The following is a 72,089-nucleotide window of genomic DNA, read 5'->3' on the forward strand; positions in this document are numbered from 1 at the left end:
CAGACAGGCCTGAATATCTATATCCTAACACTCCACCCCTTTTTTTTCTTTTTTCTTTTGGGATCCTCCTGCCCAGGTATCCCTGGAAAAGCATAGGACATATGGCGACACATTTCCTGATAGGGCCAGGCATCAAGGTGGAAGGTGTCGATGCTCCATCTGTCCCACTGCCCCTTGTGTAGTATAGTGCCCTGCACCTTCTCTCGTACGGGCATACCACACCTATTCCAGTTAGTGTTCCAGACTTCCCATTAGAGTGGGCCCGAGAAGGTTGAGTCCGGGTTGTCTAGTACACTGTAGGGTTTGGAGGGCTTATTACATTCCTTATAGGTTATCTCCCTATGCAACGTAACACAAGTACAGTTAACAATACAAAATCCACAGCAGCACTGAGTCCTGACCACTGCAGTATGGTCCAACATTCGAGACACCCCCAAAACACTGCCTCTCCTCCTTCAACAGGGTCACGATCTGATGTGTCCAGTTGCTGGCAGTTGCAACAAATTGCCCCTGGAGGTTTTGCTTGCTTTTGTCCATATCATAAGTCCATTGAATGTTCATAGAGAAATGGGATATTGTCCAAACCAGCTTGACCACTTGGTGTGGAATCAGGCAGTAAGCCCTGGCTTATTCACAGCAATAAGATTCACAGATCCATTTGTGCACCAAAGTCCATATAGCAGCATGTAGATGTGTGTAGTTTGGTTATAGGCTGGTGTAATTGTGCCCCCAGTAATATGTACATTCCCAGCAAAACACCTTATACACAGTACACCCAATTGTCCACCCCTTGCATAGGCTCCTCTATAGTCACAGGAGAGGGGCACATCCAAACATCTTCTGTTGATTTACACTATTTTACACACCCCTCCATTGATTCCCAGTGAGCTCCTCCCCTTCTCATTGGTTCCATAGGGCTTGTGGGGGCCACCTTAGTTGCCATTCCATTTCCAGGTACCACGGTAGCTATTACACAGGTGCTGGCCTCCTAGTTGAGCATTTTGCATTCCCATACACATCTTCCCACCAAGGTCAGCCTTTTGAAGCCATCCCCCACCCACATCATGAGATTTTTCTGTTCATTAAAACACAACAATGCTAGCAACAAGACAAACACCACAGACAAACAACACAAAACATAGATCCATGGTATTCTGAGTTATTCTTCCGCTGGCGCCAGCTTGCTTGTAGAGTGTCTGAAAAACAAAAGAAACAATTTCCACCCCCCTGGTGGGGACAGATTATTGCTTAATAATAATACCACTTTCTTTTACAAATTTCCTTGCTAATTGCAGGAAAAACAGAAGAATTACCTCCAGGCTGTCCTTATTTTGTTCTATAGTCAGGCTAGTGAATTACCTCACTCACTGGTCATTTATGAAATTCATGAGATGGTGTACCTCAGTTTCCCCTCTTGTATAACAGACCAAGTTTGCAATAGTTTCTCTGCTGTACCAAGCTTTAAGTTTATTCTCAGGTAATAGCTGAGACACAGCTTCAGATTTTAGCACTGTACACACACACACACACACACCCCTTAAGGTTAACCTGTCCCTTATTTTCAGGCTTGACTTGTTTTTTCCACCTCCCTTTCCTGGAGGGCCATAATCTGAGTCTTCTAGTAGCTTGTTTGCTGACCGGATGTATTCATTATTTGCAGCTCCTTTGTGCCCATCAGCTAGGTAATTTGCATTTACACACAGAGGCTTACTAGCTTGCTTCTGGATCCAAAGCTGTTAGCAGCTCAGACACTGTCTTAAAAGGGAAGCATTCCACTTCCACTAGAGTTCTGATTACTTTCCACTTTCATCTCCTGCTCCAAAACACACAGATCTGAAAAAGAAAGCACAACCTATTGTGGCCCCTTTTGGAGCCCTATTAGGATTTTAATGAAGTACCATGTTTTATTTGCATTTCTTTTACCCCTTCTCCAATATACACTGCACACGTCCTGGGAATATGCACATTCCTTCCATATAGTTTAACCTCCATAACATTATATTAGCCAAATTAATTTTATACAAGGTGTAACTGCCTCCCCTATGCCCACAGAGTTTTCATGCACACCCACCAAAGCAACAATCTGATCCCCCAGAGCCACCCCAAGGCTCAGTGCTCCCATCATTCCTCCCCTTTTCCTTTTCTTTTACCACACAAAATTCTCTTTTGCCTAACATTTCTTGCACTGTGATTACTCTTTTACACAACTGTACCCCAATTACACTTCCATCTTGTACAACTAGACACAACCAGGGGCAGCCAAGTTAAGTTCCAATAGAAACCCCTTACATCCTTTATTGATTTTGATTACATTACCCAAAAGTCAAATAATTTTGATCAGATTCTCTCTCTGCCTGCTGCCTGCAGCAGTCCCCTATAGACCATTTCTGTGGGAAAAGGGCCCATTTTCCCTCAGAATAGCTGTAAAGGCTTCTGGGGACAGAAGCATAGTGGTGGTAGTAGCCACTCGACCTGACCCCCTTGGATAATTTAATTACCAAGCTTCCATCCAATGTGACTGCACAGAGTTGCACATACAGTTACATTTATATAACTGGGTTTTATCATTAAACAAAAACTTCCCTCTTGACATCTCACATAAGTATCCAAAGTACCCTCCATTAAAACTTCAGAAAAACAAAAGAGTGGAAAGGCAGGTTGCACTTTGAAACTTTTTTTTTTTTCCATTCCCCCAGGACCAAGTCCCAGATCCAGTCTCTAAAGGTGGTCTGTTAACTCTGCTTTTGACTATAAACCCTTTTGTGCCAAATCATCTTTCACTACCCCTAACTAATTTACAACCCTTCAGCAGCCCCTGCTGAAGCAGCACCAAACTTGAAAGATTCCTGGCAGCTTCCCATAATGCTGCCCTTACTTCAAACCTCTCACAAGCAGACTGAAGTGCCTCCTTTCCCTGGAAGGCATTCAGTCCCCATGGGTAGGGACCTTCTTCCACTACCCATATACCAAGGAGGGTGGGCTCCTCAGCCACCCCCCATACCTCTGGGTCCCCTAACACTTCCTTTTTAATCTCATCCCAGGTTGACCCCTGCACCTGGTATGGGTCCTGGTTCTTCCTTATCCATTTATCCAAAAAATCCTTTACCCTGGCTTGCCAGAACCCGCAACTACCATCACGAGAGTTCACGATACCCCCTCCAAGCAGCTGCGCGGACTGTTGGGGAGGGGGACTTACAGGCTGCCACTCACCTATCCAATGCGATGCATCCGAGTCACGGCACCAAGATGTTAGGGGGCTTATTCCTTCACCCACTCACTTCCCTGGTCCTTCTCGCATGAACAGAGAGCAACAATACCCGAAGTCCAAAGGTGCAAACAATTCGATGTTTATTGGGGTGAACTTCCAGCAAGCATGATTCCAGTTTCCTTCCTTAGTATCCTCCTTCCCAGCTCTGACACCACAGAGCCTTACACCTGTGTCCCTGTTCCCATTCCTGCCCTTAGCAAAACAGGATTCCAGTTTCCCCACTCCCATTTCCTGTTCCCATCTCCCCCTTTAGCAAAACATGATTCCAATTTCCTTACCCCCATTCCCTGTTCCCATCTCCCACCCACGCCCCCTCCCTCCCTCCCACCCACGCCCCCCCACTTCCTCATTGACTACAGATTATATAGTAAAACTTGAGTTCTGCTTAGCTATACCTTAACCAATCATTTTCCTGAAATTTAACTAACCAATCCTAACATATTGTAACATGATTATGTAACCAATTATATCCCACCACCTTAATTAGTTTACACCCAGCAAAATTAATTATACAGCAGACAGGAACAATCACAGAACCAGACAGAGATTATACAGACAAACAATAGCAAAGTGGGAACTCTAATGACAAAACAATACAGAAGTGAGGATTTCACATCCCAGCTATTGATAAGTGAGTTCTTGCCAGACAGGATGCTATCAAACTAAGTTTCCTTTTACATTTTCTAGGCACTTCCCTTTCTTTGGAGGTGATAGGAATTATCAGGACAGGATTGTATTCAGGACAGGATTGTATTCCTAACAGCCCAATAGCACCTTCTTTCAATGTGACTAGTTTGGAATGTGAGGATGTGACCGGTCGCTTCCTAGCTTATGGCTGCCTCTGCTGCTTAGCCAAAGGCCTTAGCCTAAGCACAGGGCCTCAGACTGTCACAGTAAGAGAAGGCCCTTACACCAGCAGACAGTGATTTTGATTCTCTCTTTTATACCTCTATAACTAGCCAAGTGATAAGAATACACCAAAATTCTTAGAGTATAGGCCTTTACAGACAGGCCTGAATATCTATATCCTAACATGTAATAATAGAGGATATAATTTTCTATTATAGTCTACCTATATACTTTCAGAATAGTTTCAGTAGAATCCTGTAATGTTTTTATATATCCCTGTTTTAACTTATATGCCATTCCAAAAGAATATTTGTTTATTAACTCCTGCAAAAACATTTGGGAATATGGACATAACTGCCATTTGCGTTATATGATTTATCTTCTGATTCTACCTTCATCACCCCTTAAGGAACAAACTGAGCTCCACAAAAGAAACCCAACCATCAATCCTCAGGCTCCTGTGCCACTGAGAAGCTTTAAAAAATGAATGTCAAGAGAGATGAGAAACTGAGGGAATGGTTCTTCAGCCATTTTTAATCCAATGGCAGACTTTGCATCATCCTGTAGCGAAGAGTGAGGGATGACTGAAGTTTCATTTTCCATATATCATATATCATTCCCCTTTACAGGTAGAAGAGAAGATCTGTCTCACTGATGAATGAGCAAGATAGTGCCTAAAACCTGTACCATATTCCTCTGTTCAATTGATCTTCTGTTATTGGATTGACACATTTTAATGGACAACAAAATGGGGGGAGGGGAAAGGGTTGGGCATGGGAAAAAATAGAAAAGGCAGGAAAAAGCTACAGCTTGAGTAAATGCCATGTGTGCCTGTACAACAAGATTTCTTTCAGGAAGAAACTAATTGGAATGGGCTTTTGCCATGTAGATTGTTCCACACTGATTGAAATAAAGGGCACTAATATACAATATTTGTCAAACTACTTAATTTAATATTTGTATTACAGTAGCATCTAGAAGCCCCAACTTACCTCCGGGCCCTATCATGTATAGGCACTATACATACACATAGTCCTTTAAGAGTTTACAAACTAGAGAGACAAGACAAAGCATGGGAGAAAGGAAGCATTTTAAAGATGGGGATTGAGGCAGAGAGATTTAGTGACTTGCCTGGGATACACAGGAGGTCTGTAGCAAAGCTAGGAATTGATTTCAGATCACCTGAGTCCTTAACCACGAGGCCATCCTCCTCTCATAAAAACAGTATAAACTGATGTGACTTACCTATAAAACAGCACTGTATAGTTCACTGCCTGCAAAAATCAGGGGAGCTTTGACCCTTAAAGAAAATACTGCATTATTATACGGTAATGGCCCTAGACACTGTGTGGACTAGAGCCACACAGGGAACTTAGGCTCAGTGTTGCCACACCTAACTTTGAGGTGCCTTGCTGCCTAGTGGAATCATGGGGAGAGTTAGGTGTCTAATGATGGGAGCCACAACAGCCAGCATGCTGAGTGTGGAGCCAGCTACACTAGCTAACAGGAAATGCTGAGGAGAGGGATGTGGCCTAAGCCCCACCCCTCAAAGGGACTTAGACAACTAAATCTTGTTTGGAGGGAAGCGCCTATCTCTGCTTGGGATTCACAGCCGTGTATCCTCTCCTGGGGAAAAAAAGGCAGCAGAAATATGGTGCTCTCCCCCTTATAATTTTTAGCCCAGTGGTGAGAGTACTGACTCAGGAAAGCAAGTTTCAAATCCCCCCTTTGCCTGAGGTGGAGAAGAGACTTGAATTTACATGTCCTATTTCTTAGGCAAGTGCCCTACCCTCAGGAGTGAGGGGCTCTCCTGTTGAAGTGGTTGCAGAGTGTATATGTAATTAAATATTCATTGGTGCAGAGAAGGAGTGAGAATGACTCTATAGCCAATGGTGAAGGCACTCATCTGGGATGTAGGAGATTAGAGTCTTTGTGTCCATGACTATTTAACTATTTATACAAAGTGGAACGGCACCATTTAGGTGGCTCTATGCAGGCTCACTGGCAGATTTTTAGGTGCCTAAAGGACTTTATCAGCACAAATGTAGGTGCCTAAAGTGGCAATTAGGCACCTAAATCCCTTTGTGAGAGTAGCCCCGTAATATTACTATTTTAAGATGTTGTATTGTGGGTCACTACTTTAAAGGGCTGCAAGCCTTAAGAGGATGAGACAGAAAGGTAAATTGTAAGGTAAGATGACATCTGCCTATTGAAAAATTGGCTGCCATTTCCTTGGGTCTTGGAGAGAAAAATGTTCCATTCCTTTCCACGGTATGGGAATCTCTGTATTTTTGCTGCCAGGAAGGATGGGAAAACTCAAGGAGCATCAGAGAGTGCTGTCATGGTATTGTTAAACACATAAAAATCTTGGGAATTTACAATATTCTTCCTCAAGGATTTGTCAGATAGGGATGGCTCAGTAGTGTTTATATGTATAGTGGAGAAGAAAAATGCCTTCTACTGCAAAAACACTGAGTGAAATTCTATGGCCTCTGTTAAGCAGAAGATCAGACCAGATGATAGTGATTTCGTCTGGCCTTTTAGCGTATGCATCATTTTTTACTGCCGATAGTAAAATATAGCCTTAAGCTCTTGAAGTCAAAATATTCAAACATTCAAAATGAGCTAGTGCACATCAAGATATGAAGATGTTCTAAATGTACAATGACAATAAGTCAAAATTAACCATGATTTCAATAACATTCCGTAGAGTGAGTAAAAAGAGAATGGTGATATTGAATTTCTAAAGTAATACTATAATTTTGGATAATGTTTTCACTGCAATATGTCATTTTCTGAGCAAACACAAGTCATCAGAGAAACATGAAATTCTTTGTGTAAAACAATATTTTCTAACACAGAATAAAACACAGACAACTGTTTAATTATATTCAGGTCAGGTACCGTAAACAGATGTTACAAATAGGAATAATATCAAAATGTATCATGATATCCCATGGTTGTAATTATCATCTAAATAAGCAAAGAAAAGAAATAAAGCCGTTAGAGACAGACAGCTCTATGTAAAAGCAGTTTCAGAAACTGTAATGCAACAAAGATGACAAGCACACTATACTTAAATAGGTTGAGTCCAACAGGTTTGTACCAGAGATATATAGTTGAAATAAACAATCAAGAATCACAAATATAGTCAAGAAGGCATAACACTAATGTAGAGCTCAGTATAATAAATTCTCAGTTATGGTACATTTTAAGTAGTTGAATGGGTCCAAAAAAGAGAAAAAGAACAAAGAAGCACAGTAATATAGGACAAAAACCTGTCATCAGTGATTCTTGTGGAACCACAGTGCAAAGGAGGCACAGGGTGGCTATGGGCCAACTAACTCAGCTGGTTAGCGCGTGGTGCTAATAACACCAAGGTCATGGGTTCAGACCCCATGCTGGCCACTCTGTGTCCTGGATGGAGAGGGTGGTTTCTGCTCTTTTGGCTTGCTGCTAGGGGTCAGAGAGGCCAAAAGGAGATGGGCTGAGTGGCTTGCAGGGAGCAGGCAAGAGCCCTGGTGGGGGAAGGGGTCAGCTAGTGCAGGCGCTGGGCAGGAGGAGGCTGGCAGGACCAAGCTTCGGCCACCTCCTTTCCTCCCCACTCTGGGCTCCTTGCTCGACGTTCTGGCTGAAAGAGATGGGCCTGGGGAGGGGAGGAAAAGGGTGAGTCTGGCCAGCTGCCTTCCCAGCTCCCATGGAAACGAGGGTTGAGCTGGCTGCCCAGGAAGCAAAATCGCAGGGCTGCTGGCTCACCCCCATTGTCCCCAATGGGTTGGCCCGATGGCCCGTAAGCCCACACTGGAGCCCAGAGCTCAGACAGGAAGGAGCAGGAGGAGCACTCTGCCCAGGGCCACCACCACTCTAAGTCGGCTTGAGTTGCTTTCTCTCGTACCCCTTTTCTCCCAAATTCTGCTGGCCTCACAGTAGCCATCCCTGGGACGCAGGAAAGACGCAGGCATGGGGCTCTACCTAGGGGAAGCCAAATGCGCATACCAAGAGTTTATCACAGGCAATTGAAGCACTGTAGGAACCCCATTCAGATGCACTGATATAGCTAAACTTTACTTCCAAGGCCCCACATGTGCAAAAAGCCAACTTGTGAAAAATACTCCTCTTTCGGCTAACCTTCCAAACTTTCAAGTGGCTCCAAATGGGAAAACACACACCCTGAAACACCCAAACAGTCCTGATGCTCCCCATCTAAAAAGAAAAGAAAGGAAAAGATTTCTAAATGGCCACCCTGCCAGAATTGTACAGCTCTGCACATGAAACCACTCTTCTTAGGGTGACTAGACATTTTTAAAGGGACTGTCGTGTATTTAAGCCCTCCTGCAAGTGTCCCAAATTTTTCTTAAAAATGAGCAAATTCTCTCTCACCCTCATCTGTACTGGTGGGTCCTGCTGCTGGCCGGATCCCTACTCAACAGCTGTCCGCCCACCAGTGGTTAGTGGCCGGGGGGGGTCCAGTGGCTTATGATGGGGGTGGGTATGCAAGGCTAATGGCGGGGTGAAGATGCAGCGTGCAGAGCCGGCTGCCCTCCCTGCCACTCCATCAGCACAGCTCCTGCAGCATGCGGGCTCCTCCCCCCCATTCCATTTCCGGCTGGCGCTGGCTGCATGCTGCACTGGCCAGTGAGTGCTGGGAGGCGCCAGGCGGCGGCCAGTTATGTGTCGCCCCAGCTGCCCACCCATCGGCCCTTTACATGCTCCCCCTCTTGCTGTCCTCTCCCTGCTTTGCCCCTTCACCCCTCCCAGCCCTGCTGCTCCTCCATATGCCCCCCCCTACTTTGTGCGTCCCACTCCCAGTGCTCTGCAGAGATCCAGCCCCTGGTCGGAGCGCTCAGCTCACCAACAGCCTGGCCAGCAGGCTCTTTCCTTCCCCCACTGCCTCTGGCTGGGCCAGCACCATGGGAAAGCCGAAGACCCTCCGGCCTAGGGCACTGGCCAGGAGGAACCAAGCCCTGCATGTGCCAAAGCCCTGCACAGTGCTAGCACAGGGAAGCCTCTCCACCCCTCAGCTAAGCTCTGGAGTTGCATGGGGGGAAGTGATTTCCAGCCTGTTCATGCCCCGAACCTGCAGGCTCCACATAAGCCCCAGGGCATGGGCTTAGCACCCTCTTCACCTGTTCCTCTCCCACCCCGCTCCCCACCCTGGGTCCTACCCCCAGGGAGTGCAGGGCTTCTCCATCCCCTAGACACCTTCCTCTTCTGAGCCACCTCTCTGGCTGTGTTCACTGAAGCCCCTGCAATCAGGTTCCTTGAGCCCTGGTGTGCAAGGCATCCTTAGGGTTTAACCCCTTCCTTCCCGTGCTGTAGACGAGGGACAGGAGGCAGCTGGGTTATGTTAGTGGCCAGCAGCAGCCTGGAGGTGTTAGCTGCCTTTCGACACTTTGCTGGCAGGAAGAGACAGGCTGCTTCCAGCCACGGGGGAGGCTGGGGAGAGATGAGCTCTGCAAAGACACGGGGCCAGGTCACCCATTCCTCCTCCTCCTCCCCTGCAGCTAGAAGCAGCTCCCATCCCTTCCCTTCTGCACAGTGCCAAAAGGCTGCTGTTGGCTACATTCTGGTGTGACCCCTGGCAGAAATCTCGGGGGGGGGGGCATGTGACCCTGCATGCCCCCCAACAAGTTGCTTTGGGAAGACATAGCACCAGGTATGGGTCCATCCCGGGGGCCCAGCCAGGCATGGAGGGCAGAGAGCGCCAGGCAGGGAAGGTTGGGTTGGTCAGTCACCCTCTCTGTGTGAGAGAGGTGTACAGAAGTGTGTTGTGCGTCTTAAAGACAAGAATATAAATAAAAAGAATGCAGTTACACAATATTTCTTTTTAGCGGGGCTCAGTCAACTTGATGTTAACTTGAATGTTTGTACTGCATAGTTCTGATTGATTGGCATTGAACTCTCTTGAATACGAGTAATTTTACCAGGTGTCCTGTATTCAGCATAGAGAAATATGATCACCCTAGCTCTTCTACTTAGGAATAAAGTTCCAAGGAAAATGGGCATGCTTTACTTCTTAAATTTCCATCTGCTTTTGTTGGCTGGTATTTCTGATTCAATTTCCCTCAATTTCCCTTTGCTTTCATCCTCCCCTCCAGCATAGGGGCCAATTAATAGGATGTTGTTTACACAGCTTTGTAGCTAAAGGGATTGAGCCAGATTCTTTTAAAACAGTGCATCACTATTTCCCTGTAGAAAGCTAATAATTTACAGGAGTGGATGGGTGAGATTCTGTGGCCTGCATTGTGCAGGAGGTCAGACTAGATCGATCCTAACGGTCCCTTCTGACATTAATGAATCTATTTGTCTCCCCTATTTTCTATTGCTTGACTTCTTTCAGACTGCCTCCATTGCTGGCTTCTTTCTGTAGAACCCACTGTCAACCTGGTTCACGGACAGACCTTTTGTGAGCTGTGGAAAGTGTCTGGGTTCTCCACTCAGTGTTCCCTTCATTGCCCCTTTGAACCCACTCCATACTCTTTTCATTTGAGCTCTCTATATAGTTGACCTCTCTGTTTTTGCGGCCCCACCATTTACATGAAAGGGAGGTCACTGTTGGCTTTGTGGTGGAACCTCTTAGAATCATAGAATATCAGGGTTGGAAAGGACCTCAGGAGGTCATCTAGTCCAACCCCCTGCTCAAAGCAGGACCAACCCCAACTAAATCATCCCAGCCAGGGCTTTGTCAAGCCTGACCTTAAAAACCTCAAAGGAAGGAGATTCCACCACCTCCCTAGGTAATGCATTCCAGTGCTTCACCACCCTCCTAGTGAAAAAGGTTTTTCCTAATATCCTACCTAAACCTCCCCCACTGCAACTTGAGACCATTACTCCTTGTTCCATCATCTGCTGCCACTGAGAACAGTCTAGATCCATCCTCTTTGGAACCACCTTTCAGGTAGTTGAAAGCAGCTATCAAATCCCCCCCTCATTCTTCTCTTCTGCAGACTAAACAACCCCAGGTCCCTTAGCCTCTCCTCATAAGTCATGTGTTCCAGTCCCCTAATCATTTTTGTTGCCCTCCACTGGATGTTTTCCAATTTTTCCACATCTTTCTTATAGTGTGGTGCCCAAAACTGGACACAGTGCTCCAGATGAGGCCCCACCAATGTCGAATAGAGGGGAATGATCACGTCCCTCGATCCGCTGGCAATGACCCTACTTATACAGCCCAAAATGCCGTTAGCCTTCTTGGCAACAACGGCACATTGTTGACTCATATCCAGCTTCTCGTCCACTGTAACCCCTAGGTCCTTTTCTGCAGGACTGCTGCCTAGCTGCTCGGACCCTCGTCTGTAGCAGTGCATGGGATTCTTCCGTCCTAAGTGCAGGACTCTGCACTTGTCCTTGTTGAACCTCATCAGATTTCTTTTGGCCCAATCCTCCAATCTGTCTAGGTCCCTCTGTATCCTATCCCTACCCTCCAGCTTCTTTTTTGTGTTTACGATCAGCAAAGATTTCACTGTTAAGCCAAGATTGTCACGTGCCATATTTACTATTCTTTCTACACATCGGGATGGTTTGTTCCTGTAATCTCAAGAAGGACTTTTTAAAATACAGCCAGCTCTCCTGGACTCCTTTCCCCCTCATGTTATTCTCCCAGGGGATCCTGCCCTTCAGTTCCCTGAGGGAGTCAAAGTCTGATTTTCTGAAGTCCAGGGTCCGTATTCTGCTGCTCTCCTTTCTTCCTTGTGTCAGGATCTCATGGTCACTGCCTCCCAGGTTCCCATCCACTTTTGCTTCCCCTACTAATTCTTCCTGGTTTGTGAGCAGCAGGTCCTCTTCAAGGACCTTGCCTCTTTCTGGGTGGTCAAGTAGATTGATTCACTGACAGCTGGCTGATAACTACCCTTTGGGACACAACTAACCATGAAGTAGGCCAAAATTTTTACCTTTTTGAGATGCTATTTCCTAGAATTGGTTGGAAAAGGAAAGAACACAAAATGTCTACAAAATTTCATTTCTGTTTTCGGATAAAGTTTAGTTTTAACCTGTTTTCTCTATTTCCCCTGAGCTCTGCTCTTTATTTGGAAAGTTTGGTTTTCCTGGAATATATGAAAGTAAAGTAAAACATAAATTACTCAGCAGTATTATATGCAAGGCCGTCCAAAGACAAGGATTGCATTTATAGCCTTTCCATCTCTCTGTCTCCCTAAACATTTGCACTGTTCTTATCACTGTAGTATCTAAACACCTAACAGAAATTCCTTGACTATTTCCCCATGCTAATTTCCCCCGCTACTGTTACTCACACCTTCTTGTCAACTGTTTGAAATGGGCCATCCTGATTATCACTACAAAAGTTTTTTTTCTCCTGCTGATAATAGCCCACCTTAATTGATTAGTCTCGTTAGAGTTGGTATGGCAACCCCCATTTTTTCATGTTCTCTGTATATATATATCTCTCTTCCTACTGTGTTTTCCACTGCATACATCTGATGAAGTGGGCTTTAGCCCATGAAAGCTTATGCTCAAATAAATTTGTTAGTCTCTAAGGTGCCACAAGGTGCCTCGTTCTTTCTCCATCACTGGCAATTTAAAAATTAAGATTGAAGGTTTTTCCTAAAAGATCTGTGTAACACCGACAAACTCTGGTTGTTGACAGGTGGAATCAAACCTGGGATCTTGGAAGCTTAGTGCATGATCCTCTACTGCATGCATAGGTGCTGACTTCCTCTCTTTCCTGTGGGTGCTCGGCACCTCTCTGCCCCTGGTTCTGCCCCTGCCCTGCCTCTTCCCACCCCTGCCCCGCCCCCATTCCAACCCCCATCCCAATTCCACCCCCTCCCTGCCCCTATTCCAAATCCTTCCCCAAAACCCCGCCCCAGCCCTGGCCCAACCCCCGCGTCTTCCCCTTCCCCTGAGCTCACCATGTTCGCACTCTTTCCCTCCCTCTCCCTCTCCCTCCCCCTCCCTCTCCCCCTCCCCCTGACAGAGCATACTAACACTGCCATACAGTTCTTTGGCGGCGGCCGGGCGGGAAGCTCTGGGAGGCAGGCGGAGGAGCGGGGATACGGCGCTCTCGGGGAGGAAGAAGTAGGGCGGGGGCGGTGGTGAGCTTGGCTGCCAGTGGGTGCAGAGCACCCACTAATTTATTCCCATGGGTGCGCCAGCTCCGGAGCACCCACGGAGTCAGCGTCTTTGACTGCATGAGCTAAAAATCAACTGGCTGTTAGCTAAGGCTGTAGAGCAGACTCATAATCTCTCTCTCTCTCTCAGTGGTCTCGATGGGACAGAGCACCACACCCAGGTGGTGTGTGGGTTACATCTGCTCTGGGAATTATTTTGGAGAAGGTCTATGGCCTGTGTTATAGAGGAGGTCAGTTTAGGTGATCAAAGTGGTCCTTCTGGCCTTGGAATCTATGAATACAGTAGCATAAAAACAAACCAACCCAGCTGATAAGAGGTATCAAAGGTGTCTGACAGCTAAAAGAAATAATATGGACAACTGAACTTTGTCCAACCCAAGGAGATCATTAACTACAAGGCCACCGTAGACTTCATACCACACCCAATCCTGAAACCCAACTGACAGGGATGCAGGAAATCCAAGGAGTTTAGAAAATACTATATCTGCCTTGCTTCTGCCATGCCAGCCAATTTCTGTGCCATCTGATGACAGTTTAGGGAGGGATCACAACAGTGTCAAAAGTTGGTATGTTGATCAGGGTCTTCCGGGTCACTCATTTAAATTCTAAGGTTGCCCAAACATTCTGAGTCATCATAATGGCAGAGGCCTTGGAGAGTTCCAAATTCTAAAGACAGACGCAAAGCCAGTATGCACACTGACTATGGCTGGGGTAGTGGTGAAAAGCCTCCAAACATTTCTTTTACTGTGGGAATTAAGGACATGAAGCCTTCGTCAAAGGTACTATGAAGGTACAGTAGTGAGGAGAGCTGATAAGTGTATTCAGTAGAATGTCTTGGCTAGTGCAAGAGCATTTCCACAACACAGAGAGGGGTAACATGGTCGAGTGGCCTGAGCACAGGACTAAGACCCAAGAACTTCTTACCTCTCCTGGCTTCCAAAAAGGGTGGTGGAGAGGAGGCAGGGTCATGGCAAGATGTCTCGGGCAGTGCATGAAGCAAACCCTGAAGGTTTTTAGCAGTTGGCAAAGCATCCTCCCCTTGTTCATCTGGGAGCTATGAGAGGCATTCCTCTCTGAGGTTAATGTCTGTCAGTGTGCCACCTAGGGACAATATGACTCCCCACCATATTTATTGTGGAGCTGTGTCTGAATGGCACAATCTGGAGCTCTGTTTGTGTAATTTTACTATATACTCTTTGAGGGGGGCAAACTGAGTTGGATGATTTCTATTCTTTTTCAAAATGCTTTCATTCAGGTTAAATGTTTTATGTAAATGAAGAAATAACATTAATATATAATGATATTGTCTATTTTGTTTATTTTCAGTGGTAATTTATACGAGAGTTTGGTTTTATAAAATAAAATGGAGATTAATCTTGAAACCCTTCAAGTGTCTCTTAAAGGATTGGAATAGTCAGGGTCATGTCTTCACTTTCACTTTTACTGTTTATCTTCTTAGATTGTTACAAAGTCAACAACCTTGTCAGTTTGTGTTAAATGTAATGCTGTGCTAAACGCTATCCTTTCACTGGAGGCAGACGGTTTGATGCATCTCTCAATGTTGTCTGTGCGACAAAGGGCATAGAGGACTTTAACAATGCTTTGATGCTGTTTCTTGACAGATACGTTTATTAAAATGACTTTGTCTTCCTTTCAAACATATAATCATAAATACAATTTGTCATCCCCAGTGTTTTAAGCTCCAGCAGTAGTGGTTCTATTTTCTTTCAAAAGCCACATTTGCAATTATTTCAGTATTGAGGTTTGTACTACAGTAAGCTGTGATAAGATAATGGCAGTACAATCAGATCTGGTTAGTCTGAATCAGTTTGAAAACCATTTTTTGGTAAATATTAAAAAGAAAACCCTCTAGATTAACAAAGCAGTAACACACAGTGCTTGTTATTGGACTAACTGCCAGTGAAATGTTTTGGGCATTCGGACACAGTCAAACACAGATTAATCTGGTCTGACTGAACTTTATTCTTGTTAAGTCCTTATGTTCTGCAACATTAATTTCAAAGTCTAGTTTAGTTATTTCACATATCTAAAATCTGCATAATTTTGGACCTTTTGAGTTCTATAAATCCTTAAAATAATAGTTTATGTCTCTTTTAAGGCAAAACTTGTACAAGGTGTGTGAGCATGAACTGCAAGGGAAACTTTTGCTAATTTTGTTTTGCTCACATGTGTGTTGATCTGATACTTACAGCTATCTGTAGGTAAATAATTGACCATTGTTTTCATTCAAGTATATTCTCAGGATATATCCTCATTCTTGCACATATGCTCTTGGCGCCAAAATTAGGACCCTCTAGAACAGCTGTTCCTAAACTGTGGTCCACGGGCTACAACCTTACTTAGTGATTAGCAGATTTCTGAGCTGTTAGCTTTGCTCCCTTAATTCAATTCCATCCAAGACATGTCTGGCAGGAAGGAGGAGCTACCACAATGGATCACTGCTTATTTATTTTTTTAAAATGGCCCCTTTCTTCCCCATCCCCACCTCAAATCAAACTGCTACCACTTCTGGTTTTAAGGCCAGGAATGACTCACCAAGAATAAACTGCAAGTCACCAATCAGTGACGCTGGTGCCAGACATTATCCCTAGCCCAAGAAATTACTTTGGACAACATAGGGACAAAAGAGATCTAATGGTCTGGGAACAGCAGGATGACTCAAGAAAGTCTGGGATTAGGGGAGACATGAGATGGGAATTTGAGGCGTGTGGGATCAGGCAGGTGGATTAAATGGGCAATGAACTGTGGGTGTGGCAAAAATGAATTGGGAGTGAATTTTTCACAGCGGTGTTTGTTTTATGGGAGGGTGGAATGGATTGGGGCATAACATGGTTTTGAGTCAGTGATATTTGGGAGGATTGGAACTGATTTAGTGTGTGCGTGGAGAAGAATACTTATAGCACATGCACATGTGTGAATGAGAAAACATTAATATAGGTAAATGGAGCAAGAAAATGGACACATCGCTGAAAGCTCAGCGCCATCAGGATATTACAGTGTTGCCAATTTTGTGATTTTATCTTGACTCTCATTGTATTTGGTCACTTTCTTAAAGCTCCAGTTCCTGGAGTCATGTGAGAACTTCAGCTTTTTCTTTTTTTAGACTTCATGGTTGTGGAAAAAACCTTGAACCCTAAAGACTCAAAAATAAGAAGGCAAATAAAATGAACCCAACATTTATTTATTTTAAACTTTTTTTTTTTAATAAAACTTCTACTTTTGGAGGCCAGATTAATGATTTTTGAATGACATTTGGAGGGTTTTTTGCTTAGTATTCTCTCTCCCCTTGTCAAGTTGTCTGAATCTCATTCTTTCTTTCATTTCATTTCACATTTATAAATCTTTCCAATTTGTTCTTCAAACCTTTCCCTGGATCGTCTTTCTCATTTGATCTCTTCTTGACTTTTTCACCCTTCTTTATTTATTGCTCCCTGTTGGTCCCCCAGTCAGCCAAGCTCCCCAGCCATTTCTTGCAAAAGAAAAACAATATGCTCCATAAAATGGCAAGGAAAAAATCTTAAAAAATAGTATTCTTTACTCATCTTAGGCTCATTTTCAGTTGTATTTTCTTATAATTTCCCTCCCTCACCAGCTGCTCTGGTTCCCGCATAAGCATTGCTGTTCATGCACCTAATATTTAGATTGAGATCAAGTGATGCAGCACACAAGATTTACTTACATTTTAAAATGTTAAGTGAATTTATTGCTCATGAAAAGTGCCAGATTGATAGCCTGGAGATAAAAGTCTATTTACCCAGAACAGAACAGGCTGTGACAGTGCAATCTTCCTCAGGATAGGAGTGTTGCCATTTATTTCAGTGGGAACAGGCATGGGCCCCAAGAGAAGAATGTAGCATTTTCAACCTTGAGAATTCTAAAGGCAAAAACAAAGGAACACAGAGTTCCATGCCGTTGTTTGCTAAGTGCTCACTATCAGAAGCATTTGACCTTCCCTAGGGAACACAGATAAGGATGAAAATGTTTAATGAAAATTATCCTAAATCGACTGGATTTTGTTTCAAGCCCCCATATTTATTGATTATTTGAAGAAGGAATCAGTTCACTAGCAAGTTCATACCATTGTCTCAGGATATTAGTGTTCTCAAAGAGAAGAAAGGCATATGATCACATTCAATATAAAGAAATAACGAATAGGTATAAAAAAACTACTGTACGTATTTCAAAGGCTCAAACATGAAGCCCTTACATAAGCAAATTTCTACTGATGTCAGTTGGAGTTTTGCCTGTGAGAAGACTGTGGGATCCAACTCTTAGTTGAACTCATCACACAACTCCTTGGTATCTTTTGACTGCCTACCATCTGGACATTATTGGCAAGATTGAGTTTTTTCCCTATAAGGAGTATGTAGGAATAAGGCATCACATTCCATAATACAATGAAGGGGAGAATAGTCTCTGCACACTGGTACTCAATTCCTGTTAGAAGGGTGGGGATGATTGGAGAGTGGATGGAGTCCGAGCTCTGCCCCCGAACACACCAGCAAGCAGAGCTGAGCTGGTGTGAAAGATGAAGTAATCTGCTACTGGGATTGGCTAGTAGCAAATTACTCTTGGAACAAGTGGGGAAACAGGGCAATTGTGACTCTCAAGGTCACAATTCCCTCCCTGGTCTGCTTTTGGGGAAACACAGCTGTGCACTGCCCCTTATTGTAAACTGACAATCTAATCATATCAACAGAGGCATTAGGTTGGTTGATGAAGGTTCAGACTCTGTGGCTATTGAGTATATGCATACAGGTCAGAACTCATTGTCCACTCTTTGAAAAAATTTTTATACTCATCTAGGCAGGGAGAATAACAAGATGTTTTACTGACCAGTTTTTCAAAATCCTAAAATATTAAAAATGCAGTGAAAAAAGTCAGAGTTTTAAAATATTAATTGCTCAATTTTCATAGATCAAAACTCTGTTTCTGAGGAAACAGGAGCAGAAAAGCAGCAGATAGCCAGCAGATGAGAGTCAAAACTCTCACTTGTCTCTGTTAGCTGCCTGCTGAGCAGTGAAAATGCAGGATCAAAAAAAAAAAAAAAAAAAAAGACCCAAACCACCACACAAAAACCAGTAAAAGCATCAAGCAGACAAGTTATTCCTAAATGCAATGAAACCTTAGAACCAACCAGAAAAATAAAAAGGATGAAAAATGCATTGGTTTGTTTGTGTACCCAAAAGGGCTTTTCCTAAAAAATCTGTTGATCTCTTTAATTTAAAAAGAATTTGAAAAGCATTTTAAAAAAGCAAGTACTTTTCACATAGTGAAACTGATACCTGTATTTCTCTTGTCGTTACTAACCAGGGCAAGGACAGACATACAGAATAGGGAGGGTCATCTAGGGCAGCAAATGTTCAAAAAAGCCAGATCCAACTCCCATTGAAGTCAGTGATCAAAACCTGGATCCATTGAAGTCAACAGAAGCTTTGACATTGACTTCAATAGTATCAGGTTTTAGCCAAGTGTATGGCTGCTTTATGTCAATAAAGTGGTGTAATGCAGGTGTACTGTTCCAGTGAATCTAATGAGGGGCAAACCTCAAAAGGTTTGGAGTTTGTGCTCAATTCAAACAAGTATGTGGACATTATTGTTTTAGACTCCAGTCCAATATCCTGTCTCTGACTGTGGCCAGCACCAGATGCTTCAGAGAAGGTGCAAGAACTCTACAATAGTCAGATGTGGGTTAATTTGTCCTCCAGATAGGTCTCATCCTGATCTCTAATAGTTAGAAATTGGCCTAAACCAATGCAAATTATCAGAACACATTCAGTCTTTCCCCTATGCCTCAGTCATTCATCATTGAAAAGACTGGGCTTCCAGTGCAGTTCAACAGGTTTCAGAGTAGCAGCCGTGTTAGTCTGTATCCACAAAAAGAAAAGGGGTACTTGTGGCACCTTAGAGACTAACAAATTTATTTGAGCATAAGCTTTCGGGAGCTACAGCTCACTTCATGAAGTGAGCTGTAGCTCTCGAAAGCTGAAGTGAGCTGTAGCTCCCAAAAGCTTATGCTCAAATAAATTTGTTAGTCTCTAAGGTGCCACAAGTACTCCTTTTCTCTTAGTGCAGTTCAAATAAACCTCCAAACAATATCTCCCATTCAGAGGTCCCCACACTGTGCTCCATGGTCCATTAGTCTATATAGAACACTTGTGAATGGTGCTGCTCTCCCCCTTGTTTTAGCTGCTAAATTGTATTAGAAGAGGATAAAGATACATTAAAGGGTAGAATTTTCAAAAGTGCCCAGCATTGGCCCAGCTCTGCACACCTTCTGAAAATGTCATCCTAAATACTGTCCTATTGTACTTTTCCAAGTAAGCAATCATAGTTGCCACAGGGATGTCATATGATTAAAAATTACAGGGGAGATAATGGGTAAAATAATCTCTCTGTTAAACTGCAGCCCATCTTATGAAAAAGTTTGGAAACCCTTGGCTTGATCAAGTTATCTGAGCCTTGAGATGTTCCCTCATTCCCACAACTGCATGAATCACCTTCATAGATTTGTAGACTCCAAGGCCAGAAGGGGCCATTTTGGTCATCTAGTCTGACCTCCTGTAGGCCACAGAACTTCTATTCCTAGAGGCTATCTTTTAGAAAAACATCCAATCTTGATTTAAAAATTGTTAGTGATGGAGAATCTTTTCTCAATTTCCACACAATCTGGGACTTCCCTTTTCAAACCCCACATTACCACTGTCTCTCCATACCCAGTGGCGGGTTTTCCTGGGGGGCTGTCCTCTCTAATGGGGGAAGCACTGCACCTTCTAGCAGGAATCAGTAAATAGCCTTGCTTCTCCTAATTCACCGTTTCAGGGCTCATTACTTGGCCTTCTCCCCTTCAGGGTCTTCTGGGATGGATGGGTGGTATACTCTCCAGGGTTTCACTGAACTTTCTTGGATGGAATCAGAATTGCCCACCTTTCTCAAACTCGTGGTCCCTATGCATGCCAATACCCAGCAAAGATTTTTCTTCAGCACTGGTGGTAATCTCCTGTCCTCTGCAAGAAGGAAAACTGGAAGTCTCTCCCCACTGTCAATGTGAAATTCCAAGAAGCCATGTTGTGCAGCATAATGCCAACTGGTAAGTTCCTAGGAGGCTGCAGATTTGATACAGCATTCATAGTGTTTCCTGATTTCTGTTTAATAATCCTGCTTGAAGTGGCTAATAATGTCACTGATAAATATTTAGACAGATTGATACAGCTCAACAGGACAGTTCAAACGAGCCACAGTGTATATTGTAACAGTCAGGTATCGAATACAAAATATAATTCCTTATTTGTAAGGCAACATCATAACTTGTATCCTCCTCAAAACTTTCTTAAGGCTATTTCACACAGGTGTGTCAGGCAACTGTCATTTTAAGAAACAGCTTAGCCTACCACAGATAACACTTCCAGCATGAAGCATTGTATTGTGCCAGTGACTGGATGCAGAGATTCTCTTTGATAAAGCTCACTATATTATTTAGACTTTTCTATAGCTGAAGAACACCCACAAAGTTGTTACATTTTAATCAGGCAGATGTAATCTTCAGATTTCTAAAAAGGTTTGTGAATGAATGTCAATATGAATTTAAATATAAAGTTACTATATTGTGCAAGGATTGTACCATGGTTAGCTGACCTCTTCTTGGTAAGGATTGATTACACACTTTCTTGCAAGCTTGTAAAATCAGATGTAACAGTAAACAATTAATTTTGACTAAACGGCCAGGAATAACATTCTGATGTATCATTTTCATTCACTGAAAGAATGGTAAAGGTATATGAATGCAGGGGTAACTGAAATTTCCATATGCTAAATTACAGCGTTTGGGATCCTCAAATTAGAGATTAAGAGTGAAATTTTTAAAAAACACTGAAGTGATTTAGGAGCCTAAATTCCATTATCAAAAGTGATATAAGCATTTAGGAACCTAAATCCCATTGATTTTCAGTGAGAATTCAGCTTCTAAGTGACTAAATAACTTTTGAAAATGGGACATAGGCACCTAAGTCATTTAGGTACTTCTGAAAATTTACCCAAGAACAAGAATGGGCAAAAATCATAATAAAAAGTAAATGGATACAATTTGTTCACATTGCCTCATTTTTATTGCTACTACAGCAGAAATTTCAAGTCTGTATATTCTATAAATAATGCAATGCATCTAATATAATCTTTACATGATGCAAATTAATGAATTATTATTTTGACCTCTTCAGCAATCTTTAGCTTGATTTATTGAGAGTTCATTTCCTATCTTGATTGCATAATGAAGGAGAGGGGAAAATAACCATACCATTAAACTACTGAAAGTTTCATAACAAGGAAGATGGGGTTCGATGTTGGAAACATCTATTTCCTGTGGTTGGTGAGCACTTTTCTGGATCAATAAGAGCTGTAGAGCTGGTCAAGATGTGACTTTTTTTCCCTAGGAAAAAAATCAAGAAAAACTATATTTCTCTTTGAAATTTCTCAGGTTTTCCTCAATAAATGCAAAATGCACAAATGTTTAGAAGCCAAGAATTTTTTTGTGAAAACAGAAAATAAATGTGTTGACAAAAATTGTTCACCAACTCTAGCTACAAGCACTGACCAATAATTGACCCATGGCTGATAACTAATTTTAATGAGAAACTGTAATGGGATCAAGCTTCACCCACCCTTTTTGTTGTATAATCACTGGATTGCAATGATATCCCCCTCTTCTGATGCTCTGCTTTCTGAACATGCTGAAATGTTTTGGCTAGGGTCCAAATAACAGGGGAATCTGCAGAAAACATTTGGTTTATGCCACTAATAGCTAGAAAACAAGTTTTCAAAGAAAGTAACAGATGCTAATGTTAACAGAAAACAGACAAATGTGGAGAACATATTAGCAACACATGATCAGCTCATGAGTGTGAAAAAAGCCATCAACCAAAAAATAATTTAAATACCCTTTATTTAAACTCTGAGTCAAATTCCACCTTGATGTCTACTCATGCAGACATTGAATGAAAGACATGCAAGTTATTGGAAAAGGAGTGCTTGGATATGTGCTCCAGGTTTTATTTGTGGAGAAAGCAATGGCTGCCCTTATCACTTGATCCCCTCCAGGGGAGGTGTAACAGGGGAAGAAAAAAAGAGTATGGGTTCAGAGGTAGTAAGCATGTTATATCCACAAGTCACCTCTTCAAGTTCTGATTTTGTCTTTCTAGCAATCATTTTCCAGCCCATCATTCATTTTATTACACCTCGAGTCTCTTGGGAACACTGTCTATATATTTATTGAAAATACAAGACAGCTCCTTTGAAGTGTGCATAGTATGCTGATTCATTTTAATTTGTTGCTGTAGGACCTCTTAACTTACCTACTCCTGTGCTCAATTAATTTAAAATTCCTTTAAATGGATTCAGATTATATGTCTGATAGTCATGATGCCAAACACTTTGGGCCATATTCCGACTTCAGTTATACTCATGTGGACATAGCCTTTGTTACTACATTACCTTCATTATACTTCACTTGGTTTTTACCATTTTCTTCTGTATAAACATTCCCATCAGAGTGGAACATCACCATTCGTAGTTCAACAGATCTTAAAACTTTGTTCTAGAATTTTTCACTCTTTTGTAATGGACTTGAATCCATTGCTTGTGCTTCAGTATCAGATGTGGTTTCTTAAAAACTACTCTCTTATTAAGTCTTCATTCCTTACTGTTCATTCTTATAAAGAAGACTTTATTTTTGAAGGTGATTTACATTTTTTCTCATTGTTTCTGCAGTGACATCAGCAATGTTGGGTCCATTTAACTTGTTCTAAATATTCCAGGATCTGCACTTGCTCTTTCATATGTTTGATTACCTTGGTAACACATGGCATGTGGTTTTCATGGTCTACTTCGGAACTCAAAGCTGTTGGCTTATTTTTCTTAGACATGTGGTATTGAAAAAAATGTATTACTCTGTTTCTTAGGTCAGAACTCAATTTTTCTTGCCCATGGGGATATGCACTCTACCCTTGTTTTTCTCAGTCTTCTATTTCAATACAGAATATGCCCCACAGTACATGTTAATTAATACATCTGTTTCCCTTGCTGAACAGCTGATGCTTAAACTGTGCTTCACTTCTTTTCTTTTAACTTTTCAGCATAGTCACAGCAATTAGAAAGCAAATAGAAGTTTTCATTTTCAACCCACTATCTGAAAACTTTTGTGGGCAACAGTGTTTGCTCTATGAAGGAACATAAATTTTGCAGCCAAAATTTCAAAGTCTGTGGCTATTCAGTACATAGCACAAGTAATTTAATTTCTCATATGCAGAGGTGAAAATAACTGTTTTATAAGGTGGAAAAATTCATTGCACTACTTCACCTCAAATAATTGTTTCACATCAAAGATGACACCACCCACAACTGCCATGTCCCTACCAACAGTCATAAGAAAAAGGAAACATCTGACTGGATACCCCAGCACAGACAAGATCAGGCACTTATTAATTACATTGATTGCTTCGGAAAAAGATTGACTGTGAAATTCTTAACAAACATCACATCCACCACAATCTCTTAGTCATCAAGAGGACAGCAATACAGTCCCTGAAATCCAGCCACCAGATAGTGATCAAACCAGCAGACAAAGGGAGCACCATAGTAGTCCTCAACTGTGAAGACTACGTCCGTCAATGAGACCAACCGACAACTCTCCAGTATAATCTACTAGAAAGAACTCAAAGAAGACAACCCACCCAGAAATTTAAGGATATCATAAAATCCTCCCCTAAACACTCCAAGGCAAACTGTACAATCTCATCCCCCGGTGACCCACTACGTTTCCCAAGATACACAAACAAGGGAATCCAGGCTGATGCATCCTATCTGGACATGGCATGCTTACTGAAGGAATATTCAGACTCATAGAAACCATCCCCAAATAACTCACCACATAAATGGCCAGTTTCCTCCAGGACACAACAGCTTCCTCCAGAAACTCCTTGACATTAACAACCTCTCTCGGAACACCATCCTTGCCACCATGGGTGCCTCCTCCTTGTACACCTACATCCCTCACAATTGGAATTGCTGCCTGCCTCAAATAGCTACGAGGCAATGAACAACACTCTGATATTCACCCCAGACACATTGCCAAATTCATCCATTTCATCTTCACCCATAACAACTTTACATTCAACAACAAACACTTTGTCCAAACCATGGGAACAGCCATGGGTACTAGGATGGCTCCCCAGTATGCCAACCTCTTCATGGGCTTCTTTGAAGAGGAATTTCTGGACAAATGCACCACAAAACCAGTGATATATGTGAGATTCATGAATGATATTTTCATTCTGTGGACAGACAACCTAAACTCCCTCACAGATTACAACCACAACTTCTACAACTTAGCCCATCCATCAAACTCTCTCTAGAACACTTCCACACCAGCACCAACTTCCTGTACATTATGATCAGCTCCAACAATGGAACCCTACAGACAACTGTATAAAGAAACCACAGATCACCACACTTACCTCCACAGATCAACTAACCGCCCCAAACACACCAAGAAATCTGTTATCTACAGCCAGGCACTCAGCTATCACAGAATGTGCTCTGAGGAGAAAGTCCAGGGTACACATTTTAACATACTTCAAACTGCCTTCACCAAACAAGGACACTCTGCCAGAGAAGTAGATTGCATCATGGAGTGGGCCATCCAAATACCCTGAGAGAACCTGCTGCAATACAGGACAAAAAACCTCTCTGATTGCAAATCCTACCACCACATGCTGGAACCCATACAGGATATCATTTAACAATTACAACCCATACTCTATGGGGACCATATCCTGAAATAAATCTTTCTTGAACCCTTTCTTCTGATCTTCAAACAACCTCCCGAACCTCACCAAGCTCCTCATCAAATACAAGCTTCCCACAGACCAAGACACAACAACACAAAGTGGCACCAGCTCCTGCCATCACAACAGATGCAAAACCTGCAGACATATCTCCACTGCTATCATGATCAATACCCCACACAACACACCTTTCGAGATCCATGGGTTCTACACAGCAACATTAGGTGTACTTCATCCAGTGCACTAAATGTCCCAATAACAACTATGTGGGTGAAAGAAGACAATCACTACACTCGCAGATGAGCTCACACAGAAAAATGATAAAAGATTAAAACACCATATCACCCGTGGGTGAACACTTTTAACAAAACAATCACTCCCTATCTGACTGCTCAGTCCTCATTCTCAAAGGAAACCTGCACATCACCTTCAAAATATGAGACTGGGAACTTAAATTCATAACTCTGCTAAACACCTAAAACATAGTCTTAATAAAGACACTAGATTTATGTCTCATTACAACAATCTGTAACTCACTAACCCACACCTGCCCTGTGACTGCCCACTTCATCTTGAATAGTCTCTTGCAACATGTGTTAACTCTTTATCTGCTCCACCTTGTATTTAACTGTGACACTCCAAGTATTCTACCCAGACCTGAAGAAGAACTCTGTGTAAGTTTGAAAGCTTGTCTCTGTGACCAACAGAAGTTGCTCTAATAAAATGGGGGGAGAGATAGCTCAGTGGTTTGACCTTTGGCCTACTAAACCCAGCATTGTGAGTTCAATCCTTGAGGGGGCCATTTAGGGATCTGGGGCAAAAATTGGGGGTTGGTCCTGCTTTGAGCAGGGGGTTGGACTAGATGACCTCCTGAGGTCCCTTCCAACCCTGATATTTTATGAAAAGATATTGCCTCACTCACCTTTGTCTCTCCAAAGTATTGAAAATCAACTCTAAAGGTAAGGAATGAATAAGAGAGGAAGTACACTGCATGTGTATGTACAGAAAGTGTGCAGATATTGCACAGATAAACTAATAAAGGGCCTGAGGCTTTGAGTTGTTGAGTATCTCCCCCCTCTCATTAAAGTCCATTGCTGATGACAATATTTACCCACCCTGAAATACTGGACCCATACCCTGCTACAGCTGCAGGCATTCAGATCAGATACTTTAGAAGACACGCTTATGTACATAGATCATTATTGCCTTTGCTTATTTGCAAGCCTTTGCCTACTTTCTTCAGAAGCTTCTTTTCTGAGGATTTTTTGTGTAGACGTGTTTATGTTCAATACTGAAACTGTTTTTAACAACTGTAACATATTTGTCACACTTCTAAATCATGTCATTGCTGTGTCTGTGAGGTTTGGCACTGATATAGTGATTGAATTTCAAAATAATTCTGGATCTCAAACGTCTGGGCTCTGATTCGCTACATTAGCAAGAGTGTGAGACTTGGGACTTCAGCCCGTTTAGGCAGTGAAGCACAGTCTGATATGTAGGGCATGAAATAAATCCATTTATGGATCAAAAATTCTTCATTGCTTTCAGGAAACTGGATCCAGACTGCTAGAAGTTAATGATATCCCTCAGTGTAGCTCTTGGATGAGAGTTTTATTGATTTTCATATTGCATAATGTCAACAATAAACATTATTTACGTGCTGTGTTATATTGTGAAACTGTAAACCAAGAAGTGTTACACCGTATAACACTTATAATGTAAAGCCAGGAACTCTGGCTGCAGTTATATTATTCTATGCAATGTTCTTATGCTTCACAGTTCCAGTGAAATAACAACAATGAAACAGAAGCTCCATCTTGTCGGAAGAAGATCTGGTGACTGAAACTGTTTGTTGGGCACATTTTCCCACATATAAAAGGTGGATATATCATTCATAGATTCCAAGGCCAGAAGGGTCCATTGAGATCATCTGATCCGATCTTAACTTCCCCGTAAGAATTCCTTTTTGAACTAGAGCATTTCTTTTTAGAAAAACATCATGAAGTGTCAGAGGAAACATGCCTCTCAAAAACCCTACTAAAGTTGAACTTTATGCCAAGACTGAATCGCACAGACTTTGAAAGACGGGAATGCAAAATGCCTAAGTGAGTGAAACTGCTAGTCCAGTGTCTCCAATGTAAACCCAGCCATACTACTAGCGCTGTCTGAATTCAAAACCATAGGATGCTACGACTTGTCCACAGTACTCTCCGCAGCGTTTCTTTCTGGTCCTTGCTAATGCACACCACAGGGGAGGCCATGGCTCTGCATAGACATCCCTCAATCTGGGTACAGTGTTGGTAGGTCCCCACTTGGATTCCCAGTGCAATCATCCAAACAGTAGCTTCCTCAATCCTGCATCGGTGCGTCAGAGCATGGCTGGTTTCAGAGTAGTAGCCGTGTTAGTCTGTATCCGCAAAAAGAACAGGAGGACTTGTGGCACCTTAGAGACTAACACATTTATTTGAGCATAAGCTTTCGTGAGCTACAGCCCACTTCATTGGATGCCTTCAGATGTAGTTCACAAAAGCTTATGCTCAAATAAATTTGTTAGTCTCTAAGGTGCCACAAGTCCTCCTTTTCTTTTTAGAGTATGGTTGGCACTTTCTATACCAACTCCTCTGCTGTATCGAGCCACAGTCAGGTTTTTTTAGGGGTCTAGGTGTGATAAAACCATTTTAGATGCAGTGTGCCTTTGATTAAAGGAAATGTTATGCACATCACAGCTGTCAATATATTTGCCTCCGTCATTGGGGTAAGAGGCTTTATGTGCTGTTGGGTGTCTTTATGTGGCACCCAGATGGCGGACTGTTTGGGCACAGTCCTGATGCAGTGTGTCTTGCATCCATACATTTACTCTGAGAGCTGGGTGAAAAATTTCAAATGAAACATTTTCCTACTGGAAAATGGGATTTTGTCAAAACTGAAATTTTCAGTGTGATTGGGTTCACATGAATATCTATCAAGTATCAGAGGGGTAGCCATGTTAGTCTGGATCTGTAAAAGTGGCAAAGAGTCCTGTGGCATCTTATAGACCAACAGATGTATTGAATACCCACTTCGTCAGATGCATGTAGTGGAAATTTCCAGAGGCAGGTATAAATATGTAAGCAAGAACCAGGCTAGGGATAATGAGGTTAGTTCAATCAAGGAGGATGAGCCCTTTTCTAGCAGCTGAGGTGTGAACACCAAGGGAGGAGAAACTGCTTTTGTAGTTGGCTAGCCATTCACAGTCTTTGTGTAATCCTGAGCTGATAGTGTCAAATTTGCAAATGAACTGAAGCTCAGCAGTTTCTCTTTGAAGTCTGGTCCTGAAGTTTTTTTGCTGCAGGATGGCTACTTTTAAATCTGCTATTGTGTGTTCAGGAAGATTGAAGTGTTCTCCTACAGGTTTTTATATATTGCCATTCCTAATATCTGATTTGTGTCCATTTATCCTTTTACGTAGGGACTGTCTAGTCTGGCTGATGTACATAGCAGAGGGACATTGCTGGCACATGATGGCGTATATTACATTGGTGGACATGCAGGTGAATGAACCAGTGATGGTGTGGCTGATCTGGTTAGGTCCTGTGATGGTGTCGCTGGTGTAGATATGTGGGCAGAGTTGGCATTGAGGTTTGTTGCATGGATTGATTCCTGAGTTAGAGTTACTATGGTGTGGTGTGTCATTGCTGGTGAGAATATGCTTAAGGTTGGCGAGTTGTCTGTGGGCGTGGACTGGCCTGCCTCCCAAGGCCTGTGAAAGTGAGGGATCATTGTCCAGGATGGGTTGTAGATCACTGATGATGTGTTGGAGATGTTTTAGCTGAGGACTGTATGTGATGGCCAGTGGAGTTCTTTTGGTTTCTTTCTTGGGCTTGTCTCAAAGCAGGTGGCTTCTGGGTACATGTCTGGCTCCGTTGATCTGTTTCCTTATTTCCTCATGCAGGTATCGTAGTTTTTGAGAATGCTTGGTGAAGCTCTTGTAGGTGTTGGTCTCTGTCTGAGGAGTTGGAGCAAATGTGGTTGTACCTAAGCACTTGGCTGTCGACAATGGATCGTGTGGTGTGTCAGGAATGGAAGCTGGAGGCATCAAGATAGGCATAGTGGTCAGTGGGTTTTCAGTATAAGGTGGTGTTAATGTGACCATCACTTATTTGCACCGTGGTGTCTAGGAAGTGGACCGCCCATGTAGATTGGTCCAGGCTGAGGTTGATGGTGGGGTGGAAGCTGTTGAAATCGTGGTGGGATTCTTCCAGAGTTCCTTCCCATGGGTCCAGATGATGAAGATGTCATCAATTCAGTGTAGGTAGAGAAGGGGAGTGAGTGGACTGGAGCTGAGGAAGCGTTGTTCCAGGTCAGCCATAAAAAGGTTGACATATTGTGGGGCCATGCGGGTGCCATAGCGGTGCCACTGGTCTGGAGGTATATATTGTCACCAAATTTGAAATAATTGTGCATGAGGATAAAGTCACAGAGCTCAGCAACCAGTTGTGCTGTGGCATCATTAGGGATACTGTTCCTGACAGACTGTATTCCATCTTGTCTGCATGAAATGCCGTCGGATAGAGCTGATGGAGGAAAAGATCCGAGGTTTGGAGATGCAGGTGGAAAGTCTGGTTGAGTTTAGGAAGGGGTTTGAGCAGATTATGGAGCAAAGACATGAGGTATCTGAAGGGAAAAGCTCAGACTTGCAGATGGAAGCAGGACTGAGGAATTCTGAGGGGAGACTGGGTGAGGAAAGTGGTCAGTGGAAGCATGTGACTAAAAGAACCAGGCAGAGGAAAAGATGGACTAATGAAGGAGAAATAGAGCTCAAGAACAGGTTTGCAGAGTTGGAAAATGAAGAAGGGGCTCAGCACGTCATTTCGACCCTCAGGAGGAGTCCATGTGGAGTTCTTCTTGTGCTTTTGGTGGGAGGGTATCTGTGTATCAGTATGTTGTTCAGTGTTATCTTGAAAGTATTCTTTGAGATAGAGACAGCGAAAGTAGGCTTCCAGATCACTGCAGAACTGTATCATGTTTGTGGGGGTGGTGGGGCAAAAAGAGAGTCCCCGAGATAGGACAAACTCTTCTGCTGGGCTGTGTGTGTAGCTGGATAGATTGACAATATTGCTGGATGAGTTAGGGGTACCACTATTGTGGCCCCATGTGGCAGGTAGGATTTTAGACAGCGTACCCTTCTTTTTCCTTTGTAAAGAGGTGAAGTGTGTAATGCAGATCTCCTGTCTTTTTTTAGAAAAGTCCGTTTGTATGGAAGGTTGGTTATTTATGAGAGCCTCCAGGTTTTTGATGTTTTCCTGTTTGCTGTATAGGATGCTGATCAGGTGGTTCCTCAGTTTCTTTGATAGTGTATGGCATAATCTCTCACTGTTGTCTGTGCAGTATGTAGATAGCAATGGATTTTTCACCTTCAGTCCACTGAATATCTGTGTTGGCCTGAGATGCCGTAGTGCCTCATTGACATTTATCTTAGCTTTTGCCTTCTCCAATTTAAAAAAAACATGTCTACATTTTTCAGAAGTGTTCACCATTTTTGTGTGCCTCAGATTTTGGGAGAACTTTAGAACCTTGGGCCAAAGGAATTCAGTGGTGTTCCTCTGATTTACACTCTTGTAGTGTCTGGCCCCTAATGACTGATTTTAGAGGTTTGGGGACCCCCAGCTACCAAGGTCCAAATTGGAGCTCTTTAAAATCATAATTAGTATTTTAAAGTGAGAACTGAGTTTAAAGTGAGAGGTCAAAGGGCTGGTGAGGGGCAGGCAGGCTGGTGCAAATGAGAGGTGGGGATTTTAATATTGAACTTTTTTCCTCTGGGTCATTCCCTTGTGCTCCTCTTACCCCGGGGGCTCCTTTGCACTTGCCGTGGTAGGGTAAGTAAGCTACCGGCGCAGTTCTCTGCAGGTAAAATGCAGTTTAAAGTGGCTCAGCAACTTCTTTAGTTCTTCTCTAGAGCTGCACATCTGGGCCAAGAGGGGAAACAGCAGCGTTCCTTCAAAGCGCTGCCATGAGTGCTCCTGCTGCAGTGAGAGTCCCCGTGTAGCTTGGGGGGGGTGAAACGCCCGTGTAGCTTTGCAGCCCAGCCACTGACCCCAGCAGCTCTTAAGAAGCACCTGGGATGCTTTGAACTGAACTTTAGAGAGCTGAGTTGGGAGCTTGTTTAAGGCTTCCAACTCAGTATTTAAGCCACCATGGCAAAAGGATCACTGACGGTAAGATGATGAATGTGATGGTAGGGGAAAGACTTGAGGATAAGCCAGGAGGAGAAGGAAGCACTAAGTTAGGGTCTGGCCTAATTTAAAATTAGGAAAAGATAATTACTCTCTTTGGGTCCTATTAATTTCCCCCTTCCTCATCCCACATGAGCTGCTGGGGTTTTCCTTTTGGGGCTGACGTCTCAACCATGCATGATGGGGAGGCAGTGTGGTATGAGCATCACCCCAAAAGCCCAACTGACCAGTCAGAACATATTTCTGGTCATTCACTGTCCCCCTAACTGGACACCGATATGTTTTCTTAACAAGATACCAACTCTGAAAAACAAATGCATCATCATCATTATTTACTTTATTAATTTTGACATTTGTTATAATATACGGCATGGTTTTCTTGAAATGGGTCATCTATAATTCTTATGGAAATCGCAAAAGTCCCCTATTGTTACTGTATTTTTAGCAAAGAATAATGAATAACTGAGAAGATGAAATATAGTGCTACATAATTGGCAAATGGAGAACGTTTTGAAGAAATCACTCAAACTATTTTGAATTTCATTTTTAGTCATGGTTTATTTAACACCAGCAGAGTGCTCAAAGAGTTTCACAAAAGATTGATGATCCCCTATTGCAATTCCTAAGTGTAATATTATGTCTTAAAGAATTATGTCACTTTCTTTAAGGGTGCCCAGAAAGATATTACTATGCATCAATAAAAATTCAAGTTTTACCAACCATCTGTATTGTGTAAATCAAATCAAGAGTAAGGGTTTCTCCAGAAAACAATTATGGAATGGAGTGATGTGGCCCAAAAGGTACATACTGCACTAAAGTGTGTCTGTAAATATATTATACAGTAGCTACAATGAACTTCAGGATACATTTTGAGGGGCATATTTCCAAGCATTGGTGCCTAAGGCCCTGTCTATATGTGGGAAAAGGATGTTTTTTTCCAGTTGAGTCAGGGCTTAATCTACAAAAGACAAGTTAACTTTAGGTGTGATTTTAAGCTGATTTACTTAAACCTGTGGAAAAAGCTACGTGGATACTCATTATTAGGGTTAAACCAGGCTTATTTCAGTTTAGCTTGCATTGATTAGAAATTTGTTTCAGCTAAATTGAAGAAAACCACTCAAACCAAAATGGAAGAGTCTACCCAAAGGGTTTGTGCCAGTTTAACTACATGAGTTTAAAAACCAGTTTAAATAAAACCCATTCAACTTTCTTATGTAGACAAGGCCTTAGCTCAGTCGGATTAGCATAACACAATTGGCAGCCCTCCTAATGCCAAGTTGACACAGTTTAACATCTTTTCAGTCATGTTGGCTGGTCGTGTTGTAATGGAGGGGGGAGCTTAGGCTACCACACAACCAGTTCACATGACTTTGAAGGTGTTCAATGATATTAAGCTGTATTTACATCAGTGGTGCAAGTAGAATTCATTTCTTACTGGTACCTGAACCAGCTAACGGGGATGAGGGAGGGGCAAGTGACCTTCTACCTGACCTCCCATGTGACTCCTCCCCACCCCACCCCCAGCCCAGGGCCCGTGCTCTCCCTCACCCCTCCCCATGATCCATCTCATGTTACCTGGGGGAGAGATTCTGTCCTCCTCCTGCTGCGCTGAACTGCAGGGCTCTCGGCAACCGCAGCAGTGAAAGGAATAGAACATGAGGCTGCTGGGCAGCCCCATGCTGGCAGCTCCTTTGGCATGGCTGTACCACCCCCAGGCCCGCCCCCAAGCCCTGTCCTCCTGCGGGGTTGCTGTACAGACCCCAGACAGGACTCAGGAGACGCAGCTGTGTGGACGGGCTGGGGGTAGGGCTGGGGGTGGTACAGCTGCGCTACTTATCATGAGTAGTGAAGCATGGGCAACATTTGGATTGCGAGTTGCTTCCCCTCAGTCCTATCACTGGATGACTCTGGCTCTAAATTTAAATTAAAAACGTCGAAAGTAAAATCACTCGATCACTGTACTTAAACAGAGGCCTTTGAAGTTAAAAACAATTTAGATATTAGAATGTACACAGTACCATTTGCTGGCATCATAGCCTTGTAACTTAATTAATTTTGGCCCTCGGAGATCCTAAGGGATCCTAAGGCAAAAAAGCATTAGGCTCATTGGGGCTTTCTGTCATCAGCTTCCTTCCTGAGTCACTAGTCTTGTGCCTCATCACAATTCCAAATGCCCTATCACACTGCTGCATCTTTGTGACCATACACTCAGGTCAAAGCCACGCAGTGAGCAAGGGAGGCACGCAGGCAGCACAGGTCAGATAACTGTAATGGTGTCAAATCCTGAGGAAAGACTATGCAGGATTTACCCCAGATAAGATTCCACCTTATCTTCCCATCTCAGAGAACTTTCACCACCGCAACTACAGTCCATAAAGCTCCCCCCCAAATCACTAATTTCATCTGTGAGGGTTACAACAATTACTGGAACAATGCACCTACGTCTCTGGCTCCATGCAGTTTTAGACTACAGGAATTTTGTTTCTACATTGAAATTAAAAAATATCTCCGGCTGAGAACACACGTGACAAGTTTCAGCTCTCCTCAACAATGTTTATTATGAAACTAAAACCCTTTGGGGTTTATAATTGCAATAGTGACTGAATCTTGTACAGTAGAAAAAGAGGCAATTTGGCATTGTTATCTAAATTCTGCAGCACTATTTTCTGACTCAGACACTTGTAAAAGCTGGTCAATAGTGTATATGTTGGCGGTGCACAAAATGAAAATATATATTTAGGAATGACAGGAATCACTCAGAGAGAACGTCGTTTGGTTTTATAGATATTATTGATCTGGTATCTCCCAAGGGCTTTACAAAGTATGGAGTCAATTTAAAGAAGCACAGTGACTATGTAGGCCAGCAGAACTGCTACTATCCACTCAATAGCAGGTCACAATCATCAATGGCCATTAGAGTCCATTATACTTTAACAGGCTTTTTAGTGCATATGATAGGTACCTCACTGACAACCCTGCAGAGAGAAGTCTGCTGTTCAGCCACAGAACTGACTGTGGAAGCGTCTCCCCACTAGGAATTTCGCTAAGACCACAAAGTCATTTCACAGTCATCAGACAGTAACTACTTTCAGTCACTACTGACCGGGGCTGAAATTAAGCCAGCATCTAAGTGACAAAGAGTTCACATTGCATTATCAATACCCTGAGCCGTCCAGCCCTCTCTTAGAATACATTATATCAACAGCTGTTTCTCAGGTTCTTGTGGCTACATCCCACTCTTACTGAAAATGTCATAGGATGCTAAACTTTCTCAGAGGCATCCACAGAGAGCTTATCAATCACATTTAATTTCCAGCGAAATTTCAAGCCCACTCTAAGTGCCTACTGAAGCATTCAGTTATTTTAAGCAGTATTTATTCAGAAAAGATTACTCCACAATGCTGATGGCCCTGAATGGCCTTTTTTAAAAATTCAGAATGTCGTTCTTGCTAATAAAACTTATTCTTAAAGGCAGTGATTTTAATATTAACCATTATCAATACTGTGCCTCCTGACATCCATGTATTGCGCACATGGATGCTTCACTACTCATGATAAGTGGTCTTGATTTCAATTATGCAGCCTCATCTTCAGCCCAATTGTCAAAGTCAGATGATAGATCAGACAATTGGAAATTTGGTTACGTTGTTTCAAGGTCATTTTCTCTTCAGGCAAAGAGTGACATTTTAATAAGTTTATCCTATTTCTCACTCTTGTTAGCTCTGCAGAGCTAATATGGCTAAGAGGAAATGAACATGGTGCTTGTCTAGATCATTAACAGAAGTGTTAATTAAGTTCCAGCTGTTGGCCAAAATTGGCCCTCATTTACATCTGAACAGTGCCATACAGGGGTTGCAGAGGTGAAGCTTACTGAGGGTAGAATTTGGCTAGCAGAATCCTTACTACTGTTAAAAATGAATGACCCAGTAAAACAATGCAGCTTGACTTTCAGATTCCAGGCTGAGTTTTCAAGGCGGGGAATTAGAAAAACATGTTCCCATTTGTAAACTGAGCAAATCTGGTCCAGAGGTCACTGTGACATGATAAACATGAACCCCACTGTTCCATTTATTCACTCACATTTCAGAGCAGAGATGAACTTTAAGATTTATGCCAATAGAAAGCTATCTGTGATTCCCATTTAATGGTCTATTTGAACAGAGCTATTAAGAAGCAGTGACAACCAAAATCCAGTTTGCTTTTTTCTGTGCTCTGAATAGAGAAAGTGACTAATAACCATGAAAACAAAGCTGGACAAAGGGCCAGGTGGTTTCCTTTGAAAGCAAAAAAAAAAAAAAAAAAATTCTTAAGCCGAAAAATTTGTCAGCTACCAGTGTGCTCTAAAAGCAGCAGAATTTCTACTCTTTGATTTTTATTGCTCTTTGAACGAGGGTCTGGCTGTAGGAGAAATGTATAGATCCACACTTCAAGAACATGTGTTTCAGGCAACAGCTAAAAAGAGTGAACAAATTCTCAGTGTGATACTTTATTAACATAGACAGATATTTAATATAATTAGATGGTAAACTCTTTGGGTGGAGCCTGTGTGTCTGTACTGTATCCAACAAGATGGGATCCTGAAGACAGCTAGGGCCTCTTAGCACTACCATAAGACAAATAATAGTTATAATTAGTAAGTAACAGTCTCTGACCCAATGATATTATAATCTAATTAGAAAGAAAACAGAGATGAAGTTACTGGTCCAACATCATACAGCAGGTCTGTGCCAGAGCCAGGACCAGAACCCAGCTCTCTTCGGTCTCCTCGTTCAGTGGCTGTTCCACCACAGCACACTGCTTCTCTAATTAAAGGGCTCGATCAAGAAATAGAAGTATCATTATCCTCATTCTTTCAGCTAAAGAAACTAGGGTACAGCAAGATCAAGTGACTTTGTGATCTGCTCAGTGTCCTGCATATCAGTGGCAAAGCCAAGCAGAGAAACTTAGGTCTTTTGACTTCCAGTTCCATGTCCTAATCAATGGACTATACTGCTTGGGGTAGTCATTTTATTCCCTGATGACATGACATGTCCTCCTTGTTACTCATTCCAAAACTGCCAGCAAAGCAACTGCAAACTTAAGCATGAAGGTCTCCCTATTTTGACTTTTCCTGGGGTAGAATGAGTGATCAAAAGTGGGGCATAAGAGGAGATTTTCTCAGTGTCACACAGCTCCAGCAAATTGTGAAACGGCAACATTCCTTTTCCAAGATGTAGGTGCCTTGGGGACTTTAATGGCAGAAACGTATGCACCTAGGGACTTCAGGTACCTACATTGTTAGCCAGCCGCTGAACAGGGTTTGTGAATGTCAGTGATGGCTAAATGCTGGATTTAGGTGCCTAAACTGGCAGGTAACCACCTCAGCGCCCAGTAATTAATGCAATTTATGCACAATTTCAAATATTAATTTTGTAATTGTGTACAGTGATAAACACAACATATACATGCAAATTGGAATTATTCTAAGAGAATAGGAGAGCAAAGTTTGCTCAGAAGAAAGCAAACTCTTGGTAATAATTATTTTGCTTACGAAATGTCCAAATGTTGAGCCCCTAATTTTTCACAACTCTCAACTCTCCATTGAAGCAGCAGAATCAGAGTGAAATTATTATTTTGGGAAAGTAAAGTAATATAAAAGAATCCATAAAAATAAATGGCTGATTATTGTCATTCTAGTTAGCTTCCTATGGTTTTCCTCAACTACGCAGAATAAATGATAACATATATTTGATAATTAACTTCACACGGTAAAAGGTACTGAGAAGGTTACATGGGTCAGAATAAAAGATACCAAAATTATAGAAATGTGGACAAGTAGACAAGCACCTGGGACAATTTAATGCAATTTTCTGAAGTATGGGACATGGACTAAATGGATTGACCTTAAGGTTACAAACCTTTTTTCCATAATTCATGATAAATTAACACTGAATTATTATCACTTTGCGTTACTAATTCATATTCTTAATTTACATAATTGAATTATTAAGGTATAGGCTGCACTCTGAGTTATTTGAACATTTTTTCAGTCAGTCTCTGGGGTGATAGAATCCCTTCACTTTTAGTTCAGGTCTCAGAATAAAGAGGTAGCTAAACTAAACTTCAAAGTGGGAAAAAAGGTGCCTTCACCTTAGTCTTGGAACTTTTCGTACAATTCACACAATGTAAATGTAGCATCATTAGCAGGATTTTACTGCTAATAGGTCTGCCGCTGAAAAACGATGTATTCTCTCTCAACACCTAAAAGCTCATCAAATACATCTTTTTATTGGAGTGAGGATAGTGTGTTTCTACATTTCTTTAGAGTCACAGTATTTCAGGTTTTACAATGTATTTAAAATTTTACATTTTAAGGACAAAATTGTATGCACAGATCTGCTCAGTGAGCCTCAATAATTACCAGTTGTCTTTCCTTCCAACATGTGTGCAACTCATTGATATGCAGGAAGAGCAGATTGTTGGACTTTGCCCTAAAACAGTGGTTTTCAACCTTTTTTTTTTCATTTGCAGACCCCTAAAAACATTCAAATGGAGGTGCAGACCCCTTTAGAAATCCTAGACATAGTCTGAGACACCCAGGGATCTGTGGACCACAGATTGAAAAACACTGCCCTAAAATAGAGACTTTTGAAATGCAACATTGCAGCAAAAGAATTTGCTTAAGATTTTTCATAACTTTCTGTAGATATATAGGCATACACAGACATTCACACATCTCCGCTGAGCCTGTGAGTTCTGGGTCCCACTGGGAAATTGGGAACATAGAAATTGCCATACTGGATCAGATACAAGGTCCATTTAATTCAGTATCCTGGCATGACAGTGGCCAGCTCCAGATGCTCCCAGAGGAAGGTGTAAGAAACCCTGTGTTAGTCATAAGTGGGGTAATCTCCTCCTCCCCTCCCTTCCTCCCACCCATGAAGATCTCATCCTAATCCCTAATGGAGAGATTACTTTAAATTCTGAAGCATGATGTTTAATATCTGGAGCTGTGCAGAGAAAGGTAATTCCGTTTGTGGAGGATTCTGATATTTTGAAAAAATATCTGTGAAAGTTAAGCTCCATGGTCCTTGGCTTCAGATACACTCTGCATGGCAGGCCACCTCTGAAGTATGGACCCTCTGAGTTCAAGGGTACCCCTGCCCCAAGCCTGTCTGTCTGGCATTGTAAGAACCAGCAAGGCTAGAACCTAGGGCCATATGGGTTTTGGGCTTCCTGACATCCACACCACTAGGGTCCTACCAAATTCACGTCCATAAAAACATGTCACAAACTGTGAAATCAGACTTCCCCCATGAAATCTAGTTATTGGAGGGGCTGGACTAGGGGCGCCCCAGCCGGGAGCTCCTATTGTTCACCAGGGTCCAGCTACTAGTCCATAGGACTGGGGAGGGGCTGGACTTCCTCTTCCCCTGCATGGCCGCTCTTGGGGGGAGATCAGACCCACCTCTGGGTACCTCCCCTGGCTGCAGGAAGCTGTGCGGCTGTGCTGCTTTCAGAATCCAGCTCTGAAGGCAGCAGCCACGGAGCTTCCTGCATCTGGGGAAGATTCCCAGAGGTGGAGGTGGGTCTGATCTCCCCGCCAGCAGCTCCTAGTTGCTAATCCTATCCGGGCTGGGCAGGAAAAGGACTTCCTCTTTCCCTACATGGCCACTCTTGAGGGGAGATCAGACCCACCTCTGGGTACCTCCCCAGGCTGCAGGAACCTCCATGGCTGCTGCCAGCTCTGAAGGCTCCATGCAGCATGGGGGGAATCAGACCCACCTCCACCTCTGGGAATCTCCCGCAGATGCAGGAAGCTGGACTGAACTAGCTCCATCCCCTACCCAAGGTCCCTGCCCACCACTCTGCTCTCTTCCCTCTCCAAGACCCTCCCTGAGCAGCCAAACAGCTGTTTGGTAGCATGGCCGAACAGCTGTAGCTTGTGGGTGCTGAGCACCCATTACTCTTTTACATAAGTGCTCCAGCCCCAGAGCATCCATGGAGTCGGTACCTATTGTCTTGTTAGACGCTTATGGAAAACAGAACTGGGGTATCTTCATGATAACAAAATGGCAGAGACCTGGAATATGAAAATATACTGAACTGGATATCAAACTAATTTTTTGGCTGAGCATGGCTGCAGATGTTAAGGACTTGATACTTTCCTGCCTTACTTGTCAAAAGAAAAGAAAGTTCCAGCAAGGAGAGGTAGAACTCCTCTAGGGGAAATGTCCCAGCCTAGTAAGCCCTGGGAGTTCATAAAGATTGACTTGACTACCAGAAACAGTAGCTGGATATCAGTAGTTGCTGGCAGTGTATGATGGCTTCTCAAAGTATATGGTGGCATAGCCACTGAAGGATAAAAAGACTGAGACAGTGACAGCTGCATTGATGAAACATGCAGTGTTGAAGTTCTTCCCACCACACTTAATCTGCAGTGATTAGGGGAAGGAATTTCAATCACTGTTATTACATGAGATTTGTCGACAATTCCAGATAACCAAGGAGAGGCCCAGTGTCACTCACCCTGCAAGTAACGGGGGAATGGAAAGCCAAGCTTAGAGTCTTAGTCAGTGAAGACAAATGAGATTGGGATATGAAGACAGCTTTTGTCATCTTTGTATATAACACCAACTAGCACTCAGCTGTCCATTACTCTCCATATGAGATTATTTTTGCAAACTTATGCTTCCCTGTGACTTGATGTTGAGGCAGCAAAAAGTGGCAAGGCCCCTGCACCTACGCAAGTGAAAGAACAGCATTCCAGAAGGTGGAGGAACAGATGATCCTGAAGCAAGCATGCCCGGCACAAGATGCCAGGAAGAAGGAGAATTACATCCTGTGATGAATTGCGAATGTCTGTAAAATTTATTAATTTGGCGTGAGATTATGAATCCTATATATTTGTGTCAGGCTGCAAACTCCATTTTGAATGTGCAGCCTTTTGCTTTATTTATGGCCTGTTTGCCTCCATACTGGGTTGAAAATTACAAAGACCAGTGGCAAAAGAATAATAGAAGGTAGTTGACTTTTAAGTACCCAATCATTATAGACAAAAGACTGATCCCTTCCCAGAAGAACTGGTTTAGCAGGAGGGAAGTCACCTTGACAGCAAAGTCACCTGACAGGGTGTGTACTCATGTGGGGAAGATGGTAAAGGTGTCACCTGATCCAGGAACTGAAGGTTTTAAAAGGTCAAAGGCTGGTCTGCTCAGAGGCCATTTTCTACAGTCTGTGAGTTAGAGCCATTTTGCACGAGACTAAGATGAGGGAGGCTGCTGGGGCAGAGTAGGCAAGGGGGTGGAAGACCTTGCTTGCCTGACAGATCACAGATGATCCCCCAAGGACTTCTAAGGAAAGGGTGAGCTAGCGAGGGACACTGTATTTAGGATGTTTTATTGTTTTATACAATCTGTACCCTCCTGCACTTTACGTGATTAAGTATAAAAGAGCGTAAACATGTTTGGTTGGGGAAAGTATGTGCGATTGCTTCACAACAACTGCTTACCCCTGAGAAAGTTAAATTGTAACCAGAAGCTTCACACCTCTAGGGTGGAGTTCTGGGAGAGGGGTGTGTCTAAGTACCAGGGAGTCTGAAGGGTCAGCACTGTGCCCAGAGGGGCTGGACAGTGGCTTCCAACACTCAGGGAGGGGGAGGACACCCAGATGGAAGGTCTATGCCCTAAGTATGCCTAGAGACCTTGAGATTGGGGCAATGGCTGAAATCTGTTCAGGCTGCAAGAGCTTGAAACACCCCAGGGATCCAGAGCATCTGAGGCTTGGATTCCCCTCACTTCAGTCCCAGTGGGTAGACAGAAGGGGGTGCTCACTAGGATCTGTGACATGTGCCCATCCAAGAAAGAGAAAAAGGTGTGTCTACACAACTGGAAAAAGCAGCCTGGAAAAATCCCAAATGCATTCCTTTTTTTCGGGGGGAATCTTACATGGTAATTAAAGTACTAAACAACGTATCCTTGCTGATACAAACCAAGAGCTTGCCCATTTGTATTGCATTGAGAACTGGTGCACAAATTCATTGAAAGATAGAGGAGGACAAATGCCAAAGATACTAAACCACCATCCCAGAGGGATGCAGAAGAGGATTTGGAGATACTCTAACAAGTTCCTGTAGCTTGTAATGTGATGCCAGTTTGGAAGAGGAATTGCCAGCATGTCCTTGGGACCTCAGTACACTGCAGTCTTCAACTTCCAGTCTGTCCAGAACGGATAGACCTAATCTGGAAGACATGAATCATTCATTACTGATAATCTAGAACCATCTAGAAGCAATGTCTCCAAGGTGGAATAGAAGACTCAACCAGGCAGACCAACATGTAAACCTGTGTGGATGGCATCCTACCTGGATTTCTAGTAGTTACTCTTTTATGTTCTTATCTAACTGGTGGAGAAGAGTGGTAAGGACCAACCCAGATCTCACCGCTATCAATAGATGGTACTGCAGCTTTATTTCAGTGTTAAGTTGTTGTATGTTATTGTCATAAATATAAAGGGAAGGATAACCACCTTTCTGTATACAGTGCTATAAAATCCCTCCTGGCCAAAGGCAAAGTCGTTTTACCTATAAAGGGTTAAGAAGTTGGCTGGCACCTGACCCAAAATGACCAATGAGGGACAAGATACTTTCAAATCTGGAGGGGGGGAAAGGCTTTTGCCTGTCTGTGTGATACCTTTGCTGGGAACAGCTCAAGGATGCAAGCCCTCCAACTCCTGTAAAGTTAGTAAGTAATCTAGCTAGAAAATGTGTTAGGTTTTCTTTGTTTTGGGTTCTGAAATTCGCTGTGCTGGAGGAAATGTGTATTCCTGTTTTTGTGTCTTTTTTAACTTAAGGTTTTGCCTAGAGGGATTCTCTATGTTTTGAATCTGAGTGTCTGCAAGATAATCTTCCATTCTGATCTTACAGAGTTGTTCTCTTATCTTTTTTTGTTCTTCTAATAAAGTTCTGTTTTTTTAAGAATCTGATTTGGTTTTTTGGGTCTTAAAAATCCAAGGCTGGTTTGTGCTCATCTTGTTTATTCTCAAGCCTCCCCAGGAAAGGGGGTGTAAGGGCTTGGGGAGATATTTTGGGGAAATAGGAACTACAAGTGGTCCTTTCCCTGTTCCTTGTCTAAATCACTTGGTGGTGGCAGCATACTGTTCAAGGACAAGGCGAAATTTGTGCCTTGGGAAAGTTTTTAACCTAAGCTGGTAAAAATAAGCTTAGGGGGTCTTTCATGTGGGTCCCCACATCTGTACCCTAGAGTTCAGAGTGGGGAGGGAACCCTGACAGTTATGTATTTAGATCTGACCTGGGAGGTTCACGAGGAAGTTCAGTCCTGACTGTGTGTGTGTTGGAGTTGTTACATGCAGTGTTTCAATAAATCCCTGTGATTCTACAGCATGTCTTACAAAACACCTGTAGTGATAGATGGATGGAATAAAGTTGGTATTCTACAGTACATTAATTTTGTTACATTTATATATGATCTCCTGCCAGTAAATAAAATAAACATTTTATCTAAACTTTTGTTATGACTTTCATTTATCTTCTTCCAGCTTGCTTTTTACATCTCTTCATCCAATATCATTTATTACAATTCTTCTTTGTATTGCTTATCTTTCTCCAGAATTCCTGTAGGAATCCAACCCTCTTGTCTTCTCTTTCTTTTTTCCTTGCACTTTATTATTTCTTATATATTCTGGACTTAATTTATAGGACACCACACTAAGAGTCACAAGATCTGGATTCCATTCCCAGTTCTGCCGCTCACTGGTTTTGTGACCTTGGGCAAGTCAGTTAACACCTCAGATTATGCTAAATGATGTGTGTTCAGGATATTTCCCTTCAGTTTACTAGATTTGACATAACTGATTAGCTCATTTTCAGCACAATTGGGTCAGGATTATCAAGGCAATTTAAAAAATAAAACCAGGTCATTAGTACATGCTGACATTTGATTAAGAAAAAGTTTAATTTAAGTTCATGATATGTATTGATGCTATATTATCAAACAGACAGACATTCTTTCCCCCAACTCAGTGAGGCAGATCCCCAACATTGTCATACCTCCAATTCTCACAGTTCAATCTGCTCCAATCATTCCAATCATCCTGCCTAATGCAACTGATTCCTTGCAATAAACCAGTTTTTATTTCTTATTTCCTGCTAATTTATAAACCAGCATCAACTATATTTTGCTTTCCAATAACATGAGAGTTCCAGTTAACTCATTTCTCATTCTTCATTTTCAGGCTAGTGTTGAAATGAAACACTAATGCACAGAGTTTTAGGAAGTTCCAGATATAAAGTCAATATGTACATTAACATTACTGCTAGCAAACTTCAATTTTTAACACGATAGAGCAGGTCACCCTCTGGCAATAGATGTTGAAGGTAGTTGAAGGCTGCTATCAAATCCCCCCTCACTCTTCTGCAGACTAAACAAGCTCAGTTCCCTCAGCCTCCCCTCATAAGTCATGTGCCCCAGCCCCCTGATCATTTTGCAATCAAGTAACTCTAACCTGAAAATCGACATTCCATTTGAGGCAGCCTTGAGTCCCAACCTTCGAAAAAGACTGCTACAGAGGAAAGTGGAAGAACAAAAGTTCCTTATTGCTAATTCTTCTGGAAAACAATCCTGCCGTACCTAAGATTATCAGATGAACAGAAACCACCATTAAGGATAGGGCAGTTCATTTTTGAAGGAGAATGACCAAGGGTTTCACAATATGAATAAAACAAGGGATTTTCCATGTTAGTTGATTTGGAAGAGTTATTAGTAGTTCAGATTTACAATTACTTTTTTCTTTTCTTTTTCTTTTTTAATCTGGGTTGCTCATATAAGTTGAGTGACAGGGAGACAATTGACTGATTGTAAATAGTTACTTTTCTGGGACTAGTTTAAGGGACTTATTCACTAAATGCATTAATTGCATGAAAAAACAAATTGGATAAGTATTTTCCATATTTAATATTAAATGGGGCCACTTGTAACAATGTTTGTTTTGTTGAATAATAACTGGGTGTTTTATTAGAAAACTTACGACTGAGATGTTGTTAGGAAATAAGATGTTCATGGGTTCTTTGGATCACAGTGGTCTGAATCATTTCCTACCTTTGCCCCCTCCTGTTCTGCCCCCCTTCCCGATCCACACACAGCATGAACCACAGTTTGGATCTCCCCTCTTTCATGGCATTGCTTCTCATGCAGACATATGCTGCTCTGACCCTCCACAGGGTTCAGAATCCAGACAGAGAAGTGGAGTAACTGAAGTTATGGGAGTGCAGAGATAGGGGAGAAGACATAATCTTCATATTATATTCTCCCTCATGCTTAGGTATCTTGTTGAAACAAGATCTCATGCAGTAACTGTTAAAACTGCCTGACATTTGATCCTTTCTGAGAAGTTATTTTTAAGACTGAAAAATGAGAACATATAGTCTCAAAATACAAAGTCTATGGGGCTAGGGAGACAGTGGGCAGCTACCCTGGTCAGAGAGATAGCGACAATTCAAACCTCAGTAGTATCCTAAGGGATACTAGCAGCCAATAACTTGGTTAGTGTCCTACAAAACTTAGGTGGTGCTCAAGATGACAATTAATTTTACTACCTGTAGATGACTATTTCAATGCTGTTACTTCATATGTCTGTTTCCTTTAAGCTCCATTTGCTATATTTTATATATTATTCATTGGCAGAAATTCAACACATCCTCTCCCAATAAATAAATAAATTAAATAAATAAATAAAAAACTGGCAACAGCTATAAAGCAATATCAAGATGATATATTGTGCCCGAGTCCAGCCTAGTGACTGGTGTAAAATATATTACGGAGCCTGAACTCTCTGATGGATAGTATCACTAAACCATTGGAACTGAAGTCTGTGCTTTAGGGAAGACTTGAAGTATTGTAGAATCAGCATAAAAGTTCACTTTCTATACCTCTCACCTTGAAAAAAAATCTTCTAGTTGAGGCCAAAAGCTAGCTTGAAAAAGCTAGCTTGAACGATGTAATGTGCTAAGCCTTCACCACATTGCCTCCTTTCTCACTGCTGTCATCTTAGAATATAAATATAGAAAATATGGGTTATGCTACAAAAAAATATCTTTATACCACGAGGTACCTGCTATAACTGTGTTTGAAAGGAGCGTTATACAATTACTTTCCAGCACCTTTCCATACTAATGAAAGTGTTCTGGCTGTACATGTCCATTACATGTTGGAAAGGTGGTGATCAAAACAAACAGGGGGAAAAACCCTAAATATAACATGCATGCTACCCAGAGTAAACTAATGGATTGATTATTAATATAAAATTTATTTTGCAGCAACATACAGAGGCTGCAGTTAGAACCAGAGGCTGATTGCACTAGGCGTTGTTAAACATGAAGAACAGTTCCTGCCTCAGAGTTTACAATTAAAGTAATAAGAAAAGGAGTACTTGTGGCACCTTAGAGACTAACCAATTTATTTGAGCATAAGCTTTCGTGAGCTACAGCTCACTTAATCGGATGCATTCAGTGGAAAATACAGAAGATGTTCTTATACATACAAACCATTTTTATGGCTGACTTAGAACAACGCTTCCTCAGCTCTCGTCCCCTAACGCCCCTACTCTACTTGCGCTATATTGATGACATCTTCATCATCTGGACCCATGGAAAAGAAGCCCTTGAGGAATTCCACCATGATTTCAACAATTTCCATCCCACCATCAACCTCAGCCTGGTCCAGTCCACACAAGAGATCCACTTCCTGGACACTACAGTGCTAATAAACGATGGTCACATAAACACCATCCTACACCGGAAACCTACTGACCGCTATTCCTACCTACATGCCTCCAGCTTTCACCTTGACCACACCACATGATCCGCTGTCTACAGCCAAGCTCTGCGATACAACCGCATTTGCTCCAACCCCTCAGACAGAGACAAACACCTACAAGATCTCTATCAAGCATTCTTACAATTACAATACCCACCGGAGAAAGTGAAGAAACAGATTGATAGAGCCAGAAGAGTTCCCAGAAGTCACCTACTACAGGACAGGCCTAACAAAGAAAATAACAGAACGCCACTAGCCATCACCTTCAGCCCCCAACTAAAACCCCTCCAACGCATTATTAGGGATCTACAACCTATCCTGAAGGATGACCCAACACTCTCACAAATCTTGGGAGACAGGCCAGTCCTTGCCTACAGACAGCCCCCCAACCTGAAGCAAATACTCACCAGCAACCACATACCACACAACAGAACCACTAACCCAGGAACCTATCCTTGCAACAAAGCCTGTTGCCAACTGTGCCCACATATCTATTCAGGGGACACCATCACAGGCCTAATAACATCAGCCACACTATCAGAGGCTCGTTCACCTGCACATCTACCAATGTGATATATGCCATCATGTGCCAGCAATGCCCCTCTGCCATGTACATTGGTCAAACTGAACAGTCTCTACGTAAAAGAATAAATGGACACAAACCAGATGTCAAGAATTATAACATTCATAAACCAGTCGGAAAACACTTCAATCTCTCTGGTCACGCGATTACAGACATGAAAGTTGCGATATTACAACACTTCAAAACCAGACTCCAGCGAGAGACTGTTGAATTGGAATTCATTTGCAAATTGGATACAATTAACTTAGGCTTGAATAGAGACTGGGAGTGGCTAGTCATTTTGTAAGGTAACCTATTTCCCCTTGTTTTTTCCTAACCCCCCCCCCCCCCCCCCCCCCGTTCCTCAGACGTTCTTGTTAAACCCTGGATTTGTGCTGGAAATGGCCCACCTTGATTATCATACACATTGTACGGAGAGTGATCACTTTAGATAAGCTATTACCAGCAGGAGAGTGGGGTGGGGGGAGAGAAAACCTTTGTAGTGGTAAACACCCATTTTTTCATGGTTTGTATGTATAAGAACATCTTCTGTATTTTCCACAGTATGCATCCGATGAAGTGAGCTGTAGCTCACGAAAGCTTATGCTCAAATAAATTGGTTAGTCTCTAAGGTGCCACAAGTACTCCTTTTCTTTTTGCGAATACAGACTAACACGGCTGTTACTCGGAAACCTGTAATTAAAGTAATGTTTGCGATTACATTTGGTCTATATGGCCCCTAGCCTCCAGGTTTAACATATTGAGAATTCCCATTAACATCAAAGCGAGTTCTGTGCATGGAAGGTTAATGGGAATTCTCAATATGTTAAACCTGGAGGCTAGGGGCCATATAGACACAATGTAATCGCAAACATTGCTATAATTGTAAACTCTGAGGTAGGAACTGTTCTTCATGTTTAACAACGGGTAGGCAGCTGAGTTACTACAGCTCAGTAGGTCCAGATTAAATCAAGTGGCACCCACCAGTTTACTTGTGATGAATTAGTCACCCGCATTGTCTCTCTTTCACACACACTTCACCTCAGTGGGATTTGGAAAGTATTAGTTTTTTGGATTTTTTTGTCATTCAAAATAGCTATTCCATTGCTAAAGAGTTTGCTGGCTTCTGGTTGTAAAGTATTCATAAAACAGTGTTTACACCCATGTTAGGAAGTAATTGATTATCTGTGAATTATTACTATTATTTTGATTTACTCTAATCTATTTAGGTTGCATCCACTGTGCTAAATGCTCTCCAAACATATACAAAGATTCAGGGACTACCCCAAGGAGGCAAGAACAGACATTGTCGGACACCTCCCGGAGGCCAATCACAGCACGGGTAATCGACCAGAGTGTCTTCGCTGGCACCACAGCACTGTACCCCCAGTGCAGAAAGCTCTATGCCTCTCATTGGGGTGTTTTTTTCTGCGCACTAAGTGGCTTGGCAGTGTGTAAACCTTGGAAGTTACAACACATAAAGCTGCTTTACTGCACAGAAACTTGCCAGTGTAGACAGGGCCTTAGAATCGTTATGGCCAATATGTTGATCACAAATGTCTATCCAGGAACTCTAAATATTAATAATGAAAATGCAACAGTGTTACTGAATATATGAGTAGCAGTGAGGTACAGTCTCCTTTTTATAGTCTTTGAAAAGAGATGTTGATTAATGACTTTCTGAAAGAATTATGAGCAACCACAAATGAATTGTCACTTATTTGACTCCCATAAATCCCAGAGAGGGACTTTTTAGAAATAGATATAGATTAGGGTCCCTGTTCAGGATGACATTTAAGCATGAACTTAACTGTAAGCATGTGATTAAATCTTTTTGAAATCAATGGAACTTAAGCATGTTCTTAAATGCTTTCCTGAATATGGATCAATGTAAGCACATGCTTAAGAGGTTTCCTGAACTGGGGCCTCATTTAGCTAGAATATACATTATTTTTGGATATGGCTTCATTTTTTTCTCCATTCGTTTGGAATGGTATCTCAAAGTAAACCATTGGGACGCTGACAATCGATACAGTTTCTTATATATATTTTTGAATATGGCATTCATAGTGTGCATTTGATCATCCATAGCTATGATGTGTGGCCACTTAGAAAGCATCAGACTCCCTTCTCAAGGTGTAACATTAATTAGCGTCCTGTCAAATTGATGCCAAAATTTTAAACCTCACCAATGCTCAATGCACTTAATGAAAATATGTTTAGAAGTGGCTGACCTAAATGAATCCCAAGTAAGAAATTGGCTATTATTATGGACTGTGTTCTGTACTGAAAAATCATTCTTCCCTTCAGCCCTGTCCTCCACAGCTCATCAGATATTTAAAGCATCAAATGAGCCGTCTGGCTTTCACCATTTTGAGCAGTTTATGCATTTTTCACAGTAGATCAAAAGACATTAGTGCAATTATTATAGAGATTAAGACTAGAACCATGCTGAAATGAATGGTATGTTTCCTTAAATGTAACCTTTCTCTACTCATTAAAACTGGCATTAGTAAAACAGTTTCCCCCCCTCCTGCACCTTACAAAGTAAAGCTAGTAAAAGATACTAAGTACCATACATTATTGCCAGAATCTGTAATTGTTTGTATTATACATTATGAAAAATGTTATATAAAATGCCACAGTACTGGAGACTATTAAACGTGTCAACTCCATTACATAATTTCTGAGGACCAATTTGTTTTTTTGTTTTTTTCTTGAAGGTTGTAATGAGCTAGGTTCCTTTTGCTTTCTACCATTTATCTTTTTGGTGGTAATGGAAAATTTTCCCCTCAGGCACAGCAAGCTATTCTTATCTTAGACAATTAGGCAGAAATGAAGGGGATCATAAAGGTGAGATTTCTTCACAAACAATATGATGTATTTCATACAATTTAGCACTGAAGAATATCTGACTGAAATCAATTGTGTGTGTTTTCTGAAGGTGGCATGGCTAATAGCCAATACCGAGTAATGCTTCACATAAGAGAATGGGTAGGCAAACAGGGTCACCTAAAGATACAGCTCATATCGTACTGCTGTTAACAAAAGTGTTTAGTTTTTAACAGAGCTCAGAGAACCTAAACTTGACTGCAATATATGAGATTATATAAAAGAAGCAAGTGAATGTAACACCATTACTTCATAACAAGGTAAGTGAAAAATATTAAGGGACTTCCATAATCTTCAATTCTTACATAAAAGCACTTAGTGCCATCAAGTATTATTTTACCTTGCCCTTTATCTGAATTTGTTGTATAGTTAAAAGTAATAAATCCATTGACTCAGGCTTTTGAAAGCTTATTAGAAAGATAGGATCAGATCATCAGGACAAAATACATACTGAATGCCATGTGCTTCCGCCCTTTGTTCAGCAAGGAAGGATATATTTATGCTTATTTGAAACGGATTCTTTTGGAAGCTGGAAATTAAACCTCTTTCAGTTTTCCTGTCTAGGACTCTTCTCCTAACATCAGACTGCTGCTGTCTGACTCCATCACTGTTAAGACTTCAGGAGACAGGACATATGCCAAAGTTGGTAGGGCTCAGTTTTGGTTTCAGCCACTGGTTCATACTGGGAGAGATGTGCAGCAGGAAGCATGTGTTCTTTGCTATATCACTTCAAGGAGCACTGGGCTATTCTGAGGTCATAGACCCACCTCTTTCCACACCCTCAAGAGCCCTAGCAGGTAGAGTTCCTGCACTCTGCTTGGGAGGCGGGGGGAGGGGGCACTTCTTGCAATCCTCCTATTCCTCCCAGGTACAACACAATCAGGCCATGCCAAACCATGAGCTATCTCTTTAAGAGAGTTGGGGCTCAGCCTCACCTGTGCTAGATTTTGTCTCAGGTGCAAGGAATGAGTATAAGGATCACCCAGCAGGGGAGAGTGTGTGACTAAGACATAGGCCTGATGAGAGATATAAGGGTAGCCTGTGATCATTCAAGGAGAGACTGCAGCAAGACCAGACTTGGGAATGAGCGCTCCAACGAAGGGAAAGAGATCAGCCTGGACGGGACCAGTGACCAAACCTAGGAAGCAAAGACAGGGCTGTTTGAGTTATAGGCCAGATAGCCCATTTGTTTGAAGTCCCAGGGCTGGGGATCTACAGTAGAAAGTGGGTGCAAGATCTCCCTATTCTGTCACCTTGTGAAATGGTACAGCCAACTCTGGTCAACAAAAGAGGAGAGTAAATCCCAAGAGTGCTGGAAGCTGAGCTCAGAAGAAGGTCTAAAGACCGCTGTAAAAGAGAACAGACACTGAAGAGGAAGGTCGGTGCCCATGAAGAGTCTGGGGCAGAAGAATGGTTTTGTGTTTTCTTCCAGACTGTAAACTCCAGAAGGTGTGCGGACTAATTCAGAAAGTCGTTGTATGTGTGTGACACAAAGAAAAGGAAACGTTCTGGGATAAATTAAAGACTCTTTTAACAGCAACGTATTATAACAGTCTTCACCTGGTATTTTTTTTTAAATTAAATGATACCTAATATTATGTAGGGATGCATAGTATTTAAAACCTAGAGTGTAAGTTCATTGGCGTGTAGACCATAAGTAAGGCTACATTTTAGTCACAAGTATTTTTAGTAAAAGACATGGACAGGTCACGAGCAATAAACAAAAATTCACAGCCCGTGACCTGTCAATGACTTTTACTATATAAGCCTGACTAAAACTTGGGAGGGAAGACTTGGGGGGGGGTCACTGTGGGTGCTTGGGTGGGAGGGCATGGCCCAGGGGGGCTGCGGTGGGTACTGGGATGGGGGATTGGTGGGGCTGAGGCAGGTTCCCTACCCAGCTCCTGGGAAGCGGTGAGCTCCAGCTCCTAGCTCCACATGCTGCCACCGCTCTGCCCCAAGTTCTGGATCTGCAGCTCCCATTGGCTGGGAACTGTGGCCAATGGGAGCTGCGGGGGCTGTGCCTGTGGACAGAGGCAGCAAGTGGAGCTAGAAGGTGAGGGAGCAGAGTTCCTGTCACTGTTCTGGGGAACCCCTCCCAGGTAAATGCTGCCCCGCACCCCAATCCCCAGCCCTGAGCCCCCCCATCCAAGCTCCTGCTGCTGGAGGGTGGGGGTGGGGCGAGACTGCCCTAGCAGCAGCCAGTGTGACTGGCCCAGGGGCTGCCCGAGCTGCTCAGGTGGCTCCTGGGCCAGCCGCACAGGCCACTGCAGAAGTGAATCTGTGACAATGAATCCACGACTTCCGTGATCTCTTTGACAAACATGGAGCCTTAACCATAAGTGAAGTATTGGCCCCATTGACATCACTGGCAAGACTCATTGACTTCAGTGGGGCTAGGATTTAACCCCTGGTCTTTGTAGGGATTTGTACAATGCCTACCACAGTGTCTCCCTCATCTTGGCTAGGCAATTGGGTGCTACTGCAATAATAACTAAATGTTAATAAATAATTAAAACTGGGTTAAAGTGTATTTTTCCAAGCTTTCAAACTGAGAGCCAATGTGGTTTATTAATCTTTGCATACTAATGTTTCTATTCTACTTTGGGCCCTAAAAATGCAGCAAAACCACTGTTTTCTTTTTAAATAAGAGTAATTGCTGCTGATTATCCCACTTTAGTACAGGCAGACCAGAAGCAGGCAAAGCATTACAAAAAACTACAATAAAGTAGTACAGGTTTGATCTTCAACTAGGACTATGTCAGAACAGTGAGAGAATCCGCAGCTAACACTGAGCCAAGTAAGACTCCTACCGAAGTCAATAACCCCCATGATTTCAATGGGAACAGGAATGTGCCCTAAAGCAGTAGAGCCGGTGAGGAAGGTAATTGGGAGAAGACGGACGAAGAGAGGGGAAGTCAGCAAGAAGAGCTGCTGAAAGAACTGCTGGAGAGAGAGCTTAGAACGCTGAGAAGAGCCCCGCTGAAGAAAAGCACTTAAAGCAGCAAAGACAGCAGCTTCAGCAGCAGCCACAATATCAGCAACGTTGATATAACTAATGGACAAAAGGACAGAGCAAGAGAAGCGGCCAGGAGCGAGCTTTAATTGGAACAACTGTGACTGAAAATAAACTGCAACAATAGCTGAGCAGCAGCAGCAGCAGCAGGTGATTAATAGAGGGATAGTACAGGATTTATAAAGTAAATCTGCCAGTTTTTAAATATAACTTTTAGCATAGTGTAGCCTAGCATGGTATTCAATATGTGTAGCCTTGAAATGTGTGTGTGTTTGAATTGTATTTTACTTATGTAAAACTCCAAGCATTATTTAAGAACTGCTGTCAGCGATTTGTTACAAACTGACCATTTGTAGCAAAGTGCTTCACTTAGAAACATTTAAACCAGGGATTGGCAACCTTTGGCACGCGGCCCATCAGGGAAATCCGCTGGCGGGCTGGGCCGGTTTGTTTACCTGCAGCATCTGCAGGTTTGGCCGATCGTGGCTCCCACTGGCCGCGGTTCGCCGTTCCAGGCCAATGGGGGCTGAGGGAAGCGGCGTGGGCTGAGGGATGTGCTGGCTGTCACTTCCCACAGGCCCCATTGGTCTGGAACGGCGAACTGTGGCCAATGGGCGCTGCGATCGGCTGAACCTCAGGATGCTGCGGGTAGACAAACCGGCCTGGCCCGCCAGTGTATTCCCCTGACAGGCCGCGTGCCAAAGGTTGCCGATCCCTGATTTAAACTCTATGCTATTGTGATTTGAATGCTTTTTAACTTGCAAAAAGGGATTTGTGTCTGATTTCTATTTTTAGATTATATTATAATACAAACTATTAGTTATTTTAATAAAAAGTACTTTGTTTTGGAAAATATACTGCCCCTGTCAATCACTTTATCAGAAGTTTATATCCGTATCCTTTAGTGTTTCCTTAACAACCCCAGAAACTGAGACCTCGGGAAGAACAGACAAAGGGAGTGATAGACAGGTTATTATAGGGGCTTCCCAAAATCCATTTTTTGGGGGTAGCAATGACTTTGGGTTCCCAAAATAGAGGTAGAGCAATGGTTTTCAACCTTTATTTCTTTGCAGACTAAATTTGAATTGGAGGTGCGAACCCCTTAGGAAATCTTAGACATAGTCTGTGGCCCTCTAGGGCTACGTGGACCACAGATTGAAAACCACTGAGCTGGAGAAATCCTTTAACTCCCACAGAAATCAAAAGTCTGCACATACATTACTTAGTGTGGCTAATTTATAGAATTATTATTCTTGCTAGTTTTACATTTTACACTTCAAACAAATTCTCCCATAGGCAAAAACCCACTTTATACAGATTGTCTTATTTAAACAAAATGTTACCATGCAGAAAAGTCATGCTAACTATAAATTACCACTATCCTGTGACAGAAGGGAAGCTGAATTTCAGGACAGAAAGACACAGTTTCGATGTGCATATTCTTGCCTATCATAAATAGTGCTGGATCAGTTTGGGATTATTCACCCATGAGTACATTTAGCTTGGATAAAGTACGTCATCTAGTTTTGCTAGACTCAGAAACCAAGACTGAGATAAATTAATGTCAGTGAAAAATTTAAGGGCAGAAGAAAACAAGATAATAAGGAGTTTCTTAATTATATTGTGGATTTTCTGTTTTTCTAGATCTTCCTCTCAATCCATTTTAAGACAAAATAATAGGCACATGACAGTGACACATGTACAGCTGGCATATCGAGTTGCCTTAACATTGGCTTGTTAATTTGCCTTAGTTTTTGGGGATTGGAGAGTAATCACACAGAGGGGTAAAAGGAAGGAAAGTGAATAAAATCGAATGTCACTAAAAAGCCTTCTCTGGAAGGGGTTCAGATCATGAATCTGAATCAATATTTTCACTTCCAACCTGCCCTGACGCTGAGTCACTTTACCATTTGCAAAAACACCTAGTAGTAACATCTTGTCTTAGTGCCTTATCTCAAGGAATCCCACTGAATCAATGAGACAACTCAAGGAGTAAGATATCACTCAACATTTGCAAGTGTTGCAAGACGCAGGGTATGTCTACACTGCAGTCTGGAGATGGGTGATTGAAGCACATATAGACATATGCAAGCGAGCGTTGATTTAGCTCGATGACAGCTAGCGCGAGTAACAATAGCAACGTATTTGTGGTAGGAGGGACAGTGGCACAGGGTCCTGAGCAGAGTTGTCATGGGTGGGGAGGGGTGTTAACCCATGCTGCTGCCCCTGCTGCTGCAGCTACATGGCTACTGTTATTTGAACTAGCTTTCATCTAGCTGGATCAACATTAGCTCAGCTAGCTATACACATGCTGCAATCACACCTCCCAATTTCAGTGCAGACATATCCTCAGGCTGGGGCAAAGACTGGTGTGATTAGAATTAGATGGGCACAGCTGGAAGTATCAGCAAGGAGTTTGTAGCTGTGCCTACTGTTCTGTACATCGATGTGGTTATTCCCTGAATTATAGGGAACCTGATAAATAGTTCTGGTGTGTGTAGCACAGCTGAACCATTCTTGCCCAAGAAAGGTCAACATGAAATATGAACAAAAAATATACTGTAACAAAATGAGACCATATCTGTTATTAAGTATTAAGTGCATATTTTCGTCTGTATCCGAAAATGTGATTTATGTGCTTGACTTTTAAGATGGGGTCACAAAGTTTCAACATCACCATCTACAGAGGAAACAGTCATTTACCCAGTGACTTCAGCCCATTGACACTGAATGGGTCTAACAGCCCAGGCAATGGAGCAGCCATAACAGGGGCCTTCTCCTGGTAGGCCCTGCTGGATGCTCCTGCAGACTGGAGGAAAACGATTTCAATAGCGTGGGCCATGGACAACCAGACTGAGACCCACCAACTCTCATAGACAAGCAGGGAGATAAGAATGGCAGGGCATACTGGGAATTGTGATCAGGGTGGGTCACCGCAGAATTTGGGGAGAATGTAGGTTGGTTTGATTCTTTTCCTGTCATTTAAGAGGAAAGCATACCTAACAGCTTGTAGGGAAGCATAAGATTAGATCACACTAAATATGTGTGCATGCCATTTATTCCTTTAAAACCATTTTTTCTCTAATGCTTTCAACTGTTAAATAAAATTATGTTGTTTTAAGAAGGCTGGTGGTGAATCTCACTGGTCATGTGTCAGGGAACACAGGTGCATGAAATCCAGTCAGGTTAATTAGCTCTTGATACATAGAGTAGTATATTCAGGTTCCAGTCTATAGGTAGAATCTTGTGATTTTTCCATTCTGAAACAGGTCAGGGCAAGAGGATGAATGCCTCAGAAACCAGAAAGGGGTAGAGGTGCAGCTACTCATGACAAACAGAAGTGCCCATGGAGCCCCCAGTTCATGCTTTACGAATGTTTTATTATTTTGTGACAGATATCACAACTGCATACAATATCTCTGAGGACCCTATTGTATGAAGTTTGTGAATGGTGGGCCATGGCTTGTCTGCAACTCCAAGGGGGCAGGGTTACCACACCTCCTCCAGGAACTAAGAATAACAAGGGAGGAGGGATTAAGGTGAATCACTCAGGCTATCAACACCTCCAGAGAGCTACCACTCCCAGGGGAGGTTTGTATATACTGGTTCAAACTGGGTTTTCCAGAAACCAACAGACAAAGAAAGGGCTTTTGGTATAAAAGGACTGAGTTTAAACTGACTCAGGACCTTCTTTCTTATCTAACAAATGGACTGGACCCTCTGTCCAAGGATAGGGGGAGAGGGGAGCAACCCTTGCAGAAGAATTGGAAGGACTTTGGCTTAGTAGGACCCTCTAAGATTGATGGGTGGCTTCTGGTAGACTTTTAGTATGTTTATAGGAACTGTTATTTTTTAAAATATTTTCTCTGTTATGCTTTTACCCTAAGAATAAATGTATTTTGCTTTGTGATGGCTGTTTGGTAACTGGTATACACTGTTGTAGCCCTTGGAGAAAGGCTAACCACAGGTGCTGGATCCTGGTCAGACCTGCTGGGGAAATTACCATGAGGTACAGAGGGACTGCAAGCCTAAACCCTTCATCTGGAGGGAGAGAGACATGGATCTCTGTCCAAAAGAGATGATGTCTGGGAGCCTGAAACCTTAAGTGGGTTTTGAGGAAGAACTGGGGGAGGAGGGGAGTCAAAAGTGCAGCTAACCATGAAACTGTGACATATAGAAATGTGGGAAACTCCTCATAAATTTCCTATGTAATATAAGTGTTATTACAATTATGGTCATTTCCTCTCAGTGAGTGAGATGGATTTCCCTCTCCAACAAAAGATGGATGCCTTGGGGACAGTAAATCTCTTTGAGAATCCCTTAGTGGAGTTCTTCCCTGATTCTTTTCTGTTGGGGGAGAAGGGATAAAGGTTTCCCCTCCATCTAAGGAGCCACAAGGCCCACCCCTTAATCTGGACTATTCCCAGGAATCACTATGGATCCTGGGAATCCATGGGAGGTCAGGGACTAATGTGCAGAAGACCTGTGATATTCCAGTAGATCTCTGCCCCTGGCAATGCCCCCAGCAGTTTGTTTTCTATAAAGCTGGACTTCCTGGGGACTCCCTATGATCCTGGCTGCGCTGGTTTAAAAGGAATGCATTCAATTTCTCATGCTATTTGGCCCTGTGAAGATTATGACTCCAAGACTTTGTTTCTAACTTTGTGATGGTGTCTTTCTAATATTCAGCTGATCAGATTAGTCTAGCCTGGGATAGTTAATGACTAACATCTAATGACTTTGCAATGTAGATGTACAGTCTGTTCTGTAATGGTGCAGGAGAACAATGTTAGCATGCAAGGGCAAAGAGAGGAAAGGGGATGGGGGGGATAATCATCATTGAAGTATGGAAAAACTAGAGCTGGTCAATAACCAGGAACATGATTTACCAAAAAAAAAAATCATCTGTTTCCATTTCACAGGGATAAAAATTGATCTATTTCCTGTTCTTCAGAAGATATTTTATTGATCTTATACTCAACATATTATCCAATTGTTTATTAATATTTTCTAAAGGGTTGTCAACTTTCCATTTCTGAAAACCACACTGCCTTTCTGAAACCATATTTTTTGTAAACAAGAAACTTTGAAACATTTTCAAACAAAATTTGATGAAAAATGAAAAAATTGATATCAACAATTTTTTAAGGAAAATTTTGAATTTTTTTTTTCTGTTTTTAAGGCCATGTTTCAAAAATCTTTTCATGTGAAAAATGTTGGCTAGCTTTAGTAAAAAAATGTCTAACTCAAATTACTTTTCCAAATCCTGTGAAAAATAGTCTTTGAAATCTGCAAAAACCCTAAGTGCAACTGCCAGTAGTTTTCCATCATAGTTTCTTTCCATCTTGGTCTAACATGCCATCACAATCTGGGGTGCAATCCAGACCAGTGCGGGGCTATGTCTCCAACTGCCCTGCAACCTTGGATGCCTCACGATATCTTGCTGAAGTAGCTTCCACCTGGGTCACTCACAAACAGCCTTCCGGCATGCCAGTAACACCCTGAGTGTCTGTGTATAGCTGCAGCGTACCAGCCACACTTCATTTGTATTCTGGCTTGCACCAGCCTTGGTTACTACTTGCAGGCTGACCCCAACACATTCCCAGTCCTAAATTTCCCCTAAACATGTGTTCTGTACAGTCTAGCCCTCCCCCGAACAGTTTAGATATTAGACATCCATTGCCCCATAAGAGGTCAATGTACAACAATTTGGTACTTGGATTTACTAAACAGTTCAGTTTAAACACACCACTGGATTAGTTTTGTTTAAAAATAAAACAAGTTTATTTAATTACAAAGAGATAGATTTTAGGTGAATACAAGTATATGGTGTTAAAGTCAGAAATGATTGCAAGAGAAATAAAGATAAAAGGTCTACTAGTAACTAAAACTTAACAAACTAGACTTGGTTCAAGGTAAAATTCTTACCACATGTTCCCAGCAACATTGCTGACCAAATTCTCAGGTCAGGTCCTTAAGGTCCAAAGGGCTGGTTTCTTTGTCGTCTAAGGTGAAAGAGCAAGAGAGAGAGAGACACACAGAGAGAGAGAGAGAGAGAGAGAGAGAGAGAGAGAGAACCCCCTGGTGTACTTTTGCCCCTCACTTTTGTAGTCCAGTTCCCCTTTAAAGTGGATTCTTCTGAGGATTACCTCTCAAGGCAAAGTTTATTCAAACAATAAAGAAGGTGCAATGGAGTCTGGGAAAGGAAGATGCCCCAATGCTTTTCCTTCTCCCCTGTGTAGGCTGAAATACAGAATTGCCTTGTCTCCTCTTTCTGTCTAAAGGACCTTTTAATATACACTGAGGTAAATACACATTCCTTATGTAAGCAGTGTCAGGATGAGCTCCACCCTGACATCTGGTGGTGAGGTGTGGCAAGTTGTGGAAAAGAACTTCAGGGGTCAATCTCATTTGCATAGGCACACCCACCCCGCCTAGAATGAGGCCATAGCTGCCCAAGTGGTCACTTTGGCTGCTGTGGGATCCCCAGTGTCTCTGTTATTGGGGCAGGAAGAATAAATTGTTATTACCCTGATTATGGGAACTGTGCTTGGAACTGTACTTGGCCTTTTGTTATGATGGAGGGACTCACCATCAACTAAGTAGCACTCGCTAGGCAAGGGTCATGGGTTCCAAAACTCTGTGAATTGAGAGAGGCTGGGGACAAGTATTAATACTTGGTGAGGGCCTTACATGCTAATTACACCTCCTTCTCTCTCCACTGTAGAATATCAGAGCTAATTTTGATTCTATTAGGAGTCTAGTTACAGGCTGCTGAGCTCACTTTGGGCTAATGGTGTACTAGCACTGAGTGCTCCCCTACTACAAGCTGAATTCACCAAGGAGCTGAACTGACTAAGAGCTGAAATCACTGAGCGTTGTGTTAAGTAGTGGGGGAACCTGAAGATATATTGTGGAGCAGTTTGTGGGAGGGCTGGAGTGCCTTGTGGACAGGCTGGTGGAGCAGTTCATAGGACGGCGGGAGCTGCTTGTGGGCCACAGAGCAGAGCCGAGTGAAGCAGTTCGTGGGGTGATCAGCTTCAGATCATTTAAGGTGCCCCTTACTTCTCTTCCCCCCCTCCATCTCCACCCAAGTTGGGAGGTAAAGCAGATAAACTTTCGAACTCTGGGGCTGCCCTCACCAGGGACAGAGACTTTTGGGTCATTGGACTTTTGGGACTTTGGGTGATTTGGGGTTGCTGGACTCAAGAACCAAAGGGAAAGGGCATGCCCCAATTTGCTTGGGGTGGGTTTTTTGCTCATGGGTTGTGTGGTGTTTCCCCAACATAATGCCACATTGTTTCTCTCTGTTATTAAAAGGCTTTTTGCTACACTCAGACTCTGTGCTTGCGAGAGGGGAAGTATTGCCTCTTGGAGGCGCCCAGCGGGGGTGGTATATATTTGTCCCAGGTCACTGCGTGGGGGCTCGAGCCGGTTTGCATTGTGTTATTGGAATGAATCCCCTAGATATTGAACCCGGCCCTTGTCACTGCCTACTCTGACGGGCAGAAGGGTTACACTTATTTAAGATAGCACTGCTTAACCAATCCTGCCTAATCAGGGCTACATGGGTTTGAATATGTGCTACCAACATCACATGGGGAAATTTATAACTTTACATATAATGTTGCCACACATATTATACCATGATATTATTGACCAGAAAGTTATTAATTTTCCAATGATACCTCACGAGGCTTATTTTGTACAAAGATTATTACAATGGTGTGTAGGGTGTGAATACAGGGGTTCTTTGGTCACCCATGCAATAAAATGTGCGTCTATTTCTATAAAGCCTGTGACTGGTGTCTATGTATGATGCTGATGAGCACATAAAAACACCACTATTTGTGTGAGAGCAACCTATCTGTTGACTCTGACATTTTTAACCTCTCTCACGTGTCATGAATATTAACATTAATTTCATAGTTTTGGTGTCACCCAAAATCATATTGATAGAGCCACTCCATGCCAAGGAGCTGTGAAGCCATTTCACCCAGCCAGCTGAAGATTATTCTGTCTTGGAGAAATCCACATGTCTGTGAGCCAAGGTGGGTGGTTCTAGCCTTTGCAGTCCCTGTCCCTTGGTAGAGACTATCACCAAGCTAAAGGGGGCACAGCTCAAGTGCCACTATGCTCAGGCAATCCCCTCCTACCAGAATGTTCCTCCAGCAATCTCCTCCGTCTGACCCACAACTATCTGTTGGCAGCCAGGCACAAATCAGAACAGCACCTAAGCTGCTCTAAGTTGCACCAGTGGCTACATTTCCCTCAGACTAGAACTAGAATGGCATGCTACAAGGATGGTAGAGCTTAGCAGGACCCCAAAAATCAAGCCCATACTCTGTTAGCAATTTTTCTTCTTGTAAACATATTTTCCATTCTAGCTCTTTGTTCTACTCTCTGTAAAATAACATGCAGTATTCCTTGGTGGCAAAGACAGAAATGTCTCCTGGAAGCGTAATTGTCTTCAGTGAGAGTATACATCCTTAAGGATAGCTCATAATGTTTTTATAATTGAAAAGTTAATAGATAATTGACCATGTAATTAAACCAGTTATTTCACAATCGTTTGAGTAAGATAAAAGTCGGTGGAATTATTTAATATGACTCGTTGCTCGATCAGCGAATACAAGGATATGGTTCAGGGTTAATGGGGCATTTGTATGAATGGGGGACTTGTTTTAGAAATAGAAGTCTGGGTGGCAATAATCATACCTGGCAACGACTAGTAGCTACAGTCATCTGGGGGAGGGGCTCTGTAATAGGAACAAACAAGATTATAGGGATGCTTTTAGATATTATTTAGCATGTACTCTCATTCTAAGAGCTCATTCCCTTTGGGAGGGTGGCTGCCCAGCAGTGAGCTGTAGCGCTCCCTTGTGTCACATGCCTGTCAAATGCAGCAGCAGCAGCAAAGACCATTCTACCTTGCAACTGACTTTGTGTCTGTAGGTCTGTACGCATCTCCATATCTTTCCTTCGTGCTGCTTCTGTTTCCCTTTTCTTGAGAAGGGTAGTGGGGCTGAAGATCCCTGTCACCGCCATTAAACATCTCACCAATGAGTGCATCACACATAGAGCTGTACACAGAGACGGTGCTTCTCCCTGGATGTTCATTCCTTCGGCTCAGTGTTTGGTGCTCAAAATAAGTGGCTGCAAATTGCATCCCTCCCCGGCCCCTCCCACACAAACACACGCCCAAATGTGATTCCATGGAATATTTATTCCACCTTTTTACTATTCACCCTGAGCTAATACTTGACCCCTGCTCCCTTCCTCTATAGACTCTGCTGGGAGTGGCCTGACCCCTCTCTGGTGTGGAGCGGAGAGTGGCTGGGAACAGCTGTTTGAACACTTCTGGTCTGCCTAGACATTTTTTACCTCCATCAGATTGAGGCTGAAGTTCTCTTTATGTGTTGGGCAGGTTGAAATGAGGGTTCTTTGGGTCAAAAGTGATCAAACAAGCAGGCCCTGGCATCCAAGGACAGAAAGGAGAAAAGGAAGTTGGCTTGATGAAATTTGAAAATAGGGAAGCATGTAACAATCAGGTTCTATAATGATGGTCATGCTGCTTGCTTGTTTGTTGCTTGTTTATTACTTTTTTCTCTGTGTATTTCTTTGTCTTATCTATTCAGATTGTAAATTCTTTGGGGCTGGAGCTGTCTCACTAATATTTGCATGTCACCTTCACAGTGGGCTCCTGATTGAAACCATTGGGTACTTCTCTAATATAAATGTTTCATCAATAATATTTTTGGTGTACCATGGATATATTGAGATAGCCATGAGCACCAGTGGTGAGACTGTCTGTCTAAGCAGCAAGGTTTTGTTTCCAGTTTTATTGCTTATTTATTAGTCTGACATTTAGAAAGTAAGTGGGTTTAAATAACCTGAGATGACCTTGTTGCTTTGACACTGAATCAGAGAAAAGAGCTTCCAGCATCAAAAAGTAAAATGAAATGTCAAGAAATCTGTGGGTATGTTGTTGCAGAATAAAGCTGTCAGCTCCTGTTTAGAGAAACATTGGATTTGCATTTACTTCAACAAGTGGTAAACAATACTGACAAGTGAAATGTTTCTTATGTTTTATCCCTGAGAGGATTTGGAGGAAGACAAATGTTGCTTTTTTAGAGGGTTCAAATGCAGGTCACAATGCCACTAGGACAAACAGCCACATTTAGCTGACACAAGCACGTTGTCCTTTCAACTACTGCTTAACATTGTAGGCCAAACCCTGTTTGCTTTACTCACACAAATAACCTATTGTCACCTTACTGTCACAAAGAGCCTCCTTGACAACACTTTCTTGAACACCTGACTATATAAATTAGAGAGCTAAAATCATGGGCAGTCAACGACAATTTCCATCAACGAGGAACCTTTCCTGGTCCCCTTTGCCCTGGTAGTTGCCAGCAAGGCACCTTTTCTCTCTCAGGGATGTACTGGTTGTGATTCCTCAGAGGCTATCTGTTAATTTCATATATAACCCAAACATAAAGATAAAAATATCTGGCTTTGCAAAAAGCAGAAGACAATCATTTTTGTCAGTCTAATTTTGTTTAGCCAAAATCCAACTCGGGTAGGGTGTGAGGGTCTGGGTGGCTAAATATAAATTAAATACATTTGAACAATAAATTAGAGAAATTCTGCTAAGCAGCTAAAATTGAATCTTGACCACAAGAACAGCTGTGGTCCGACTTAAAGCTGTGCTGGATTGATGGCACTACTCACAACTAATGTCTGATATATAGTAATTTGTATTAAAATTTTGGAGGAACAGTAATGGTCTCCATCATTTAATTTGTCTTTCCACATGATGTGGTGAACTTAGTTAAAATGAAAACTTGTCCCCTACCACATACACCATTACTCCTAATTTAACATCTTGGCTGTGGCCAAACATTCTAAATACACATGGCAAAATATTTGGAATTTGGTTTCCTGTGGAATATACAGGATACTCTCTAGCATTTTCACTGGAATGGGAGCAGCATAGCACGTGTTATAGGGAATCACCAACAAAAATATCAAACTGGAGAAGTTTCAAATTGTAATCTCTTCACTCATGGTTTTTGTGATAGGCACAGTTAGTAGAAGCTCCCATCCTCTAAAGTTCCTTTTACCATCCATTTCCCTCAGGCTGACTTAATATATTAGTTTGCATATCAGTCTGTGAACTAATGTAGACCAAGACAGAGTGAATGACCAAGAACAGTTCCTTGGGTTCTATACCTGGGAGCATTACACCCTGGCACTAATCCATGCAGTGTATGTGTTATAAGTATCCTTCATACACCACTTTAAAGGGACCATCTGTTATGCATATGTTGTTCAGACATCTCTTACAAACCAAAGAAGTGGACTAATGTCAATATTGATTTGTTAGTTTGGGTCACGTTCCTTTGTTAATACTGTAAAGAGAGAAGTAGATTTTGAGCCCTTGAAGTGACTTTCAGTGAATAATGAATGTGTCATGCATTTACAGCATAGTCACTATTCATAGGGAAAAAATCGAACCATAAAAACGTAACTGGCCAAATTCAGCTCTGGCATAATTGTGTGTAGCTTTTGTTGAAGTCAATGGAATCACAGTGCACTTACACTAGGGGTGAATTTGGCCAGTTATGTTTCTTGTCCTGTTAACATTTCTTTACACTTAATAAGGCATGAAATCATTATTAGTGGTATATGTCCTAACATTTAATCCAATGGTGTCATATTTTAATTAGGCACAAAGAGCATCTAAATGGCTCCAGTTCCCTCAGGATGTGATTATCTAGTGATAATCACAACCCTTGAAGCTACCTTATCACTTTTATTAAACTGAAACTCTTCATTGTTGGAATAATATGTATTTTCTGAGTTGCATAAAAATTAATTTGCTGGTTTAAAAAGTCAACAACAAATTTAGTTGAGCTGCATGTGAGTGCACATAAATAATAATTTATACAGCACCTTTCTCCAAAGTCTGTAACTATTATAAGCTATTGACGGGTTTCAGAGTAACAGCCGTGTTAGTCTGTATTCGCAAAAAGAAAAGGAGTACTTGTGGCACCTTAGAGACTAGTCTTTAAGGTGCCACAAGTACTCCTTTTCTTATTATAAGCTATTATTTCACATACTGACAAAATGGGATCAGAGGCACTGGGTAACGAGGGGTTTGTGGGGCTAAGCCCCATGCATGTGGTGCCAGAAGGCAGTCACATTATAGACACTGTTCGGAGTAACAGCCATGTTAGTCTGTATTCGCAAAAAGAAAAGGAGTACTTGTGGCACCTTAGAGACTAACCAATTTATTTGAGCATAAGCTTTCATGAGCTACAGCTCACTTCATCGGATGCATCACGAAAGCTTATGCTCAAATAAATTGGTTAGTCTCTAAGGTGCCACAAGTACTCCTTTTCTTTTTATAGACCCTGTGTAACACAGCTGGTAAACTGTAGGATGCAGTACTAGCTGCAGTCACTGGGGACTTCCGGTGGGACTCCAGCCCTCTGAGTAGTTCCAGCACTAGCATGTGGGCAACCGGGACAGATAATAAAAGGGGAATTTCAGTTTTTGGAGGGGCTAATTTAGAATTAGCCGCCCTAGAGAGATAGTATGAAGCTCTTCAACACATGGAATGCAGCCATCTCTGGCGTGGAGTCTAGTAGTTAGTTATATGGTGGCAACAACAGCAAAAGTTAACAATTTAAGAAAAGAAATATAGTAGAACGTGTGTAACTGAAATTACAGGGAGAATTTAAGTAGATGGAAAGTAATGAACCAAGTTAGAATATGACCAGGGACATCAGCATTGATAAATAATGCCCCTCTTAAGGAAAAAGTATCATGAGATTTTTAAAGGCCACAGTTTGCTGGTTTTATGTCTCCTCCAGAAGATAGCTCGGAGCACAGTACCTCTTAACACCATGCTGGGGTATCGGCTCAACTCAGAGCACCAGCTCGTGGGGTGTGCCCTTTACTTCCTTGTTCATTTCAGTGCATTAATTCTAGGCAGTGTTCTAATATGAGAGCCAGGAGGGAAGGTGATGTTTGTTACAGGTCTTTATAAAGTACTAAAATGTAAATTTAAAATACTCATTACACTTGAGTAGCTCCATGCTATTTAAATATTGGCTCCAGGTTTATTTCGTTATCCTCTTACCAGTAATTAAGCTACCTAGGGACAATCAGCAAATAATAAAATGCTGTGATGGAGGAAATTAGTTTAGAGTACGAAGCATTCAATAAAATTATTGTGCAAAATAGAAGAAAGTAACAGTGTATAAAAGATAGTTAACTCTCTCAAGATAAATACTTCCTGAGGGCTGTAATATTTCTGCTACTTACAAAAAATAAACATACTGATTTTGAGAACTTTCTATTCACTTCATTTTGACACAGTTCATTAAGTATTTGCTAACCTTTAATCCTTAATAACACATCACCTGGGGACTCTTTATTTTCCTAGGGTTTTGCTGGTTGTCCCCAGACTTAAGGGGAAGTTTCTGGCAGTTGTGAGGCAAACTGAGAGCAGTGTTTGAGGGTGGAGCAACCCCAACCCTGCACCACTCCATCGGCCAACATCTTTTAAGTCACCTGTCTTTTCTCTTGCAAGTCCTCCACTTCTCAGACCTTAGCTGAGCACAAGTGGTGGGGGAAGGCTGGTCACATTAGGAGTTGAAGACAGGAGCAGGAAAGCAGGGGAGATGGGTAGGGAATTTAAGGACATTAGCCTTCTGAGAGAAAAGGTGGGTGCATGTTTCTAAGATTAATCAGTGGAACTGGAGCTCCCAGGGAGGTTAGGATGGTGGGAGGAGTCTAATTTAGTGGGGGGGAATGTTACCAAATTTTCTGCCTAGAACAGGACTCTTCTGTTCCCACTGTCATCTTTTTATCCTCCTGGTTCCTCCTCAGGGTACTCAATCTTGATCTACCAGGCTCCTGCTCTCTTCTTCCCTACCCTTCCTTATCTCTTAGCTAGAATAAAGAGCTCTGTGGCTTGCTCTACTGAACATGGGAACACTTTCCTGATTATGTGTTTTAGGCAGAGCAGGGAGTGCTCATGACTGGACTGAGTGACTGACTGGAAGAGAAGGCCAATAGTTTATAGGGGTGTTCCGTAAGCATATCTGGATAAGGAAAGGGGAGGAGCATATGTGGGGGGAAGGATTTTATTTCATTCAGCAGTAATACCTGCAGGTTGCATTATTAAATTAACTCAGTTCACCTCTCCCAACTAGGGGTCAAGAAGCACAGAGAGAATATGGGTTCTAGTTCTTGATTCTCTCCCCTTCCTCACCCTCCCCACTTACAATGGTATAAATTCCATAGAAGTCAGTCAAAGTGGTTTAAGTGAGAGGAGAATTATGGTACCCAAATCCCTCACTTTGTAGTTCTGGATTTCACAATGCAGCCACACTTGTCATGCCATGCTAGCAAACAGGAGCAGCAAACAGGTGAATTTTGCAAGGGAATTGTCCAGGTGAAGGAGGAGTGACTACGTGACCCTGTGGGTGTGCATTCAGGGCAAACAACTCTTGGCCCTCAGATACTGAGCACAGGCTCTTGAGACCAGAGTGGTTGAACTGAAAGAGGTACCAGTTGGAAAGAAAGAACTGCAGGGTCTCAATGCAATGGTGTTCGAAGGAGAGATTTAGGATTATTAGGAATTGGGGAACCTTTTGGGAAGGAGGAGCCTATACAGGAAGGATGAGCTCCACCTAAACCAAAATGGAACCAGATTGCTGGCATGAAAAATTAAAAAGGTTGTAGAGGAGTTTTTAAATGAAAGGCTGTGGGAAAGCTGACAAGTGAGGAGGAGCGCACAGTTTGGACAGAGACATCCCTTGGGGGGTTATTAAATAGGATACTTTATATCCTATTAAAGAGGAGAAAACACGTTAATGAAGTACAGTCAGGAACTGACGAGAAATGGTGAGTAAAACAAAAAAGAGTCCCATTTAATTACATAACATGAAGACAAACATTGACAAATTTTTAAGTGCTTGTATACAAATTCTAGAAGCCTAAATACCAATATGGGTAAACTTAAGTGCCTGGTATTAAATGAGGATATTGATGTAATAGGAATCACAGAAATTTGGTGGAATGATGATAATCAATGGGACATGGTAATACTAGGGTACAAAATATATAGGTCCTGCTGGTGGGGGAGTGGCACTATATGTGAAAGAAAGCATAGGCTGAAATATAGTAAATAAAAAAAAATCAAATGAATCAAACTATATGATTGCATGTCTAGGGATACAAATTCCATGTTTGAATAATAAGGGTACGTTCTTATGGAAGAGCCCCAGACCGTGCAATGACCTACGCACTCTTTAAGCTATCTAATGCTTGTCATTGTGTTATCTACCACAAGGGCAACTGAGGACCATGTGCATCCTGCTACATTTTATATAAGACCCTGTGTCTAAACGTTTGATAACCTGAGTCCAATATTGTTAGCTTGTTTTCTCTAACTCATTAGCTACATGGAATAGTGTGGGGCCTTAGATTTCCTGTTGGCAATTAGAGATTTGTATACATCATAGAAACTTTTAGTACCACTGAAACAACAGAAACTTTCCTCTGAGCAGACTCTCAAACTCTTAGTATCAATTTAAAAAAAAATACAACTACCCAAAGAGCTGAGTTTGGTCACATTCACACTGTTATGTGTAAATTGAAGACAGCTGGATTTACTCTTCTGTGATTTTTTTGATTGATTAGTTTCTCCATTTCTGTGACAGGGTTTCAGTGGCTGGAGAAGCAAATGCTGCAGCCAAATTGCTAACAATGTAATTATGATTTTATTATTGTGTTGGTGCTGTATTTCCTTAACTTTGTTTTCTATTAGCACATTACTCAAGTGAGACAGTGTGAAATCAAATGCCTCTGTGGTGGGGTCTGAAGATCCACCTGGATTTAGTAGCTGTCTGATTTGATATACTACATGCTTTAAAACTGAGAAGACCTAAAAAGGAAGCCACAGCATTCCCTGTCTTTATGTCTGTATTATACTCTCCTCGGGATATTTGGTGTTGCCAACTTCCTTCAATTTTATTGTGTGTTTTGTGACATTGGGTGTATTTCTTACAGCCCCAGCTCCTGGAGGCATGTGATTGTGAGAGCCTTCAATATCATTTATATTTTAAAAGTAACTTTTCAGCCCTATTGGTTGCAGAGAAAAACTTGAAAACATGAAGAGCCAGAGGGCTAATAAAAGAAACTAAAACTTACTATTTTTGACAATCTTGTGATGTTTTTACTCCAATCTTGCAATTTTCTGGGGGCCTGACTTGCGAGTTTTGGATGCTTGGGGTTGGCAGTGCTGAATACTTAACCTCTGTTTGTGTCAGTAGATTCACAACCATATGAAGAGGAGATTATATGCTTTTAAGAATAAGGTATAGTCCTATTTTGGCAAGGGTATATCTCCTGTTAACACTAAGGTACTCATCTATCAATGTGCTCCTCATGGACAGTCCCATGAGCCTGCATAGAGCTCCTGTAAAAATCAGTAAGTCTCTGTGTGGATGCATGGGTGGGCCTGAATGGAGATCATTGCATGATTAGGGCTTAAGAGCAATGGTAAACTGTCTCAGAATTGAGCATTAGACATGTGAAATGGTTTCATCCATTGTTTCAGGGTCACATTTATGTATAGAACAGTGTTGATGTTTTTAAACCAAAATGGCCCACTGAGGCTGCTGGATTTTGGTAATAAAAAATTTAGGAAGAAAATATCAAACTTGATTTATTCTTATAAAAATAAGGGGGAAAAGGTAGATTTTTTTCAGTAGTGTGACAAGATTATTCTTATTTGTGTGCTCTGTATTTTGGAACTTTAAAAAAAGTGACATCTATGATAGTGTCTGAATTGTTGAATACATATTAGTAATTGTGTGATTTTTTTTTTGTCAGTGGATCGTATTTGAAATATCTTGAAAATTACTAAAAAGTGAAGTATACTTTTAGACATAACATCAGAAAACTGCCAACATTCTGCATGTGGAATATAATTGTATCTGGCATAATTCAAGCTGAAACATTCAGATGTTTCAGATAATGATACAATAGTACACATTTCCTTAAAAATAAAAAATAGATTAACAAGCATGTTCCAGAAATAATAAGATTAAATCCTCCTAAGAAATGAAGTGTTTTATGAAAACTCAATAGGTGGGAGCAGTTCTTTGATTTAAATACAAAAACAAGACTTACCTTCCTGGCCCCAAAAATGTAGAGAAATAATAGCTGAAATATGCTATTTTGCTAATCTCTTGATGCAATCTTTCCTAGGATAAATTTAATACTGCTATGTCAAATTAATACATCATAAATTATAATTCCATCAAAGTCTGTTAGGAGGCTTACTGAAAGGCTGCTATTCATAGCACGCAAAATGACTTCTCCTTCAGGAGGAATATAATTTCTTTATAAAGGGCTTTTTATTTTTTTTCTTTCAGTGCACCGTGTTTGCAGTTCTTTTATATTGTTTTCTTTTTAAAAAGTAATGTAAACAGAAATATGGAACTCCCAATGATAATTGAGATGTATTATTGTACTATATTTAGCTTAGATTTTTTTTTAGAAAAAGATTAATAATGAATAGGCTGCAAATAATTATATTGCTCACCGGCCTCTGGTATGCAGTGCTTTTTTCCATACCTATTGGCATTTGCAGTAAAATATATTGGTGAAGTTAGTCAATTAACACTTTATTGTGAGTCAATAGCAAGTTTTATTGTACTTGTGGAGCTCTTTGGAACTTAGAAAGTTCATTACTTTTTGAAACGCACACAAGCTCGTTGTTGTTGTTGTTGCTTAGGAAGCTTCATATTTATAAAAATAAAGCATATGGTTGGCTATCATATTAGTCCTGTCTGCTGCCAGGCTGTGCTTGTGTCTTGACAGCAATTTTAATGGATTGACCATTCAGAAGAATTGAATATCTTCATGTTCCTAGCATCTGTAGCTACACAAGCACATTCCATGGTGTATCTGATACATACAAGTAAATATGTACCAGGGCACTTGGGCTGATTCTTCACTCAGTTATACTGTGTAAATCAGAAATAACTCCAGAGAAGTCAGGGGAGTTTCACTGATGTACAAACGATGTCAGTGAGAACTGAATCCAGTCCATGCTGCTGGCTTTATACTCCAGGATACCCACTGATTGTATATGGAGCGTTTCAACCACTTAGAACAAATAGCTCGTTGTTGACCCTTCCAAGGAACCACCAGATTTTGATTTATGTTGGAAAGACTGGTGCAGATTGAATCACATCAGGACATCTCGTGGGAGATGTGGACAAACCCTCTTTAAATGGAAAATGAGGCAAATACCTATATGCGACTGTGGTCACCAGGCACAAACGATGGAGCACATCATATCTGAGTGCCGCCTTCGTTCTTTTGCCAGGGACCTGAACGACATTCACCAGCTCACTGCTGCAGCAAAGTGCTGGCTATCAAATCTAGCTATAAATTTGTAGTCATTGTAGTCATTGTACCGTATGAAAGAAGAAGTAGTAGGCCCATTCTTGAATCTCTCTTCATATGCAAGCCATTCCATACCCTTAATCATTTTTGTTGCCCATCTCTGTACCTTTTCCAATTCTAATATATCTCTTTTTGTGATGGGATGACCAGAATTGCATGTAGTATTCAAGGTGGGAATGTACCATAGATTTATATAGTGGCATTATACTAGTTTCTGTCTTATTATCGATCCCTTTCCTAATGGTTCCTAACTTTCTAGTAGCTTTTTTGACTGCTGCTGCACATTGAGCAGATGTTTTCAGAGAACTATCCACAGTGATTCCAAGATTTTATTTCTTGAGTGGTAACAACTAATTTAGATCCCATCATTTTGTATGTATAATTGTGATTGTCTTCCAATGTACGTAATTTTGCATTTCCCAACATTGAATTTCATCTGCCATTTTGTTGCCCAGTCACCTAGTTATGTGAGATCTCTTTATAACTTTTCACAGTCTGCTTTGGACTTAATTGTCTTGAGTAATTTTGTATCATCTGCAGACTTTGCCACTTTACTGTTTGCCCCTTTTCCCAGATCCTTTATGAATATGTTGAACAGCACTGGTCCTAGTACAGACCCCTGGGGAACACCACTATTTGCCCCTCTCTGTTCAGAAAATTGATCACTTATTCCTCCCCTTTGTTTCCTGTCTTTTAACCAGATATTGATCCATGAGAGGAGCATCAATCTTATCCCATGACTGCTTACTTTGCTTAAGTAGGGACTTTGGTGAGGGACTTTGTCAGTGGCTTTCTGATAGTCCAAGTACACTAAATCCAGCAACATTTTAAAAGCATTATGGAGGTCTTAGTCTTAGTTCCATAGTTAAGAATATTTGCATTTAAAGCAGAGATTTCACTGTTTTAAGATACTTAGGCACTCCTTTTAATCTCAGACCATGAAGGGGTCTGCTCAGTCTTTGAATTAAGCCTCAAGGCTTCTGTAACTAAACTCTGCTGCCTATGGACTGTAGAAAACAGAGAATAATCATAGTT

Source organism: Chelonia mydas, chromosome 4 (assembly GCF_015237465.2).
Source record: "Chelonia mydas isolate rCheMyd1 chromosome 4, rCheMyd1.pri.v2, whole genome shotgun sequence".
Taxonomy (NCBI): domain Eukaryota; kingdom Metazoa; phylum Chordata; order Testudines; family Cheloniidae; genus Chelonia; species Chelonia mydas.